Consider the following 71,661-nt stretch of genomic DNA (forward strand, 5'->3'; position numbering starts at 1 on the left):
GGTGGGAGGAGGGGCTCCAGAAACAGAAGGTTTCTGTTGCCAGCTGTACCCTGAAGTGCTCCTGTGACTGGGGGCAAATGGGCTGGCTTTCCTGAGCCTCAGTTTTTTCATCTACAAAATGGGGATACAGACACCTGCTGCGGTTCTTTTGAGGATCAAATGAAGCACAGGTGTGAGTCACTTTGAAGTGCATGAAAGCGGGCAGAGGCTGCTTTCATTGCGGGTACAGATCTCAGGAACCCTCCTTCCTTCCCCCGGGACTCGGTTCAGAACATCTTTTGTCGTTGAAAAGGAAAATGAAGATTTGGGAGGGTTTTATGTAATTTCTCTACCCCCCCACCAAAGGGCAGCCCCTGCTCCTCCCCCAACCCTCTTGGCTCCCAGACTGGAGATCTTGGAGGTGTCTGACTCTTGCCATGCCTTTATCCCCCATGTCTGTGCTGTCAGCATGGCTTGTTTCCTTCTTTGAAGTCTATTCCAGATTCACCTTGGCTTCCTGGTCTTTCCGCCACCACCACCTCCGTCTAAACCATCATTATCCTGGCTTCTGTGCAAGCACCCCAACGCTTCTCCCTGGTTTCACCCTTCCTTCCCTGTGTGCTTTCCTGCACAGGGCTGCTAGCTCCTGGGATGGGGGTAGGGGTGGGGCTGATGCGTATTAGATCACTTTCACTCTCAGGTTCCATTAGGGCCACATTCTCTGCGCGCGCTGGAAGTGTCCCAAAGCCTCTGGTCCTCTGATCTTTCCTCCTGCCTTTCTTACAGGTCCGCTGCTTAGATTTCCCTCTACGGCCAGACCGATATCCTAAGCATCCTCAGGAAAGCCCAGCCCATTCTGACTTCCATGTCACTGCATGGGTCACTTACCCATAGGACCTGGGAACACCTTCTTCTAGTCTGTCTGCCAACTCTCCAGACTGTAGGACCCAGCTTGTCTCCAGTTCCCAGCCTCGGAACGGACTTAGGAGGTTGTCTCAGGAGATGATCTCTCCATATTCTTATTGCTTATTGCAACAGGACTGATTTAGCATCAGCTGTCACTTCCCACTCCCTGTCATGCCTAATCAAAAGCCCGAGGGCCCAGTAGAATCTTTGTTGAGAAGGTGGACCAGGAGTTCAGGCTTGGTGCATGGAACCGGCCTAGGAGAGTCTGTATTAAAGATTTCTTGGTCCCTCTTTACCCTCCCCCTACCAAACTGTGCTCCTCAGAATCTCCCCCCTGCTATGTCTCCATCCATCAGTAATAAAGTAGGAACAATAGGGGGTTTCTTTCTAATTAAAGGGAGCAGTTAGTGTTTCCACTTCAAAGCCCTGAGAGAGAAGACTTTTGTTCCTCAGGCCGGGAGTCTGGGAACCCAGTTGGGTTGGGAAGCGGAGCTCCAGGCCCAGCCAAGCATTAAACTCATGAACCTGAGATCCCCCCATTTGCAGGCAGAGGAGCTCAAATTTAAAACAACAACGTAATTTGGTAACTTGGGCTCTGATAAAACAGTTGGGGGATTTCTTCTCTCTGAGCGTCTGAAGCCAATGTTATTACAGGTGTGTGCTTGTCTCTCCCACACCCTACCCTGCCCCTGTTGCCCCAGCACACACAGCACACACATGTGCCATATCCTGCTCTCTCATGGATCTGGGATTCACAAAGCACACAGGGCACATACTTAGTGCATTCCAGGCCGTGCCCCAATTCCCAGGCACCCCAGCCCAATCTCCCAGTTGCTCTTCCATCATCCTTCCTCCCGAAATGCCTAGGACTGTGGTTGACAACTGTCCGTTTTCTGTCCAGCTTAAAGCCAACTTGCCGGGAATGTGCTCTCTTTCTCTAGCTTCTACTGGTTGTAGGCTGACCACTAACACAGGCCCATGCTGCTAAGAAACTGGTTCAAGCTTCTGGCCCCACACTGCCATCTCCAAGTGGCTGTGCTAAACACTTTTGTGTTGCGATGAAATACCCGAGCAAATCAACTTACAGCGAGGAAGGTTCGTTTTGGCTTATGGCTTTAGTGGTTTCAGGCCACGGTGAGTCAGCTCCATTGCTCTGAGTCTGGAGCACAACACCATGAGCTATCCTAGTGACAAGAATGCACAGTAGGCAAGGCTACTCACCTCACAGTAGCTAGGAATGGAGAGAAGAAGGGAGGGAGGCAGCTAAGGAAGAGGAAGAGAGATGGAGAGAGAGAGACAGACAGAGACAGATAGATATACACACACAGAAGGAGAGAGAGAGAGAGACAGAGATAGATAGACAGATACACACAGAGATACAGAGATAGATAGATACACACACAGAAAGAGAGAGAGAGACAGAGATAGATATACACACACAGAAAGAGAGAGACAGAGATAGATAGATATACACACAGAGAGAGGCAGAGATAGATAGATAGACAGAAGGAGAGAGAGACAGAGATGGATATACAGAAAGAGAGAGACAGACAGAGATAGATAGATTCACACACAGAGGGAAAGAAAGACAGAGAGAGACAGATAGATAGATAGACACACACACAGAAGGAGAGAGAGAGAGAGAGAAAGAGAGAGAGAGAGAGAGAGAGAGAGAGAATTTATAGGGCATATTCTCTAACTAGGCTCCACTTCCCAATAATTTGCCATCAAATTATGACTCTGTCAATAACTTTGTCCCCTGATGAGATTATATCACCTGGCCACCAGGCTTTAACACAGGAATCTTTGTGTGTGTGTAAGAGAGAGGGAGGTGGCATTTCATACCCTAATCATGTCAGTGACCCCAAGCTGAAACCCTCATATGATCACAGCCTGAAACTTCAAATGGCCACACACTGTCGTAAGTATAGTAATAATGGAAGACACAGCAAAATCATAGACTTGGGTTGTTGAACTGACAAATCATCTCAAGCTTAACCCACTGATCATAGGGGGAATGGAAAAACAGGTTTTTTCCCCCTTTTTTGTTATTGTCTCAGTTCTGTGGTTGATTCTGTGAAACCCATATCAACCTTCTATTTGTATGTCTTTCCATCTATCTATCCATCTTAAACTGAGCACCTTTATTTTTTGTCATGTAGTAGGAAGCACAGTTAAATACAGGCAGAGTCCATCCATCCTTAAGCATCTTACTGTCAGGTTAACAGCACGACTTTTGATAGTTGAACATTGTGTATTAAGATCCCATTCACCGATTTACCAACAGGGTCATTGTGAACCCTGTCACTTAATTTTTCTGAGTCTCAACTTACTTATGGGTAAACGGGACAAGAACACCAGAGGCATAAAAGAAGTCATTGATATGGTGCTTAGAACATAGAAGAGGCTCAAAGAATAAGAATGATCATTTAGTTCCCATTCCCCCTGAATGAGATGCAGAAATACACACCCAAAAGAACAAAATTGCATGCTAAGAGCGTACAAGTTTTATGTGCAAGATGAAGGAATCAAGAGACTCTAGAACCTGTGGACTGTCAGGGAAGCTTTTGGAAGGGGAAAGCAGTCTTAGACTTCAGAGGATTTCGCTTGGCTGACCAGGCCAAGGAAGAAGAAAGAACATGCGTGTTCCACCACGACCACAAATAGCATCCCTTTGCAGACGTGAGACTGGCAGGGTGGTTTGAGGATCACAGACATCATTCCATGACCCTTGGTGAAGGTGAGTAACATTGTCAGCATGTGAGAAGGTCTTGGGTTGTATGATGGTGGGCGGTGACCGTAGTGAAGCAGTGACATGGTTAGAAGTCTCCCACCCTCCCTTAGTTCTGACTTTCCTCTTCAGACCCCCTCCTCTCTCTCAGCCTCCTATTTTTTTCCTACCCTTTGTCCTGTGGAGAGCAGAGAGACACTGCCATCCCTGCTTGCTTTTTCCTTCCTGCTGGACCTTCTGGTCTAAGGTCTTGCCTGACTCTATGGAGAGAGCCTGTTTCTACACATGATCTTGGTGGTGTAGGGCATGGCTGTGCTGCTGTGGCCTTGCTTGCTCCCCTGATAATTTCTCCTTAATTGAGCGTAAAGAATGTGAGGAATGTGGAGCAGACTGCACACAGGAAGAGGGCCGGGCAGCCCCATCAGGGATCCAGGTTCTGGACTCTGAGATGGGAGAGCTACAGGCAGCCAGCTGAACCCCACATAATGTGTGTCTGTTTTTGGTTCTCCATCTCCTCTGCACAACATGGTGGTCAGCCCCCTTCTCCAAGCCTTGGTTCTGTTCTTCTCTCCAACTGCCAGAGAATTCTACATTTATGTCAAACTGACCATGATCGCCTCCCTTCCTGGGAGTCTTTCTCGATTTTGTTTGCTTGTTTTGTTTTTGTTTTTCAAGACAGGGTTTCTCTGTATAACAGTTCTGGCTGCCCTGGAACTCATTCTGTAGACCAGGCTGGTCTCGAACTCACCGAGATTGCCTCTGCCTCCTGAGTGCTGTGATTAAAGGTGTGTACCACCGCCATCTGCTTTGTCTTTCTTGATTTAAACCCATCTGATATGAAGAATCCTCGTACATCTATAAAGCTGTCCATTCTCTTCTGGAGGAGGGAGGGAGGGTGTTCTTGGCTGCATAAGCCCCTGAGACTGGACTGTGTGAAGGTGGTAGAGCAGGTTTGAACCCAGGGCCTGTTTGTCAGTCTGGGAAATCACTTCAGAGATGATCAGAGGGCAGGGCTGCATGTGCTCCTCTGTCACCAGGGGATATTAGAAAAAGCTACCCTGCCTTCTCATTGTCACGTGAGGAGAAAGCACAGGTGAAGGTCACAGGCTTCTGCTCAGTCCTGGCACCGCATCAGCCACGTAGCCAGGTTGGTTCCTCTCGTCAATACCCTGGCGACATTCCCACGTGTGTAGAGGTGGAACTGGATGTGTTGAGGCAAGTGGGCACACAGCAGGTGCGCTTATGAATGTTCACATGTGTAGGAGACCGGAGGGAGAGGGCCAGCTCTGTCATGATCCCTGGACCCTGTTGAAGGGAGAGGATGACGCTGAAAACTTCTTCTGAGGATTCACACCCAGATCTGGGCAGGTCTCAGAGCAGGCATGCAGAAGGCAGGCAAGAGACAAGTACAGGTTGGGGCTCGACACTCCAGGGCTGCCTCTCTGCCTCTCTGAAAAAGAAGTGACAGCTGTCTTTCTCCATATCCCCTTTCCTGAGACCTGACGGGAGGAAGTGGCTGGTTTGGTCACGGGAGGGACTCTGGTTATATTTAAAGAACTTCCCGCCCAGGAGAGATTTTCTGTGGAGGTAGCCAGTCCTCCTGGAGCAGCGGTGTGGGCTGCTGTCTATATTTTCACAGACAGGATGGGGACAGGTTAAGGGGGGTTGGGCAGACAGGCCTGGGTGACTTCTTCCACCCAAGGCAGTGCCAGCCACCTTCACAGGCCCGTTTCCTCTGCTTCTTTAGATGTCTCTCTGGGAAAGATGTGTCTGAGAGTTGCAAGGCCTTACACTGAACATATTCCGCCGCTTCTTCTGGGAAGTTTCTGCTGTTAGCGATTTACAAATTTCTCCCCAGATGAAAATTCAAAACAAAGTGGAAGTAAATGGGCCTTGTGAGCGATGGTGCAGGAGACTTTGACATTGGGGTGTTTATGTGCACAGGGGTGGGTGGACTGAACAGGGCGCAGGCCCCTTCTTCATCTCTGTGGTCCCGGGAATCCTGGGCATTTGTGAAGCCTGGAAAAGATGCCGACCTGTTGGGCTAAAAGTGACAGTTCTCTCTCTGTTCTAGAGACAGAGGCAGCTAGTGCTGTCCTCCCCCGAGTGGCAGGAAGTACCCAAGAACAAGAGTACCAATGCACAGAGGTCAGACCTGGCATCAGGACTTGCAGAAGTGTTAGAACACAGTGACGAGGCTTGAGGTGCAGGAGGGTGGTATGTTTATTTGTACAAATCTTTTCCCCCCAAGGAACAGGCTGAAGATTTTTGAGAAGCCAAACACTAAATACTCTTTTTTTTTCCCTCAGAGCTGTGTCCTTCCTGAAGCCCAGAAACAGTTCTGTCCCCCTCCCCAGCCCCCATCTCCACCCCTGTCCACATCTGGGTCTACATTCCTGTCTAGTGGCACAGCATCCTTGGCAGCAGCCATGACTGAGCCACATCTGGGGCACTGATGGCCACATCTGTTCTACCCTTCTCGGTCCCGGTTATTTCTATTCTCTCTTGCATTGTCATCGGAGGAGTCTAGAGGGGATCTGCAGATGGTGGGTCCCTAATCTCCAGAGCTGTCAGTTTCTAGAGGAGGCCAGGGGTTGGGGGTGGGGGTGCTCCACGTCACTAAGCCTTCACCTCTGCTCTCATGGGTTCTTGGCTCTGAAGTTTCATGTCAGAGGCAGCTAGAGACTGGTTGTACCAGAGGTCTCACACTTCCTTGGTGCTACTCGGTCTGTGACACTCAAGCCTTTCTGTCCCAGGAACTGGGTAGGCTGTCTTGTTGTCACTGACTTGGAGTGTGTGGCGGAGGAAGATCGCTCAGGTTGCACTTGGGAGGGGGTGAATGCAGGAGGTTTGAGGAGGGACACACGCAGCTAAGGAAGGTCTCTCCATGCTGTCTCAGGAGTGAGTTCCTAGATTGGTTTAAGAAAGAAAGAAAGGCTATAAGTAATGTCAGCATGTATCATGAGGACCAAGGGTTATATGGCCAAGGTGTGGGGTGTGCTGAGCATTTCTTGGTGTGGTCTTTCATGACTGGACAGACACTCTGGCTCTGAAGTCCCCGACATAGAGCCTGGCCCAGGAGAAACAGAGGGTTCTAGGAAGGGGAATACCTTTCTTCCAGTCTTTCTCAGACTGTGGATCTCTGGAATTCGGCAAGCCCGTGTCCCTCCAGTTGAGACCTTCTGAATTGGGGAGGTAGATCTTCTGTTAGCTTTCCTCACTGCTCTCTCAGAGAAATCTTCAGGTCTGGAGCTGGAAGAAGAAACTGGTGTGATCCTGACTGGGATCTTGCGCTGGGTGAACAAGCCCCCTCTGTGATATGAACATGAGAGAAACCACTGTTTAGGTTGTTGTCCCTGTTCTGGAAGCCTCTGGCACCTTGAGAAGTTAGAAGGCTCCATTACTTTGCTTGTTCCTTGCTTTGGATCTGAATACTGGCTGGGCCCAGTTAAGACTCAGAGATCAAGAAAAATGCTCCAAGAGGCAGGGTCAGGGGTGCAGTGATGAGATCTCTAGTGTTCATTTGGAACTGGGGATTACCCAGGAGTGGGGCAGTTTTTATAAATTGACCCTTCTCACCTGTGCCCTGACTTCTGTTGAAACTCTACAGTTTGTACTGCAGGAGGTGGGTGGGGAGGAGGGGGAAGCACACTACACAGTAAGGTTTAGGATTTGGATGCAGATAAAGGTGTGGGGTTGAATTCAACTGTTGGGTGTGGGTTGAGATCCTTTTGGGGGTTTGAGACTGTAAAAGGTGGGTCTGAAGTTGGGGTGACATTTGGGACTGAAGTCAATGGAAGAGTTGGTTCCGAGGATGAATAACAACATCTGGCTGCACAGACTCAAGGAGACCCTGTGGCGTGCTGGACGGTCCTGCCTCTGGAGTGGGTGCCCTTGTCTGCCTAAGCCTGGCACTTTTCCCAGGATGACCCTCCTACCTATTTAGTGAGCACAAGATGAAGGCCTCCCTTGAGTAGAGTCGAGCTGGGAATGTGCATTAGATCAAGATTTGAGGGATTATTAGGAACTCGCCGCTCTGAGTGCTTGAATTTTAGGGAAATTCCAGTCCTCCCGCACCTAGCCTGCCTTCCTCCCACCTTCATCTGATCCAATCTTCGGCCCACTCGTTGTCTGGCCTCCGATTTTAGGACTTTGTGTTCCCAGCTCCCTTCTTGTCACAAGGAACAGCGGTGAGGAAATCTCGGGCTGGCCTGGGTGGCCCTCTCATCCCCACCCCCCTTCTCCTCCCGTCTTGTCTCCTGGGGGAGGGTAGGACACAAAAGCCGGATCTCTCCTCTTTGCAGCCTCTCCCCCCTCTCCCCCAGTTCCCTCCAGGGCTGAAGGAGGCCAAAGAAAACAGAGCGCTTCTCCGGCTCCCCCTCTCTCTGCCTCTCCCTCACTTCCTGCTCCGGGAAGATGGTTTACTCGCTCCCCCCCCGGCCCCCCGCCCTGGCAGAACCTGGCCTTGGTGTCAAGTTTCTGTAGAGCTCCCAGAGTCAAAAGATTGGACTCTAACTGGACTCTTTTATTTCTCTCCATTTCACCCTTTTCATGGCTTCCCACCCCCGACGCAAAGCTGTATATCACAGTTGCCCCTCCCTGTGTTGAAATTCGGATCTTCAGATGGTAGGAAAGTCCAGCGGAAGGCGTGTTCTCTGGGGATGAAGGGCGGATGGGAAGAAGGTAAGGTGAAGAGTCAGGTGGCTCCTGGAAGGAAGGGCTCAGTACCGCGGGTAAGAAGGCATTCTGTGCACACAGGAATCAAATACTGTTCCTTTTGGCGCTTGAGACCCAGTTCAATGAAGCTCCTCCTTGTTGCCCAGAAGGGTGCCTGGAGCTAAGTGACATTGTGGCTGGCCAAGGGCAGACTTGAAAGACTGTAAAACAGTGAGACCAGAGGACCAAATGGTCCCAAGTCTATTTGGGGCCAACCGGGAGTCTTTTAAACGAACTTCTTAGTTTTGGGATCCCTGTTCAATCCAGTTCCAGGTTTAACCACCTCCCTCCTTCAAATTCCATAAGAGGAGTCTAAGACAGTTTTCTTTGCCCTGGAGAGACCTTTGTTGAAGAGCCTTTGAATTGCTGAGGAGACCTGATGTCTCTGAAAGCCTGGACCTCTCGATACACTTAATGTAAAATGTAAATAATATATAAATGCATGCATAAATAGACAAAAAGAGGAGGAAGAATCCAGAAGAGCCAGAAGGGAAGCCTGCTTACAGACATTATTATTAATAAGGCCCTAGTTATCATCACTTGCCTGAGCTGGCAGAACATCTCACAGATGCTGGAGAATTGTGGGATGAAGGGATCACATCCCCTCGGATGGGCCAATAGCAACTCCGGGTTTTCAGATGTACACTTGTTTAGAATCTACTCTGTGCCGGTGGTGGTGGTGGTGCACACCTTTAATACCAGCACTTGGTATTAAAGAGGTAGGTATATCTCAGTGAGTTTGAGGCCAGCCTGGTCTACAATGAGTTCCAGGACAGTTAGGGCTGTTATGCAGACGAATCCTATCTCAAAAGCAAAACAAAGTAAAACAAAGCAAAACAAGAAAGAAGAAAAATGAAAAAAGAAAAAGAATTTGTAAATCTCTAGCGGGACTGGAGGGATGACTCTGGTTAAGAGCATTGGCTGCTCTTCCAAAGGACCCAGATTCAACTCCCAGCACCCACATAGCAGCTCACAACTATAACTCAAGTTCCAGTGGATCTGACTCCCTCACACAGACATATATGCAGGCCAAATACCAACACATGTAAAAATTAAATAACTAAATAAATCAAAAATACTTAAAAAATAATCTACTTTGGCCTAGTGCTTTGCTGAGCACGGGGGATAAATGAATAAGAACAATGCAGACAATCTGAAGCCTGGTCTTGGGGATGGAGCCAAATTATCAACTGGGAAAGTCCAGTGCCTCATCTCAAATGCCTAGAGTAGAAGTTCATCCAGGTACGGACGTTAGTAACAGGGTTGGGTTAGTGAGGGTCTTAGGTTGAGGGGTTCAGAGCAGGTTCCCAGACAGAAGGAAGACTTGAACCATGGCAACATGGTGAAATGCCGTATTTTATTGGGAAGAACTCCTCCAGTTTATAGTGGAGGACTACGAGCGTGAACATGGGATTTGTAGAATATGTAGTTTTCATTTGGAAAATTCCAGAAGAGAACTTGTGTGCTGCTGCGAGAATTCACCACGGAAAGTCTTCCGAGTCACTCTTGGGACTCATTCTCCTCTTTTCTTCAGTGTCTTCAGTTAATTTCTTTCTCTTTCTCTCTTCTCTCTCTTTCTCTTTTTTATCTTTCTTCTTTATTTGTTTATTTTTGTTTTTTGAGACAGTATTTTTCTGTGTAACACTCCTGGCTGTCCTGGAACTCTCCCTGTAGACCAGGCTGGCCTCGAAATCACTGAGATCCTCCTGCCTCTGCCTTCCAAGTGCTGGGACTAATGGTGTGTGCCACCCCTGTCTGACTGCTATTTTCTGCTTCTAGGTCTTCTTGCCTCTCCCTGTTCAAGCCGTCGCTCCCTCCATAGCTCTGTCTTCCATTTTTCAACTCGCTTTTCTCTGTAGCATTTACTGCCATGAAGATTTCATCCTAAGTTTTGTTCCCTTTGTTTCTGATCGTGAGACTGTCAGCAGCTCCACAAAGACCAGGGCTTCTGTGTGCTTTATCCATCACTATAGCCCTTGTGCCTGAATGACCTGAATGGCCTGGCACGGAGTGGAGGTTCAGTAAGTGCTTTATCCATGTTGGAAACAAGCCAGAGATGGGGCTTCTGAGAGACAACCAATGACTTTCAGATGCTAATTCACAGACTAGCAGCATCAGGGTCATTTGGGGATACTTAATAAGTAGTCTTTGGAATTCCTCTTCAACCCAGTGAATTAAAACCTCTACACAAGGATTCTGAATTCGACAAAGATGTTTGTTGATTCAGTGTGTGACAAGGTTAGAAGCCATAACTAGAAAATCTGGAGAACAGAACATGTCTTTCCTCAATAATGACCACTAAGAGACTAGAGAAATCTATGAAGGTGGAGGGAGACCCACCCAGGAGGCTATTGTTCTGGTTTGGTTCAGAAACCAAGGTGGTCTGGACTAATATTGAGACGGTAAAGACAGGAAGAAATGAATGAATTCAGGGGATGCTCAGGAGCTCAGATCTTAACAATACAGTGCATATGTCAAGGAAGGAGAGAAGGTATTGAGAAAAACCCCTTGGTCCCAGGCTTGTCTAGATGCACCGGGGGTGGAGACATCATCATTCAGATGAGGTTAGCGCAGAGGGGGTTTGGGGCAGAAGATTGCGAGTTTAGACCTATTGAGCACAGGGTACATCTGGAAATTGAAAGAGAAAAAGTGAAGTCGTCAGTCATATACCCAGGCCAGGAGATTTCCAAAGCCATCCTGGTCAGAATGGAAATAGCTGATTTGCAACTAAGCCAGGAGACTGGCATCAAAGGAGACAACAGAGAAAAAAAATGCAAACATGTAGTTCCAATTGTGAGAAACAAAGTTATAGGAGTTAAAAATTAAATTGCATGTTCTCTAAAGGAACACAAAATAAAAGGGCATGATCTATGCGACCAGATTGCGTGTGCAGCTCTTACAGAAAGAGCCTGCTGACACAAATATGAAATGATAGGCTGTGACTCACAGCGAAGGTAATTCAATTTGTGCACTTGCCTCTGACCTTGGGTGCCTTAGCTGAGCTTGGAGAGCAATTCTAATTGAATCAACACCATACTGGGTGGGGATGCAGGGGCGATATGATGCCCGCAAGCACTATGGGAAGACACAGCACTTTAAACAGAAAGAAAAAAATGGGTTGAGAAGCGGTGATTCACATGGGGAAAATGGTTCCAAGTGGCAAGATGGGTACAGTGAGCTTCTCCAGCCTGGCCTTGGGGAGGGGAATGTAGGCTGTGAGATGCAGGACTAGCCTGATGGCCAGGAAGGGTTCATTGCTCTGGGGTGAGGGAGAATCTTCCTTCTCAAGGGTCATTTGTTTAGATTTTGCTTACCAAGAAGAATTCAATAATAGAGAATGTTTTTTAAGCACCGAGCAGTAACCGAGAGCATTTTGCTAAGTCCTTTACATGCATTATCTCATTTAATCAACACAACAATCAATGGCACAGATTACTTTTTGGCTTGGGCTGCACAGATGACAGAATGGGGCAGAGAGTAGTGAGTTAATTTGCTTATGAACACACAGATAATTGAGAAAGTTGAGTATCAAACGGACTGGCTTCCAGGCTCCCACTCTAGAATGTTCTTGTATTTGCGCACTAGGTGGTTCTTTTCTTGGGGGACTTAAATAAGAGACAGAGGGATCCATCCCAGGTTACTTTAATTTGTTGGAACTCCTGCTTCCATAGCTGCTTCTGTGAAAGTTTGCAGTCCATATCTCTTGCCAAGAGTGTTAGAGGCATGTCCAAGAGCTGGGGATGTAGTTCAGTTGGTAGAGCTCTCGACTAGCATACACGAAACCCTGTGTAAACTGGGTGGTGCCCAGGTCTATAATTTTAGCTCTCAGAATACGAAAGCTAAGGTATCAGATGATGAGGTCATTTTCAGTCATATAGAGAGTTTAGGACCTTGTCTCAAACAAAGACTATCCAATCTGTTTTGAAAGGGTAGACCAGTGATTCCCAACCTTTGGGGGTTGAATGACCCTTTCATAAGGGTCACATATCAGATATTTATATTACGATTCACAACAGTAGCAAAATTACAGTTATGAAGTAGCAATGAAAATTATGGTTGGGTTCATCACAACATGAGGAACTGTATTAAAGGGTCACAGCATTAGAAAGGTTGAGAACCACTGGAATAGACTCTATGTAGGTGCTGCTCTCAGCTCTTAACCTACGGACTACAGGAAACTCTTTCTGGGAATAGAATGACGCAAAAACATCATCTAAGGGGTTTAACCAAAATGTGGACACTGTTTTATTAAAAAAATTCTTTTTCAGTAAGGTTTTAATGTTACAATTTTCTTTTCTGTTGGTTGCAAATTCAGGCTGCTTAAATATATATTTGTGAACACAACCCTATACTTGTGTTTTAAACATTTTGTGGGGGGAAAATTTGACTCCCAGATGTAAGTAGAACCTAAAATGTGCAAAAGTATAGGGCAAGGTTAGGTCTTTCAATGTAGTCCTTTTGTAGAGAAAAATTTCCAGAAACGTCCTGCCCCACCCCCTCCAAAAAGGTTTCACATGGGAGAAAAGTACATGCTTTGCAAATTCTATGTCTTGACTGCCAGCAAATGCCTGTAATTTGGAAGCTGTTGTGGAAGGTATATTTCTATACTACCCTATGCAATAACAACCATATGGGAAAGATTGGTTTTCCAGTTTCCTAGGCTTTATTTATTTTCATTATTTTAAACTATGTGTAGGTGTATCTATCTGCACAGAGGAGGCGGAGTTAGAGACAGTTGTGAGCTGCCTCACGTGGATGCTGGAAATGGAACTCAGATCCTCTGGAAGAGCAGCAAGTGCTCTTGGTCACAGGGCCATCTCCCTGCCCTCTCCGTTTCCTAGGCTTTAATGTGGCATTGGATTGCCCAGGTTTCACTGAGAGAAGAGGGGCAGCAGATTGTCCTAGTTGGCAAGGGTGGCTGTTTTAACACTGTTAGTTCTAGATGTTTAAAACTGGAACTAGGTGCGAAGTCATAGGAAGAAATATGCAAGTGCTCATGCGCTCTTCACCTGGTTGTCGTCCGTCTGCACCCCCCTCCCCCGCCCCCATGGTCTCAGCTTGGATGTCACTATTAGTGATTAGAGAGCATTCAGCGGCAGTCCAGGCCCATTTGTAAGAAGAGTGTTTTAAAGTTATGCCGGAAGTTCACATGGGAGCAACAATTGGCCGAGGATGTTTTGTTTGATGACCAAATTGGAAGATTTTTAAACTGCCCTTGGGAATTTTATGTGTGAGACCTTTGATAAGGCAGAAATCTATGCAGAGTCACAGATCAAGGACTGTCCAAGCTCTGTACCAAGGCTTACAGAGTTTGTGTAGCCTAAGTCGTGACCAGGGACTTGCCCTCTTCTCCTGCTCTTTCTTCTCCTTCCCTCTACCTCTGTTCTACTTTTCCTCCTTCCCGCCTCCTTCTTTACCTCTCCTTCCTCTCCTCCCTCTTTGCCTCTCCTCTATCTACTCTCTTATATTGGCATGCTCTAGCCACCAAGTGAGTTCCCTTTGTTTCTTAGTTCCTTTTTGAATCTTAGTGTATTTCTCTTCTCTTCTCTTCTCTTCTCTTCTCTTCTCTTCTCTTCTCTTCTCTTCTCTTCTCTTCTCTTCTCTTCTCTTCTCTTCTCTCTCTCTCCTCTCCTCTCCTCTCCTCTCCTCTCCTCTCCTCTCCTCTCCTCTCCCTCCCCTCCCCTCCCCTCCTCTCATCTTATCTCATTTCTCTTTCCCTCCCTTCCCCCTCCCCTCCTCTTCCCTTCCCCCCTCTCTCATTCTCTTCCCCCCCTTCCCTACCCTTCTCTCTCCCTCCCTCCCTCCCTGCCTGCCTTTTTTTTTGTGACTTTTCAAAATAGGGTTTCTCTATGTCCTGGAACTCACTTTGTAGACCCGGCTGGAACTCACAGAGATCGGCCTGCCTCTGCCCACTGAGTGCTAGAATTAAAGACACGTGTCACCATGCGCAACCCCTAGTCTATTTCTTTGGGGATACTGTCCCTTCATTCTTAGCCTGGTGGAATATTGTTTATTGTAAAATGCTATGTGCTCAGACTCTGCCAGCTATTTTATCTGAAAGTTCTTTACATTACAGTCCCTTTTCATCACACCTGGATCATTTGTCTTCATGGGACCTGTCGTAACTTGTCATACTGTGATCAATCATCTTTATTGTTGTTTTCTTGTATATTGGCTTTCAGCACAGCTAGCCTGAAGTAAAGGACATTTTGGGATGCTTCATAAATGCTTGTTGAGTGATGTTTAGATGGTCAGAAAATTAGGTGACAAATTCATTGGTATAGTCATTTTCTACACTCATCCAATTTTATTTTACTTTAAAATGTATTATATATGTATGTATGTCTGTGCAGCACATGCAGGCTTGGTGCTCATTGACCAGAAGGGGGCATTGGATTCCCTGGAACTGAAGTTCTGGATGGTGGTGAGCCACCATGTGGGTGCTGGAAACCAAAGCTGGATCTTCTGCAAGAGCAGCCAGTGCCCTTAACTACTGAGCCATCTCTCCAATCCCTCAATCCATTCTTTAAAATCCTTTCCTCCGGAAGAATTTCTAGAACTTTCTGAGACTGAGATCTCCACAACATAGCAGATGATAACAATGACCCAAGGTGATATTTGATCAGCTTTGACTATGTTCTGAATATAAATGGAATCTCCCTCTTCCCTCTGCTTCTAAGTGGATGTCTGCTACAAACCAGTTCCCTAGCTAGAGAGCTTTTTATGTCTTAACTCATTTAATTAATATACAGTCCAAGGAGATGGTCATTATTGTCCTCATTTTAGTGATGAGGAAACAGCTTAGAGCAGTGGCCCAGGCAGAGAGAATGCAGCTGTGATACCCATCATCTTCCTCCTCACAAGAATTCCACAAGGAGAGCTCTTCTCACACGTGGTCCCAGCGAAACCTGTGAGCAGTGGGTTTAGTGTTCTCAATGTGTCTTTAATGCGACTGAAAGGTGTCAGCCCCAGCAGCGAAGAGTTAGCTCAAAAAAAAAAAAAAAAAAAAAAAAAAAAAAAAAAAAAAAAAAAAAAAAGGAGAAGAAGAAAGAGGAAGAATGGGGCAACTATTACAGCTCCAGTAATACTTTGGGGTCAAATGAGGCCTCAGGCATTTTCTGTAACATAAGTGCTTTCATTATGGTAACTGAGAAATTCGGGGTAAGGGAAATTACTAATTTACCATGGTTTTGCATGTCGTTCACCCTCTCCTCCTCTTGTGGCTGCAAAAGAAAGGAAAATGTTTTCAGCCACCTTAGTCACTTACATTTGTGTCTCCAGTTTTGAGGGAGGGAAGGAAATGACAAGCATTTGTTAGAAGAAATTGTTTTCCCACCTCTTCAGGACGAGGAAGGTCTTGCGAAGCCTGTGCTGTGCTGTGCTGTGCTCTTGGGTCCTGTGTTCTCATAATAATTTGCCAGCAGGACAGGGCAGACTGCTGCTTGAAATTGTGACTGGTCCTAAGGGAGATTTAGTGGGGACTGTTGGATCTGAATTTCCATTTTCCCATTTCTCTCCTGTGAAAAAGTAGCTTTGGAAACGGATACATTCATAGAGGTAGAACCCCAGGAAGGGGTAAGTGCCCCAATAAAAATGGACCTCAGTGAGCTGCTGTGCCCCTTTATCGTGGAAGTATGTAGGCAGACAGCCTTTCCTAGGAACTAGAGTCATATCATATACCAAACGCAACAGTGCTTCAAAAAATTAAATTATTATTATTAGAGACAGGCTGTCCTGAAACTCGCTAAGTAGACCGGGCTGTCCGCAAACTCACAGATCCACCTGCCTCTGCCTTCCTGAGTGCTGAAATTAGGGGTAGGTGCCACCCTGCCTGGCCCCTGCTAATGTCTGGATCGTGAACATCTCAGTCTCCAGAACTCTGAAGCTTCAATTTATGTTTATAAATTACCAAGTTTGTGGCATTTGGTGGCAGTAACTCAAACAGAGTAGGGAAGATGTTGTAGAGTTCCCCATGTATTTGTTCAAAGTGACTTCTTCCTCTGACAGGCACAATTACCACATTATCTATTTATTCTTTTGTAATTACACATACATCCACAACTTCTATGTATTTTTTTTTTTGTTTTCTTTCTTTCTCCCCCCCCCCCCCTTTTTGGGTTAGGCCGGCCTCGAGTTCCCTGTGTAGCAGAGGATGAAGTTTAATATCTGATTTTCCTGCCTCATCTTCCCTTGTGCTGGAATTCTAGATATGTGCCACCATAGCCTGTATATAGTGCTGGGAGTTGACCCTAAGGCTTCCAGCTTGCCAGTCAAGCATTCTCTCAACAGATCTATATCTCTATCTCCAAAGTGACTTTTACAAAAGTATAATTTATTTTATATACATGTGTGTCTGTGTGTGTGCATAAGTGTATGCATGTGTACCTCGTGCATTCCTGGTGCCCGCACAGGTTAGAAGAGGGTACCAGAGCCTCTGTAACTGGACTTGAGAGATGGCTGTGAGTCACCATGTAGGTGCTGGGAATCCAACCTTGGTCCTCGGCAAGGGTAGTCAGGACTCCTAACCCCTGAGCCATCCCTCCTGTCCCTCCAAAGTGACTTTTTAAGGTCCTATCTCTCTAGGACTTGTACCTGAGGCAATGATATCATATCGATTGAACGTAGTGCTTTATCTTAAGAGAAAAGAAGTCTTTGCCTTTGTTGAAAATATCCATTTACAGTGAATCATAATCTGAAGTTCAAAGAGACCTTTGGAGATCTTGTTCTTTAGCTATTCAAAATCACAAAGGCTTAAAACCCCAGCAGTTATTGGAAGCTACATACAAACCCAGATTAGTAACCCGTGGTGGATTCACACAAAGGAGTGCTTTTCAGAAACAAGTGACCGCTGCTGTTTACCTGGGTAGGTCTGAGTGATTCTATCTGTAATGTAATTAGGAACAAACAAACAAAAAGTTAGACACAAGCGCATGTAACTTGATTCTGTTTACATACAGTTTTAAAACAGGTAAGAGCGATCATCAGTGTTGGAAGTTAGCCCTTTGTGAGGTGATGCAGTGGAGAGACTTCTGAATTTCTGGAACCATTGTCTTCTTTGAACAGAACACACTACAGGGTACGCTTGATTGTAAAAAAATCATATACAACAAATTGGGCACTTTCAGTATGTTAATTACACCGCCAAAAGCATTAGAAAAAAGTAGGTTCAAGGGTTTGAGGGAGAGACTGGGTTGCTGGCAGGCATCCCAGCATCCTTCACTCCAGACATGATGGCAAACTCCATTCTATTCTGTCTCGCCCTGGGTGGTGGATGGTGGGAATGGGGGGTAGGCTCCAGGGAGACACGGTGGTCTCTAATTATACTTTTTCTTTTAGAAAATGAAACCCCCCCGAAAAGGACTTTAAATGATAGTCCATGAAAGAACCTCTGCGATGTCATTTACTGACGAATTCCTCCAGCAGAGTGAATAACCCTCCACCCCAGGACAACACCATCCTGCCTGCCAGGCCTGGGTAGTGGCACCCAGAGGTTTTGATCACCACAGCCCTGCTTCTCTCCTTTCCTGAAACCTTGGGCAGGGTCCTTTCTCTGAGCCTCCATCTCTACCTCACAAAATAAAGCCTGAGACTTAGGTGAGGCTCCCCAGAGACCTGTGTCTGGTACCCTGCCTGCATGCACACGTGGCAGGCACTGAAGGAGCTGTACTTCCAGTATCTCTCATTTTCATTCTGCACCCACCATGAGTGATATTTTAATCTTGAGAATTAGAACACCAAACCAAAAAAAAAAAAAAGGAAAAAAATTAAAGCAAGATCACACACACACACACACACACACACACACACACACACACCCCTATTGAGTGACAGGGCAAGCCTTGAATTCTGATTATTGATCCTGACCAAGTGCTCCATCTCTTAGATATACTGCCTTGGGTAATGCAGGCTGTTTTGCTGTTGTGGTTCCTGGGAGTTAGGGACAGGGTAGTTGAGGCAGAGTCTTTTCTAGATCCATCGTTGTTGTGATTTTGAGGTTCTCCTGGCTGTAGCTCCTGGGAGACAACCTTCCTTACCTCTCTCATGCATCTCTAAACTGAAGTCTCTTCCCTTTGTCTTCTGCTCCCAGATCGCCCCATGTGCATGACCCAGAGAGCTGTCTAGCTGCAGCCTTGCCTGAACCAGCCATGACTTGCCTCTTGGACCGTCTGTTCAGCACAGTGTATGATCCGTGAGAAAAGAGGGGGGCAGTGAGATTTTCTGTCCACATCAACTCTCCTAGATCTGTCCCTGGCTCTGGGGTCCCAAGAATCAGCTCCAGGTCACAGATGCAGCCATCTTGTTCCGCAGGACTGAGGATATAAATTTCATGACTAAGCACAAAGGAAAAGTCAGGCTTCTTGTAAAGCAAAAATGAAGGTTTTAATGTTGTAATAACTGACCACTCACGCAACTTCGGGCCTGTCTCCATGACTTCCCTGCCGCTGTGATCATCATGACCAATGTCACTTACAGAAGGAAGGGTTTACTTGGCTATCGGTTCTAGAGAAGTTAAGACTCCATCACGGCACCAACTGGCAATAACAGACACGGTGAGCTCATACCTTGGGGCTGCAAACGGGAAGTAGAGAGGGAGACCTGGGATTGGCATGCGGCTTCTAAACCTTAAAGCCTACCCTCAGAGACACAACTCCTCCAGCAAGACCATATCCAATCCTTCAGAAACATTGCCACCAGCTAGTGACCAAGTATTCAAATGTCTGAGCCTGGGGGTGGAGGGAGGGATTCTTACTCAAATTACCACACTCCTCTCCCTGGTCCCCTTAGAAGTGTGACCATATCATAATGCAAAATACATCTAGTCCGAATTTTAAAAAGTCCAAAGTCTTTTCTCAGACTCCAGGCAATCTCTTAATTGAAAACCTATGTAAAATCAAAAGCAAATTACGTCGTACCAACCCACAATGGACACAATACACACTATCATTCCAAAGGGGAGGAATGGGGTCATAGTGAGGAAATATTGGATCGAAACAAGATTGAAACCTGGTAGGACAAACCCCAAATTCTACAGTTCCATTGTACAATGTCTAAAGGCTTAGATGGCTCTACGCTTTCAGCTTTATTGCCTGAAACACAGACCTCTCTGGGGCTGATCCTGCCTGCTGTGTGCAGAAATCTCACTGCTGTGACAGCTCCCCCATCTTGGGAGCTCCAATGCAGCCACGCTTCTCTTCCATAGCTTTACATAAGGGCCTCTCAGGGACTCCATGCAGGACGTACCCGAGGCATGCTACCTGGCCTCAGCAGTGACCTCTTCACTTACGCATCTCTGCCCCTGGATGACACTTCCAACTTCAGATGCCAGGCTGGGATGGACCGTGGCCGCTTGAGCCTCACTCCAGCAGCTTTGGTCTGTTGTTGCTTTCTCCTTCCCCACTTTTAAAGCTTAGTCTTTTCCCTAGGGCACACTTCACTTTATTCCACTGCAGTTCAGGTTAATGGCACCAATGACTGGTGCTTGTCCTTAGCAAGTACAACCTCTCTTGCAACATGTGCCTGGGCTGTAACATCAAGCTCGCCCGTGTCCTTTTCCTTCGCCGTTCTTTTAGCTCTGTCTGTCCGTTTCGTTATAGACCTATGTAAAGCGATTACTAACAACCATGCCACAGAGTTACTATTAAGCTGTTTTGAAATCTTTTCCTCCAAAGAAATTAACCTGATACTTTTCTGTTTTGTTTTGTTCGAGACAGGGTTTTTCTCTGAAGATCTGGCTGTCCTGGAACTTTCTGCAGACCAGACTGGCCTTGAACTCAGAGCTCTCCCTGACTTTGCCTCCTGAGTGCTGGGATGAAAGACGTGCACCACCACCTCCTGGGAAGTCTGTTACTTTTAAATTTTGCCTCAGGCAAGTTTTTAGAACAAGGGCAGAAAGCAGTCACATTATTTGCCAAAATATCACTCAAGCAAGCTCTCTGGCTCAGTTGCTACCATTGTTTCCCTCTGGAGCCTTTGGAGCCTCCACAGTCTGTAAAGCTCTCAGCACCGCTGTCTTCCTGCTTCCATCTCCGAGGGCTCAGTACGTCCTGCTGACAGCATTTAGCAGATTTTCTAGTCCAAAGTTGCAAAGTCTTCCACATTCTTCCAAAAATCAGCATTGTCAGGTCTGGCCTAGCACTAGTCCATGCCCTGCGCCAACTTCTTAGTTACTTTCCACACTGTGGTGATAAAACACCATGGCCATAGCAGCTCACAGAAGGATGGACTTACGTGGGGCTGATAATTCCAGAGGGTTTAAGAGTCTATCATGAGACCGGCTGTGGTGATGCACACCTTTAATCCTAACACTTGGGAGGCAGAGGCAGGTGGATCTCTGTGAGTTTGAGGCCAGCCTGGTCTACAGAGTGAGTTCCAGGACAGCCAGAGCTGTTACACAAGAAACTCTGTCTCAGAAAACCAAGCCAAACCAAACCAAAACCAAAACCAAAACCAAAACCAAAACCAAAATCGAAAGAAAACCCCTCAAAACAAGAGTCCATCATGACAGCAAGTCTTGGGCGTTGTGGCCGGAACAGAAGCTGAGAACTCACATCTTGAACTACAAGTAGGAGGCAGAGAGTGAAAACTGGGAATGGCCAGTGGTTTTGAGACCTCAAAGCCCACCCCAGTGACATACTTCCTCCCAAAAGCCACCCCTCCTAAACCTACGCAAACAGTGCTGCCAGCTCTGTACATCTGAACCTGTGGGGGACATTCTCCCTCACATCACCACAGAGCCCTTATGAGATCTCATGTCTGCCTGTTGAATCTCACCCTAGATTATGCTAAATGGAAGGCTGAGATTTGTGGCCATGGATCCTAGTTCAGACTCCAGCAGCCACACCTGTCTGATTTCTTTAAGGGGTTAGATTGTTGGTGAAGTCAGGGGTGGTGTTCAGGAGGCAAGAGGAGTGGCTGTGGTGGCCTGGGGTCTGGCAATCCCAGCCATCTCGGTGGTGCTGGATGAGGTGCTGGATCTGATGGTTCAGTTTAATGGCAAGGTTTGTGGAGTACTTGAGGTGGCGATGAGATGCCTGGGGGAGCCCAGAAGGCCAGTGACTGGGCTGAGGGAATCTTGGAATCTGGGCTTTGAGAGGGAGCTATAGCCATAGACTAGAATTTTAAACATGTATAGATTCAGCCTGAACAGCCAGTGGCTTCCTGTGCTCTGGGGAGGAGATCCTAGTGTCCGAGGACACTGTGGAGCCGTTCTAGTCCAGGAACTTCCCAGGTCCTTTGCTCACCAATGAAGTTGATGTCTATGCTTTCTCTTCAATAAGGACATTCACTTGCTTTGTGTCCCAGTTAAATCCTTCTCTGGGGGAGGCACCGCTCTCGTTGCTCCCCCTTTCATGTCCTTATCCCTTCTTCAGACCCTCTTTTAGTCTAGACTCATCCAGAACGAACACAGGATTTCGCATTAGAGACAGCCGGGCAGCAATTCTGGCTTAGCGTGGCTGTGTGACCAGAGACAAGTGACTTATTCTCTGAAACTTTTTATCCCCACTTATAAAAGGAAATAATAAAAGTACCTGACTCATAAACTGGATCTGAGGGCTAATGAAATACTACAGCCTAAGTACCTGCCGTCGAGAAAATGCTAAATAAGGTAAGTGGGAGTAGTAAGAGTCGTGTAGACGGAAGGAAATAATCGATGTGAGCAGAAAGTGTGCTGTATGGGATTATAATTCCTGTTCTGAAGTGTGGGTGTGAGAGTCAAAATGAGCCGGCATCTGCGGTACCACTGCCATCACGCTTGATCCTATTCCTGCTCCGTGTGCCATTCTCCCTGCTGAATCTCCTCCAGAGCACTGACTGGGTCCTGCCCCCATCTGTGATCTCTAGAGGACCTCCTGTCCTGACTGGAGGACCGTCTACCCATCTTTCCATTTTACAGCAGAAACTCAGGCAGGAGCAAACCCTGTCCCCTTGCCCCCTGGCTATCAAGCGCCCCTGAAATGCCCTCCACCATCCCCACACAGGCAGCAGCCTTCCCGTGCAGCCCGTCGGCCCCATCCGATGTTGTTTATGTAATCCTTCCCTGAAGTAACAAGGTGTTTACTGTTGCGCAAACACATTTTGGTTTAACGGCTGACAGTAAAACTGTCTGATAAAGTTTGATTTAGCGAAAGAAAGCAAAATAAATCTGGGGACACAGAGAGCTGCGGGGAAGAGGGGCTGCTGGGTCTTTATACAAGGGGCAGGAGAACCTTGGCCAGGAACTGATCTATATTAGCCTGGCTTTCTTTCTGCCCCTTTTCCAAAAGTGCCCCAATAGTCCCCCTTTCGAGAAGTTCACTGACACCCGGATCAATCATGAGCTCGGGATCCCTGGAATTCCCTTGCTGTGGTATCGGCTGGCTCTCTTCCTCCTCTGCTCTTGTGAATGGCTCTGTCTTCCACCATCCTCTGTGGTTTGCTGCTAGCTGCAAAGCCTCCCCTAACTGCTCTGGTGCAGACAAAGATAGCAGTGTGGCATGGAAGATCCCTGAGCTAGCAGCCCTGGGAACTGGTTCCAGCTCTGTCATGTATGCCTAGGGAGGGCCTAGGGCAAGTCACCTTGCTTTTAGAGATGCCAGTTCCCTTTGCTGAGAGAGCTGTGAGGGCAATAAAACCTGCAGCAGAACCTGTTTCTTAATTAGTCCCTTGCTACATTTGGGACACCCCTGCCTTGCCAACCCTGAAGTATCTATCACGGGACATGTTGGTTGTGCTTCTTGAAGCGTTCGGCCTGCTAAGTAAAGCAGGGCAAGCATTTGTTCTTGCCTGGGTCTTCGATGTTTCAGATCAGTTAAGAGGTCTTTTCTCTTCTGCTTTAAATCTGATTAGTAAACGAGAGAATCCAGGAGTCTCCAAAGCTTATGAAGAGTTCCCTGGCTTCCAAATAAAAAGAAAAACATTAAGTTAAGAAAATAAATTTACAGCCGCTGGACTGGGTGCCGATGACACCAAGTCCGGGCTGGAACGTGGTGGCATAAGTCTTGCACATGGCTTCAGGGAGCATCCTAGTGAGCAGAGGAAGAAGAGACCATGGGATTAGGATTGTACCTGTGAGACGGTTTCCACCTCGCATGAGCCTGGGAAGGGATATGGCCTGGTTTGAGCAGCAGAGGCTCACGCTGGTGTTGATTCAAGGCCGGGAACACCAGAGTGCCATCCCGGAGTACAAAAGGGGAAGATGTGGCGGCCTACCATGCTTGCAACAGTTGGAGGCAGGAGATTGTACAGAACTGTGGCAATAGGTCTGGATCTTTGTAACAGTGCTCAGACTCAAAGGGAAGAAAAATAAAAAGGAGATATACCACGTGGCACCGTTTATATCAATTAAAAATTCTAATTTTTCAAAACCACACACACAAAGGATGCGTGTCAAACCTATTGGATAGCTGTGGATGAAGGGTAGGACTGAGGTTTGAGGATGAAAGGGAAAATTTCAAAGCTCATCTGACATAGTAGCCTTTTTCACTTCATCCTCCCCCATGACCCCATCCTCACTATCCTCTTCCTTGAGCTTGACCATGCCTGGCTGCCATCAGTTAGAATGTCCGAGTAACTGGGAAGCGTGGGGACCCGGAGAGCTTGAGGGGACCACACCCTATTAGTCATGGCATCTGGATGCTGCTCAGCAAAAGTCTCTTGAATGAACTGAAGAAATGCTGGTGCTTCCATCTCCAGCAAATGTCTCTACCTCCCTGATCTTGGATGCCTATAGCTGTCAAGGCAGAGATGATAATTACAAATCTTTTCCCGGGCCATTGAGGATGAGCTGGTACCAGAGGCATCTGGTTCAGTAGAGAAAGGACAGAACAGCAGGCAGTAGCTCAAGTCCCAGTCAGTGCTGCTTGTGTTAGTTGCGGTCTTTGAATAGTGAACCGGTTACTTCAACATATTTATATCTGTAAAATGACACTAATGATAACGGTGTACAGTTGAGGGTTAATGACAGCACCAATAGAGTGCTTGCTATCTAATAGTGGATGTTCAGAAAGCAGGATATCTCTATCTCCGTTCCCTAATTTATTTGATGAACAATTGTTGAGTACTATTGCAATCTGAATGCCTTGGCTCCCCCTCCCCAGACTCATACACTGGAATCCTAATCCCCCTAAGGCTATGCTGTTGGGAGGGAGGTGATGACGTCATGAGGTGGTTCCCTCATGCAGTGATTGATGCTCATCTAGAAGAGGCCCCAGGGAACCACTATGTGTCTTTCGTCATGTCAAGACACGGATAAAATGTCCCTGCTAGGAAGCAGAGGGTAGGCCCATACCAGATACCAAATCGGCTGGTGTCTTGACCTTGAACTTTCCTGTACACAAGGACTATGAGAAATAAACCAGAGTGGCGTCTAAGCCACCAAGCTATGGAGCTTTGTTCTAGCATTTCAGAACAACTGCGACAAGGGTTAGTGTTGTGCCAGACAGAGGAGGAGGTCTGAGGATCCATGTTCTTTATGGCTGTCAAACAATTTGCTCCTGAATTCAGCAGTCAACACAGCAACCTGGTCATCCTGGGGATCGGAGTTCAGGCACAGATTTGAGAAGGCAGCTACCGAGGTGTGGTCATGGTATGGTTTGGGCTGGGAAAGGAGATGGAGGCCACACCAGTGGCATCTCCTCTTCGCCTTGGGGGCCTGTCGTGCTTCAGTTCCTTATGTGGCAGCTGGCTCCCTTCGGAGCCAGAACACATGCTGGGTCCCGGTGACACGATGTCAGGAAGGAACATCATCCCTGCATGAGTCACTAAATCCAGTCCTGGCCAAGGGAGAAGAGATGACACATGAACACGGGGGAGCCAGTCAGGCGGTCAGATGGATCAAGTCCGTCCTCGTAGGGGTTCTCATTTTCAGGTGCAGTAAAGTTGCCTAGGACTGGAGGCAGCTGAGGAATGCATTATTGCACACAGCAGAGCCACTGGCCTTCATGTTGGGAGCAACATCCATCTGTGCTTTCTATAAGGACGACACACTGGGTAACTCCGAACTATTTATTTATCCATATAGCGATGTGGGCCGAGCCATTCTGGCTAATTAGGCCCTCTAGCTGCTCATGCTTGGGCTGTTTCAACTTTCAGGGACGTGTGTGTCTATATTAGTCCATGTAAAGCACTGTGTGTATGTGTGCGTGTGTGCATGTGTGTGTGTGTGTGTGTGTGTGTGTTTCTATCTTCTCTGCCTCTTGGGTCCTGCCCCTCCCTGGGCCTACAGACCCCTGACTTCACCTTTTCTCTGTCCCCCATGCCCTTTTTCGGGAGGTCATGTGTGAGGAAACAAGCCCCACATGGTTTTAATCATTTTGTTCTAAAAGCTGAGCTGCTCTCTGCTTTGATCCGGGTTGAGCTGCTGGAGGAAGGGCTGGGGGCCAGGCTGGCCTGTCCATGGAGCCCTCTGCACACAGCTCCCACATCAGACCGCAGCCATAAAATGGAGCACAGCTCATTAATTCTCCCTCTTAACCAGGGCACCTGACAAGAAGTGACTTTGAAAACCCGGAGGACGGATGGGTGGGCGGGTGGGCGGCTCTTGGTCTCGGGGAGAAACATCTGTTTCCAGGTCCCTGGCTGTTAAATTGACATCTTTTTATTTGAAAAATTTCTTTTATTTCCCAACTTCCTGCAGTTGGCAAGGTCTCTAGTGCCAGGGGATAGACTGTATGGTTTTGGAGGTGATGTGGACTGAGTGGCTTGACTGTCCAGCTGAACAGACCTCCAGGTGCCACAGTGGGCAGTTTGGCCCTCTGTCAATTATTAAACCCGTGTTAGTGCAGAGAACATCAAACTTCATAAAAAAGCAAAAATGGCCCTGAAACTGAAAACCTTGTGAATGTCCTTGAGCCTCCATATGAGAAATATTAGTGCCACAGAGTTAAAAAGAATTCACCTTGAGCCTAGTATGTTTCATCAAGTCTTCTCTCTCTGGGCTTAGCAATCAAGTTTCCTTAATAAGAACAACTCAAACCCCTGTGGGCTGCAGCCTTCATCCTACATTTTGAGATAGCTTTTGGCAACCAAAGACCCAGAATTGACCTTTGACCCTGAACTGTCAAAGGTCACCAGCAGAGGCTGAGCTGGTTATCCTTTCATCACCGAAAGGATGAGAGCCTGGGACTCTAGAATAGGTGACTAGAAGTGATGGGTAGAAGATCCTATTTATTTCTTCATTGTCTTAGGAGTCTTTGAATTATTATTATTATCTTTTTACCATGACCATGTAGACTACTGTCAACAGGACACAGCAGACAGTCATGGCCATCAGTCAACCTTTGAGAAGTAAGGCATGAATGCATTCTCAAGGATTACCAAGAAGTAACTGCATTTGATGTATGCCTGTATGTGTTTGAGTGCGTGCGCGTTCATGCATGCATGCGCGTTCATGCGTGCATGCGTTCATGTACTGTACTAGGAGATATGCGACTCTTGGTGCATCTGTGTGGAGGTGTTGATTACACAGTATGTTTCTGAAGCCTGTGGCCTGTAGCATGTGTGAACGACTGTAGGAAACTCCTCTGTCAGGGTGTGATTTGTGTGTTGAGGTACGTGAAGAACCGCCGCATGGAGCAGTGGTCTGCATTTGTGGACAGCATGGGTTCCTCAAAGCGACACCATTAGTGGTTTTACTCAGTGATTCATATCAGTAAAGGAGCTCCAGCATTCCCACCCTACCCCTGGAAGCTCTCAGTGAGACTGCAGCTTGCCCAGTCGCTTTGCATGGTCCCTCTCTTTCCAGCCTCGTCCCGCTTCTCAACTTTGTGCATGTCAGTCTCCCCCACCCTCCAATTTTAAAAAAAGATTTTATACTTTACTTTGTGTGTATGAATGTTTTGCCTGCCTGCATGTATGTGTACCATGTGTATGTCTGTTGGAACCCCTGGAAATGGGGTTAGAGATGGTTGTGACCTCCCATGTGGGTGCTGGGAATCAAACCTAGGTCCTCTGCAAGAGCAACAAGTGCTTTTAACCTCTGAGCCATTTCTCCAGCTCCATTTCAGTTTCTTCTATCAAAAAAAATGAGGAAAGTAGTACCAAGTAAGAGAATCCATGAAATCATTTATGGAAAGCAACTTGGTATCCGGCAGAGTCAGCCTTTGGTTTGACATCCTCAGCAACTCCTTTCATCAGGTCCACTATTCCCAAGTCTTTTCTCAAACCCCTAATGGAAAACTTGGTTAGGGTTGCTATCACTGTGCTGAAACACCGTGGCCAAAGGCACCATAGGGAGGCTTATTTGACTATACTTCCCCATTGGAGTCCTTCATTGATGGAAGTGGAAAGGAACTCGAATGGCAGGAACCTAGAGACAGGAGCTGATATGGAGGCCTTGGAGGAGTGCTGCTTACCGCCTTGCTCAATCTGCTTTTTTATAGAACCCAGGATGGCCAGTCCAGAGGCAACCCCACCTCCCTCGTCAATCACCAATTAAAAAAACCACCTACAGGCCTGCCCATAGCCTGATCTTATAGAAGCGTTTTCTTAACTGAGGTTCCTTGCTCTCAGATGACTCCAGCTTGTGTCAAGTTGACATAAAACCAGCCGGCACACCCATTTATTCCACGATATCATCTATTCTCTCTTCATCACAGGGTCAGTTCTCAGAGAAGCAGTTAAAATCAGTTCCCAGTCCCTTGGTCAGTGTTGCTATAAACTACCTTCCCAGACCAGACCACTCACCCAGGCAGGTATAACCCAGACAGTGTGACCCTGAGGAGGGGGTTACTTGGCACCTGAACACTTCATTTCTCAGCATTTTGGGGCGGAGAACCTGAGTGGGTGAGTAGAAGTGGACAGGGTGCTACCTAAACCAGCCCAGGCAGTTGCTTCGTCCTCTCTGTCTCCTTCCCTCTCTTCACTGGGCTCGGGGTGAGGAGGGAAGCCCAGGTGCAAGGATGTGTCTGGTACTAGCTTCTTATGAGTTTGGGGCCAAACAAACAAGAGAATCAGCATCCTGGTCACTGTGGCTTCTCTGTTGCGATGTGAACATATTAAAAGGCGCATTCCAGCTGGGCAAATCACCAGGCCATTGAAATAATTTTTTTTTAAAAAAGCTTTAACCATTAAAAATTTAACTAGTCAATAAATCCAAGTATGTGGGGGTTTGTTACCAAATGTTTATTGCATTGCTCTTGCTTTTAACTTAGCAGCAAATGCCACGCTTACACTTCCATGGGAAAGGCCTTTCTTTACAGCTGAAACTGACATTGTCCTAACCAAACCCAAGTGAGAAGTCCCTGCCTCCAGAAGGATTCTCTCACTTTCTCCTCAAATCGTCTTGGAAGTTACGATTAGTTTTATAAACTGATTTGATTGCTGGGCAAAAGGCCCCTAAGACCCTCTTGTTACCACAGTTTAAACATGACCGACTAAAGCCGTGGTTCTCAACCTTCTTAATTCCATGGCCCTTCAATACAGTTCCTCATGTCGTGGTGATCCCCAACCATAAAATTATTTTCGTTGCTACTTTCTAACTGTGATTTTTGGTACTGTTATGAACTATAATGTAAATATCTGTGTTTTATGATGGTCTTAGGTGAACCCTGTGAAAGGATTGCTCAGTGCCCCCAAAAGGGGTCCTGACCCATAGGTCGAGAAACACTGGGTTAAAGTAATCCTAAAGTCAACATTCAACATAAGCATCTTGGTGCTGACTTTTCTAGATTCAAATTTTATAAAGAGATATAGCTTTGTTGAAGAAAAATCTCACTATCTCTTTTCTTCTGAGTGAGTTGGGTAATCAGGATCTTAGGACCTGGCATTTATAAAGAGCAATGGAGAAAAAATTGTTATTGCTATCATCATTATTTTTACTGTTGCTTTACACCGACGGCAAGCACACCATCTGCTCACTAGTGAAATATGGCTTCTAATTTGGGCAGATATGAAAGTACAGAACTTAAACAATCATAGGCACCTTGGACTTTAAAAAATGAAGAGAAGCTCGATAAATCTTGGCCGTCAAAACCCAAGGCAAACAGAAAGCAGAGGAAGAGCTGACGTGCTTGCTGTGTTACACCAGCCAGCACCGGGACAGGGCCATGTACCAGATGTGTGACCTTTCCTGCCCACTGACAGCTCTCCAAACCACTCAGGAAAAAGTCCTGAAACTCTGGTTTAGACCTCCTCCTCTTCCTCTCCCCCTCCCCCCGCCCTTGAGGGCTGCAGAGTGGACATGCTGGGTTTTCTGTCTCTCAGAACAAACCAGTAAGCCACCGTTGTGAGTCTTTCTTTGCCCCGCAAGCTAGCTCCCAAGTAACCACATGGGTCACTTTAATAGTAACCACTTACTATTAATTATGAAAGCTTGGCCAATAGCTTAGGCTTGTTTCTCACCAGATCTGATAACTTAAATTAGCCCATTTCTATGTGCTGTCACCTGGCTCATGGCTGTTACCTCATCTCCTATCTGTTATATTTCCTCCACACCTCCTTGCAACTCTGCCCTTCTTTTTCCCAGCATTCTCTCTGCCCTGAAAATCTGTAGTGGTATCAAAGAGTTCCACAATTGCCCAGGATGGAGTATAGCAAAGGTTTATTTATTTGGGTATAAGCTCACCATAAGGGTAGCGATTTGCAGTCCTCTGTGTGCACTGGGAACTGAAACCAAATTCAACAGAAAAGAGAGCCAGGCACGCTTTTTATCTGCCGTTATAGAAATGAGACCACGCCCAAAGTGGACCGGTATCTTAAAGGTTATTAGCTGAAGGAGTTCCCACAGCAAAGTCCTGCCTAGTTATTGGCCATTTAGCTTTTTATTAAGCTAAGCACAGGGACATATCATCACACAGCGTAAAAGAATATCACACAACAAATCATGTTGTGGAAAATAGTCTCTAAATTCTGCCTCTACTTGGAATACCTCCCTCAGGGGCATTTTTTTTTTCCAAACATCTAGCTAGGAGATGAGTAAGTTGATACACTGTTGTGATTTTTTTTAAGTGTTTTTTACTGTGAGCCCAAAGATGTTTGGCTTGACTCTGACCCAGAGTAGAGCTCCATAGTGGAGCAGGCACAGACAGTTGAAACTGCAGGGGACACACGGGATGACGGCTGATCCCATATTTTCTTGGCTTTGCCAAGGAAAGGTTATTCTATCTGCCCTCATAATCTTAATCTTCAATTCCTGCCATTCCATTGAGAAGGAAGCACACCTCCAGGAAACTGGAAGTGATTACCCCTGCAGATCCCTAGCTCTGTCCTTGGACATGGGCTAAACTTTGCTGAATTTCAAAGCTTCTTCAAAGAACCATGAGGTGGAGGTGAGGTAGAAATTATTTTCAAGTCAGACTGAAACAGAAGGAGCACTCTGGCTAGTTTGCGGGGGGGGGGGGGGGATATCCTTAGCCCTTTGTAATTCTCAAATCTCAATCAACAGAACCTCAAAGAGAGAAAAATCAAGAGCGAGGGACGTCTCAACTGGTATTAGAAAGATCTGCTTCCTGAATGATGTGCCATTTTGAAAGCAAAGATTGCACCTGGATTCCTTTTACCTGTGCAATTGCACACTGTAGGCAGCCCTGGTTCTCGGGAGTGTACGAGCGTAGAGTTTGAGGATTTCTCCTTCAGGAGTCTCTTCTTCCGGAAGGACTGCAGAGACTCAGAAGGGTTCATTCCATTCTCTCATTTGTTCATTCATATATTAGCTCACTCATTTGTCCATTTACTTACTCAATAGATCCTACTCTATATGTTCTATGTATTTCTCTGCCGGGTGTTCGGGCCAAAGCTGGAGACAGAATGATGACATCAGAGCCCTCTGGGGAGAAGGAAGAGACCATTGACTCCTCCCTAGGAGTTGCTGGGTGGAACCCTTCTCCGTTTGGATGTCCAAAACCCAGAAATGTCTTGCACACCTTGGTGACTGGGTCAGTCCTGATCCTCGTCTTTTACGATTGAGGCCTCCCCGGCGACCTTTAAGCTCACCCAGCTGTCCGGAATTTGTAGCTCCATGGTTTCCTCCACATTCAGTTCATGCTTCCAGAGAAGGCAGACGAGGTTGGTGCGGTGCCACCCTCTGCTCTGACCAAGGCTGTTCTCATTCTCCCAGCTGTGGTGTCAGGACCCAATCCCTCCTCTATCCTCCCCTCCCAACCTGTTCCTCTATACCCCTTCCTCCGGCACTCTCAGTCTCTCCTCACCACGACTTCAGAGGCAGATCCCCACCTTGGCACCTTTCTTCTGGCTTCATGACTGCAACTGTGAAAGCAAGGCAAGGGGTAGAGCCATTCTCCCCACTGAAGTCGCTTCTCGTTCCCGTAGTGAAACGGACTCAAAACGTTTCCTCGCCTCTTGTTTTTCCTGTAGAAACTAGCCGTTTTAAAAGGCTAAAATGGGCTCATGGACTTGAAGGGGTTTATTAGTTTCAAAAGCTGTGCTCCTGTTTGGAAGGAGGGGAAACAGTTGCCTTCTTTTTGGATTACGTCAATCCACAGGCGTCTGTAGTTTACATTAAAAAAAAAAAAAAACCAAAAAGTTCAGGAATAACGAAAAAGCTGCTTGAAAAAAACAGATGAAATAAAAACCAATGGGAAATGCGTATTATACAAAAACCAGACCCGTGAGCCTGAGGCAAGACGCATCGATGACCAGGGGAGCTGATTAATGAGGCAAGCGAAAGGAAGCCCAGGTGAGCCGAGATGCCCGCTTTCCTCACAGTCCTGGACGCCTGGGCGCTGGCATTTCATTTCCCACGCACAACTTCATGGATGGTTTTCATTCAGAAATTTGGGGACCCCTGTTGTTTCTGCCCTAGGAGTAAGAACTCCTGGGTCTGTGGAGTTGGCAGATGCATGAATGGCGGGGGGGAAACAAGGGGTCTTGCAGATGGGGACCCTGTTGGGTCCCAGCCTGGGTTTCTCTTGCCCCCAAGTCATTATTTTCTTATATATCGTTGTCTTATTTAGTCCCTTTTTTGATTTCTCCCTTTTCATCTTTCTCTGAGAAAAAAAAAGAAGAGGAAAGTCAGATTGCAAGATATGGCAAGGTGTATGCATTTTATTTCTGATAATCTTCTAAGAGAATCATTTTATTAAAGCAGAGAAACCCAGCTCTCAGTTACAAATCAAACATCTGTCTACAAACACAACTGTTTCTACACGTACTTTTTTCTATACATTATGTCTCTCAACACTGTGTAATTTGACGCACTTTTGGCAAATATTGTAAGACTGTGTCACAACACAAGTTTGATGGCATTGGACTTTAGGGAATCAAAGAGACTAGAACGGATGTGATCCACGCTACCCACTTTGACAAGGGCAGCCGGGCAGACAAGCGCCGATGACAAGGTGGTGTGGTCTGTGAGCAGGAGCATCAGTGCTGTGGTTTGAGTGAGATGCCCCTCCCACTTCTCAGGCATTTGATGACTTAGTCGCCAGTTGGTGACTGTTTGGAGAGGATTAGGATGTGTCACTTTGTTGAGGAACTATGTCACTAGGGGCAGACTTAGAGGTTTCAAGACTGGTACTACTTCACGTTAGCTCTCTCTGCCTCCTCTCCGTGGTGGGAGACGTGAGCGCTCAGCTGTTTCTGCCACCGTACTTTTGTTCTGCCGTCATGAAGTCTAACCCTCTGGAACCATAAGTCCAATTAGGCTCTGTTTTGTGTACATTGCCTTGGTCATGGTGGTTTATCACAGCAATAGAAAAATAACTAAGACAGCCAGTGGTAGTGGCCCATGCCTTTAATCCCAGCACTTGGGAGACAGAGGCAGGCGGATATCTAGTTTGAGGACAGCCTGATCACAGAGTGAGTTCCAGAAAAGCCAGGGTGACACAGTAAAACCCTGTCTCAGAGAAAAAAAGTATCTAAGACAATCAAGTATGACAGGAGTATCTGCCAGAGTGGAGAGATGGGCCAAGGGATTTGGATGGGTCTCTAGAGAGAAGGATACTTGGATGAGGAGTATGGTTTGGCCAGGTGACATGGTTCTGAGGGGATGCCAGGTGATATGGGGACCCTGTGCCAGGCTCAGAGGTAGAGCATTGTGAAAGTAAGCTGTGTTTAAGTGACTGGCAAGACTAGCAGGCGGTGGGCCTACAGGGGTAGGTGGAAACTCAGTCAGATGGACGTTTTCCTGACAGCCTAGACTTTTTGTGGGCAGTGGGAAGGGGCACACATCTCTGAGTTACTTTTGTACAGTGATAGAATTAGATTGTGGAACTCTATCCAATCCTCCTGTTTGTTTGTTTTAGATGGTAAAGATGAGAATTGGAGGGGTAGATATGACTAACCCTTCACTGCTCTTGTTACTAGCTGTATTGCTTTGTTCCAATTTCTGTACTAAAATCACCGAAGCTGGTGACTTTATCAAGAAATATAAGTCTGAGGAGAGGGCTCATTGGTCAAGAACACTGGCTGCTTTTCCAGGGACCTGCGCTTGAGTCTCAGCACCAGAAGTCTATAACTGCAGTTCTAGGGGATCTGATGCTCTCTTTTGGCCCCTAAGGGTACTGCAAACAGGTACGCAGCTGTACATACAGGCAAAACATTCATACATATAAAATAGAATGAAAAAAGTAAGAAAATAAACATATTTATCTCAGAGATTTAATGATTCGAGGGGCCGGGTGATGTCCTTGCTGGCAGAGTCACGAGGTACAGGACATCATTCAGCAAGAGACAAGGAGTACATGAGTGTGTCCCTTCTGGTCTCTTTTCTACTTTCAAGTCACTGGTGTTCCATCACGAGGCTGAATCTTGATGACCTCATTAATTCTAGTCACCCTCTAAAGGCTCCACTCTCAACACCCAGTGGCATTCAAATGTCACCTTCTTAGGATCTTGCAGCAGAGATTCAGTTTCAATACGTGAAACCTTTGGAGGTCCCAGCCAAACCATAGCATGAGTGGATGGCTGAGAGCAAGAGATTCCTACATGACTTGTATGACTTGTGTGCCTTAGCTCACGGCTCACAACAGCCCTCTGGGGAGAGGCTTGCTAGTGTCTCCATGTGAAAGAGAAACTGAGACCCAGAAAGATGACGTCACCTGCTTAAGATACTAGTTTGCATAAGTCAGAGCCAGTATTTGAGCTGGAGCTGTGTGGGTCAATCATCTTAGCTGGTTCCTCTACAGATGCATCCTTACAATACTATAGTGAATGTTGGGACTTAAACAAACCTAGGCTCCGGAGTCCCGCCTGTGCTGGCAAACCAGATGCAACACAATGCCTACTGGATATCTGCTTTCTCTTTCTTTCTCCCTCCCTCCCTCCCTCCCTCCCTCCCTCCCTCCCTCCCTCCCTCCCTCCCCTCTTCCTTTTTTCTTCCTTCCTTTCTTTCTTCTTTTTGAGAAAGGATTTCTCCGTGTAACCCTGGTTGCCATGGAAGTCACTCTATATAGACCAAGCTGGCCTCACACTCATAGAAATCTGCCTGCCTCTGCCTCCCAAGAGCTGGGATTAAAGGTGTGCACAACCACTGCCTGGCGTTCTGCTTTCTTAAAAGGTAGACAAAAACCTCATTTCACTTGTTCTGTTTCTTTCATGTGCATGCGTGTGTATGTGTGTGTGTAGGTCAGAGGTCAACCTTGGATGTCATTCCTTAGGCACCAAGCCAACCACTGTGTTTTTTGAAACGAGGTTTTTCATGGGAACCTGGGGTTAGAGTAGGCTGACCAGTCAGGGAACCCTAGGGATGTTTCTGTCTCCATCTCACTGGTGCTGGGATTGCAGGTATGAGAAACCACACCTGGATTTTTACATTGGCACAAGGACTGAATTTAGGTCCTTACACTTGGGTAGCTGTGTGGCAAGCACTGTACTACGGAAAAGCCTGCTCTGCTTTTCTTAACCGGCTCCTCTGACTGAATAATCTTGCCATAGCAGTTACCTCTAAATATGCTTCTACATGTTCTTGAGGGCAGATAATCTCAGTACTTGGGAGGCAGAGGCAGAAGGAACTTTGTGAGTTCAAGGCCAGCCTGGTTTACTAAGTGACTTCTAGAATAGTCAGAATTTGTTGGCAGAGGCCCCTAGTTCATTTTTTGGCTACCCTGACTCAAAATAACCACACAGAAATCTGTATTATTTACGATATTGTTTGACCAATAGCCTAAGTGTATTGCTAGCTCTTATATCCTAAACTAGCCCATCTCTGTTAATCTGTGCATCGCCATGAGGTCTTGGCCTTCCTGGCAAAGTTTCGGTGGAGTCCGGCAGAGTCGTCTACATGGCAGCTACATGGCTTCTCACTGACTCTGCTTTCTTTCTCCCATCATTCAGTTTAGGTTTTCTGCCTGGCTTTACTCTGTTAAGCCATTGGCCGAAAGCAGCTTTATTCATTAACCAATAAAAGCAAGACATATATAAAAGCACCTCCCATGCCAAGAGCTGCTGCACAGATAAATGCTGTCTAGGAAAACAAAACTAACAAAACAAAATAAAACAAAAGACAACGGCAAAGAAGGAAAGTGAGTTCTGAGCAGTGGGTTAAATGGTTTATTTGGTGGCTCTCCCTTATCAGGTCAAAGTCGCAGGTTTAGGTGTCAGGGTTGTCCTCCCCCAGTCTGTCTGTGAGCTGGCCTGTTTCTCTTGAGGCCAGGCTCTCCACAATCACCTTTTATGCCTGTCCTCGGTTGGGTCAGCTGTCCTGTCTGGGCTTGTCACCTTCAGGCTGTTTGGATACTCCCAGCTGCCAGGACTGGTGTCACCTCAACCACTTGTCATTCTTTCCCAGCTGACGACCACCTAACTTGGGCCCATCTCAGCCAGTTTCTTCAATGGGGGTGTCTGGACTGGAGCGGAGGTACGGTGCGGGGGTGGGGGGCTTGTTTTCAGAGGCCGAAACTAGAACTTTTTGAATTAGCTTTTATGGTTCAGAGCCTTTAATTTGAGATTTAAAAAACACCATAGTGCACCAAAACCCAAATAAACTGCCGCTAATGAAAGTCGCAGAATGTCTAGGAGAACGCTTCTTGCTGGAGCTCCTGGATGATTTATTGACAACCGGTTGTAAAAACAATCTTATTAAAGGTCATAATGTTGGGTTTAAAAAAAAAAGCCCTTTAATTTATAGCCTAATTAGGCTTCCTCCAATAGCTCTGCTGCCAGGGCTGTCACTTAGGGCTCCGAGGAAGCACTGGGTGTTTTTCATTAGATCACAGAGAGGGAGCTCGGTGCTGCTGGAGGCCCACTGACTTGCTCTTTATGGCCCTTTTATAGCTGCTAAAATAGTCAAAACAGGGGGTTGATTAGAGCCGACTGATGCCTACTGATTAGGGGGACATCCCTGGGGGAGGGAGAAGGTGTGGGAAGGGGCTCCAGACCTCAGGACGTGCCTCCAACAGGAAGAGACAGGCTGTGAAGCACGTTGGGGGGAAGTGTGATGGGGCTTCCCTTCTCCTCTCCAGGTCCTTGTGGATTGAAGGCTGACCCCAGGCCTGAGAGGCTGGGGTGATAAAGGCCTGTGGAAGGTGCTAATGCCTCGAGGAAGAGAACAATCCCAGCACCGGATGTGCATGAGAATACGAACCTTAAAAATGCTGATGGGACCTGGAGGTGGCTGCAGATTAAAGCCTGGTGTGTGTGTGTGTGTGTGTGTGTGTGTGTGTGTGTGTGTGTATCACTCAAGAACTCAAGACTAGAAGATTTACCAAGTCTTGAAGCAGGGAAGAGGGGAGCCAGTATTGGTGTTCTGGGGTGGGGCTGGAGGGCTGGAGGAAGTGGCTTGTCACAGTCATTGCTCCAAGCTGAACTTGGAGTCTGAGCCTATGTGTGGTGTTAGAATGTCGTGTGGACACGACAGACATCACAAGTGTCTGGGCACCTGCTCCAGGGCTGAACGTATTGGGCAGTAAGATGCCTTGGGGTGAGGGTGACTGGCACAGAGTCAAGAACACTGATAAAGGTTGAACTTGACCAGCTGCTGTGATAGAGAAAGAAGTGGGCTGGGCTGCCATTCTGGCCCTGGCCTATCACACTGTGGTGGTTTAGTAGCCCAAGTCCCTAACCACTTCTGTCAGTTCCACAAATGTTGGAGCTGGAGTGAGTACCCCAGGGGTCATCTGGGATCCCATTTTTTTCTACCTCTTGTCCTCCTCCTTCCCTTCTCTGCTGCTGGAGTTTATCTATACCCTCCAAGAAGCTGCTGAGTGCATTTCAGCCTCTGGGCATTTGTGAGGCCTTCCAGAATTGAGGGAGCCAAAGCTGAGAAACAACCTAGTGGTGTTGGGCCCTCCCTCACCAGTGGGCACACACTGTGGAGCGGTAGTCATTCGGACATGCTTTCCTTTCCATTACTCCTCCTCCTTTGGCATTCAGTATGCAAGAGTTTATTGGGAATGGAAAGAGAAGATGGGAAGGCAGGGCGTGTGAACCGATCCTTGAGACTGCCATTCAGATCTGGTTTCTTTTTCCAAGGTCAGAGTCTTTCAGACAGATGTCTGCTTGACCATCTGGGAAGATTGGTGGGTGCTGTCTGTGCATAGCAAATACCATAGCAGGCTTTACACAAAGTTGTGAGGGGGTGGGGTGATATGAAGGAGCAGATTAACTGTGCGTGAGCATGCGCACCTGCGACTCTGTGTGTGGCAGCATGGTAGCAGAGTGTGTGGTGAGTGTGCTGCGTGTGCATGCAAATATGGGTGCCAGCAGGATACCCTGCGAAGATGATGGGAACCTGCAGCCTTCCCCAAAGGTGTGAGTGCTCAGACAAGGGATGGTACCAGCGGTGCAGTGACAAGTGAGTTGAATAACAGAGGACCCAGAGCCCTCCCTGGAGAGTCCTGTGGCCTCCACTTAGGTGTGAGGAGCAGGATGTGTGGACTGTGGCCTCGGCTTCCTTTGGGAGGCTCTGCCCACTGAGACAAAGGGCAGGAACAGAGGGGTTTCAGGTGGTGTTTTCTTGTCCCTGTTAGGTGTTACTCAATGAGCTTGGGGCTAAAGGGACACATTCTTGAAATGATTAAGTGCTGGTCATGTCCTGCTCATTGAGAGACTATGACAAAGCCCATTTTAATTTGCTTATGTAAACTTTGTACTCTCTTAGTTTCCTTCCATGATTTTTCATCTGAAAAAGATTATTCAAAAAGGAAATTGACCTTTCCACAAAAACTTGTACATGCAGAAAACTGCTTGGGGTGTAGGCATTCAGACCCCAAGCTGAATTCGGGCTGCCTGCCTCCCCTCCAGCCCCCATCCCTCACTCCCTTGCTCTGACTGGCTGTTTCTCCTCCTGACCCTCACTGCTCTCTTTTTCTCTCTGCCTCCAGGCTTTGTGTCTAGGCCTGTTATTTGTCTTGATTTCTTTGATTGACAGCCCGTTTTGGAGTCACATTCCCAGACTGACCTCACCGGCTTCGAAGGAGCACATCTCTGGGACTTCCCCTAAGGCCTCTTGTTCTGAGTCAGGCATGGGAACCACTGCTTAGCAACCTCACATTTGGTCCCCTGCTCTGCGTGTCACAGACCTGGCACCTAGAGTCAGCCTTTGAGGCTCTGGAGGAGGCTGAATAGCAAGTGTCAAACACGCTGAGGTCTCCTTAAAAAACCAAGCTCCCTTTGGACTCTTCCCACTGTAGGACTCTCCTCCTGGAGGCTGGCAGTCACTCACCATTTACGAATTAAGGGTAATCCCGCTTCCTGATGACTCCTGCAGACCAAGGGCTGCAGAGCGGTCTCTTAAGAATGACCTATGATGCTATTGGTGGAGGAAATAACTCAGTGCTCCTGCTCCTTGGCCATGGGCTCCAAAAGTCTGGTGCTTTCCAAGAGTTCTGTGTACTGACTCTGTTACCAGTGGCACGGGCCCCAAAGGACAATTGGTTGTGGCACATTTCAAGTTACAAATTGCAAGCTGCCTGTGGTAGCACACACCTGTCATCCCAGCACTCACCAGACACGGGAGGAGCCAGCGGATTGTGAGTTCAAGGCCAGCCTGGGATGCATAATGAGCCCCTGTCTCACAACAAAGCAAAGGCAAAGAAAAACAAACTACAGACGGCAACATGCAAATTGCAGACAGCTGTTCCACAAGGCTGCCAGCTGTGGGGACACTGGCTCTCCTCTGCCATATTTTCTTTGACATGCGGGTGAATTTGGAACTGGCACTGAAGTTGGAACTGAGGGCCGCGTAGGAAGTCGCTTTCAGAGCTCGAGTTGATGTCTGAGTTATCTTAGCATTTGTTCGGTGTTGGCTCTGGGGTGTATTCTGATTGCTCTGGGAAGAGCCAGGCTTGGGGGCTTGGGTTGGATTGGGGTTCCATTCAGGACTAGGCTTTGTGTGTGGTTCCGGGGGGTGTCAGTGTGAGGGCAGCGTCTGAATGCCAACCATCAATATTTGCTTTGCCAAGCACTCTGCAGCCACCTTCTTGTCAAGCCAGTACCACCCCATGAACTAGCTTGGGCGCTGTTCAGTTTAGCTATACTGACAGCTTACACCCATTAACCCAGGGGCATGTGTTCTTCATATCAGAGATCCCTAGCCTTGTACAGGGACGGGAAGAGAGTAGACACAAAAATCAACATTGGCTGAAAGAAGGGAGAACAGAAAAGGAACCTGGAGGATGGAGGGAGCTCCTTTTTATTAAACTTAACTACTGGGAACCCTCAACCTTGCTGGACTTCAAACACATCCTCCCCACCCCCACTTGCTTTCTTAGGTCCACCTCCTAATTTCCTCATTTATAATGAAATCAATAAACCTTTGAGAAGCTGAGTCTAGGTGCTGTGAGTGTTTGCAGCATTTGAGGACACGGGGCAGTGCTGCAGCAGAAGATTAAAACACCGCACATCACAGACAAACGGAACACACGGAGAGGCAATCACATCTATTTCTCCCAATAGCACACTTTATTTTCAGGCAAAAACTGACTTCTATAAAGTTTGATTTATTCATCCATTTATTGACAGGATCTCAAGTAGTGCAGACTAGCTTTGAACTCACTGGGTAAGTTCAAAGACGGCCTTGAACACCGGACCCTCTTGCCTCTGCCTACCAAGTTCTGGGACTGCAGGCATGCACCACTATACCCGGATTTTGCAATGCTGGGGATTAAGCCCAAGGGTCTTGTGCATGCTAGCAAGGACTCTACTGAGCCACAGTCTGGTTCGGTTGTGTTTATTTAAAGAACTAATACAGGAGATGGCTCACCAGGCAAAGGCGTTCACTGTGTGAGCTTGGCAACTGAAGTAGGATCGCAAGAGTCCACATAAGGTGGATGGAAAGAGCCAACTTTGCAAAGATGTGCTCTGACCTCCACACAAGTGTGGTCCATGTGCTACCTGGCCCACATCATCATACACAGGCACAGTAACAAATAAAAACTTTTAAAATAATACTTAATGTGTCCTCAGTGCATCTGGAAACCGCCCTCAGCCTTTTGTTTTTAGGACTGACTAGCTCATTTGGTCCGCTCTCGGCACCGTGTGGAGTAAGTACCATCATTACCTTATTTTGCACACAAGGAAGTGGATGACCAGAGAAGACACCTAATTTTTCTAGCACTTTTAGTCTGTATGCGGTACGAGTTTTTGATGGCGGTCACAAGGGGTGTGGCTGTTAGCAAAGCATAGCCTGATTTCCAGGGGTTCATTGTGCAGTGGGGTGATGTGACATTAAACACTAAACATGGAGCAACACTCTTTAAAATTTAAAATTGTCTTGGCAAAGAACTATGAGAAAATGTTAATAGAGCATCAGGTAGATTTCCCAAGGGAGCGATGCTCAGGGATGCTGAAATCTGAGGATGAGGAGGAAGGGGACCACGTTCTAGGCTGGAGAAGAGCCAGTGCCACTGTCCTGAGGACAGAAACTGCTGGGTGTTTCTGAGGCATGAAAGGCTGTGTCCCTGGGGCCTAGCACCTCCTAAGATGATGTGTAGCTAGGGCAACATTGCATCTAGCTAGCAGGGGAGTAAAGCAGTGAGCAGTGTAATCTCTGTGAGGGGCTAATAGCCCCTGCCCAGAACAAAATGTCAACAGGCCTGATCCTGAGGGGTTTTTTCAGGCAGTCATAGCTGCCTTGATTAAGACACTAATGGCTGCTTGTTTCAGAGGACAGCATCCCTCAGCAGCAGGGTGGAGGAAGGTTCTAACTGTATCTGTTTCACCCACGAGTTCCTCTGAGTCCCTGTGTGTAAAATATGAGTCAAGAGATTCCTATTTACAGAGAGCCAGAGGAGAGAGAAAGCGCTCGGCTCTAACTGTAGCCACTAACCCGACTTGTCAATATTTGTTCTTTCTGGTTTGAAAACCTTGCCTCGGACAGAGAAGTAGAATCTGATGGGTGTACTCACCTTACTTCCAGATCTCCGCTTTACTCCTGCCCTAGACAGCCCTCAGGTTGGGGCCATGCTTTCTTCTTCCCTGTGCTAAGGGTAATTAGAGGGGGCCCTTCATGCTTGCGAAGGAAATCCTTGTCCCACCTCTTGTGTCTCCAGGACCATTTCTACAGTCAGTATTGCTTTTCTGTTAGAACCAGGGCTCAATGCAATGCCTTCTGGCTTAGCTCCTTGTAGAGCTTGGGGAAAGACAAGTGGAGACTGATGGACAATTACAAGCAGCTTAAGAGCTTAAGCTAAGAGCCCTTATGTGTGCACCTCCTCCCAAGAACCTGAAAGAGAAATTTGCTAGAACACTTTGGGGTTATGATAAGTTCGGTAAAACCAGAGTGCTTGAGAGTGGTTGTCTTTTGCCACTCTGATTTTGCCTTGTCATTTCTGTCGTGCTGATAGGTCTTGGTGTGTGTGTGTGTGTGTGTGTGTGTGTGTGTGTGTGTGTGTAAAAGGATCTGCTGTGGAAAGAGTTCAAGGTGCCTTGTTGGGGAATAGTAAGACTCATTTTTTTCTTCATGTGTGCTTTGTGTGTGTGTGTGTGTGTCCATGCACATGTGTATACATGAGTGTGGAGAGCAGAGGCTGACTTTGGGAGTCTTCCTCATTCCTTTCCATCTGATTCACTGAGGGAGGGTCTTGCAGATACCGACTAATGCAGTTAGTGATCTTGTTCAGAGATGCTCTCTACCTTCTAAGTACTGGAGTCACAGATGTACCAGCACATGCATTCAGCATTTCTATGGATCCAGGGGATCAGAACTCCAGTCTCTTGCAGGGCAAGTGTTTTATCTGTTAAGCTATATCCCCAGTCCTCAGTAAGACATTTCATTCTTATGTGGCTTTCAGGCCCTTTTGTGTGTAGCTTGCTGCTATGAGATGCATGGCCCAAGGGCACTTCACATTGTATGTCTATTATAGTCTTATTTATCAATGTTTGGGCAGCAGAGTAAAAGCAAAGTTTGGGGTATGTAATGTTAACTTCTTCCTTACAGCTAGTGTAACTAGCAAATGGCCAGAAGCTGGATGGTTAAAATGACTCAAACTAAAGCACTGAGAGGACCCTCTTCATAAGGCTCTAAGAGGAAATCCTCTCTGCCTCTCATCTCTAGTGGCTATTCTTTGGCCTTTGCTCATCTAACTCAGACTTACTCCGTCTTTATGTATGTTCTGCTTCCTTCCAGGATACTTGTTAACGGGTTTCCGGCCCATCTGAATAATCCAGATAATCCTTTTGTCTTTGTTCTTTGTGACAGAATCCCACCATGCAGCTCTGGCTGACATGAGACTCATCCTGTAGACCAGGCTGGCTTCAGACTCACAGAGAGGCCAGTCTGCTTCTGCCTCCTGAGTGCTGAGATTAAAGGTGTGAGTCATCACGCCCAGCAATACAGATGATATTAAAACCATTAATCTGACTCTGTCTGCAAAGATTCTACTTCCATACATGGTTAACTTCACAGGTTTGGGATTTGGAGCAGGAAACTCACATGTCAACTTGTCACAGCAACACGAGCTAGTGTAGGAACCATTGTTGCTATCAATAAACTGTAAGTAAGAATTTGGTTCTAATCAATACCATATCAAAACAGAAAGTTTCTCCTACCAGGAGCTTACACAATTATAAACACAGCTCACATTTCTCCCTTTTATGTGAAATAAGATTTAATCTGAATTCCTTCAATTTTATGGCACAAATTGACAGTAATCCTATACACAGATAAAATACTTGTCTGTAAAGTCATGTGTTTATGATTGTCAACTTATCATCAAGACATAGGCAGAACATGACTCTAGCTCATTGTACACAAAATACTGATGCCAGTGACATACTTCAAAGCTTATAAGTCATGACATCAACGTATTACTCAGTGAATATCATCACTACAATGATTATGCCTCCCATAGCTTTTCCAAGAGAAAGGCCTTGATGACGGCTTCACCAAGAAATTCTAAGCATTTATGTGTTGCTACCAAAAGATGTCACGAAACGGGAAGAAACTTTTCCGAGTGCTGGCAAGATGGCTCAGCTGGTAAAGTCACTTGCTGCCAAGCCTAACCACCTGACTTGGAATCCCAAGACCTATAGGGTGGAAGGAGAGAACCAGCTCCTGCCTGGTTGTCTTCAGACCTACACATGTGTGCTGTGGAGCATGCGAACCCACACACAAAGTAAATACAATTTTAAAAGGTAAAAACCCAGCAACAATCAAAAACGTTTTTGATCCAGAGTCACTCTGCACCCCTGGCTGGCCTGGAACTCACAGAGCTCCATGTGCCTCTGCCTCCCGAATGCTGGGATTAAAGGTGTGGGCCACCACACCCAGCACAAAGAACAGTTTTTAATCTGCCACACCAGAGGTATGCTTAGCTGTTTCTTTACTGTGCCTATAGAAGATGGTCCCACGGAACCTTTGATGCAGGAGAAGCCAAGGGGACCCTGGAAAGTCCTGCCAAGGAGTGGAGGGCAGTTGGCTCTCATATTGATCAATGCAAATCTAAAAGTTTGGCTGTGAAGTTTCAGCAATTTGCATTAGACCTGGTCGTTAAGATCAGCTAGGGAAATGGCTCAGCAGGTAAGAGCAATGGCTGTGGCAATGAGAGGATCTTAGTCTGGAGCCACAAAAGACAGGTGTAGTGGCTTGTGTCTGTAACCTCAGGTGCTCACTGCCAGTTCGCTTAGCCTAAAAGTTCAGTGAGAGACCAGGTCTTAGGGCTGTTACAGAGCAGACTTAATAATGGAACGGTAAGAGGGAGCTGGGGTTGGGATCAGTTGATAGAGTACTTACCTAGCGTGTCCAAAGCCCGGCACTCCATCCCTAGTACCATATAAACTAGGTATAAGAGAGAGAGAGAGAGAGAGAGAGAGAGAGAGAGAGAGAGAGAGAGAGAGAGAGTCTGTTTCTCTTTCACAGACTTGCCTGCTGAGCTTTTCTCTTGGCATTGCCCCAGGAGCAGGGGTGTGATGAGCAAGCATCTCGGGAGCGACCTTACACTTGAGGCTACTTCCACTGGCTGCCTTGGCTGATGCCTCACAGTCCTGACTCATCTTGAGTTTCCCACATCTTCTTCTGGTCCTAATGCTGCTCCTCAGTCACCTCCCTCTTTCCTCCTTTGCTGTGTCATTTTCTCACAGCTTTCACAGTTACTTCTTGGAGGATGACTTCACGTGTAGACAGGCTGGCAGGCTCTTCTGGCCCAAGCCCTCATCTTCCTTCTGTAACTGTGAGACCAGTCCAGTTGGTGGTTTACATAGTTCCATTTCAACCTAACTCACGGTCTTAAGACTGAGTTTTGTGTAGTCTAGAACCTTGTGTGGCCTTGAACACTCTATGTCGCTGAGGATGACCTCAGACTCTGGTTTCTTCTGCTTCCACCTTGTGCTGGAATTACACTATTATTCTGGCTTTATGCTGTGCTAAGCATCTAACCCAGGACCTCACGCATGCTAGGCAAACATTCAACCAACTGAGCTACATACTCAGTTCATTGACTTCTCTCTAAACTCTTTCCTTCTGCATTCTCATCTTCAGTTATCTACATTTTAAACCTGGTAGGCATTGGTTTTGGTTCATGCAGAAGACAACACTTTGGGTTTATTATGTGCTCCTCGATATTCTAAGCACACTAAATTCACCAAACTAGCAGCTAGTGCCATTAACTTCGGGGAGCAATACCCTAGGCAGCCTGCTGACACCATCCCACTGTGCCCCATTCTTTACCTGTTGATGCTGTCTGTCTAGTTCGGGTCCTGATTGGTCCATGCCTGAACTGTTGCCCTAGCTCATGACCAGTATTTCACATATTACTTCCAATCTCTGTGCATTTCCTGCTCTCCCTATTCTTTAAAGAAGGCATAATGAATAGCTAGACTTTACCTTTAGAGGCAGGCATACTCACACATTTATCCCATATGGTTCCTTGGGAAACTTCTTATTCTTTGATGAGAGTTAGAACTAACTTTACAACCATATAAGCTTTAAACCTTAAGTTTACAGCTTTATACATTTTTTTTAAGTAACTATACCCATGTCAAAATAGAATGTATAGTTTGTTTCACTAAGGGTTGCTCTACATCCGAGGTTTTCAACCTGTGAGTTACAACCCCTTTGTGGGGGTAGCAAACAACCTTTCATAGGCATTACATATCAGATATCCTGAATTACAAATATTTACATTATGACTCATAACTAGCAAAATTGCAGTTATGTAGTATCAATGAAGTAATTTTATGGTTGGGGTCAGCACAGCATGCCGAACTGCGTTAAAGAGTCACAACATTAGGAAGGCTGAGAACCACTGCTCTAAACACTGTTCACCTTGCTGCCCAGAGGAAACTTCTATCGCTATTTGGGTGCTGCATAAGATCTGTTTTGTCTGTTTCCAAAGGTGTGTGTGTGTGTGTGTGTGCTTATGTGTGTGTGTATGCGCGCTTATGTGTGTGTGTGTGTGTATGCGCGCTTATGTGTGTGTGTGTGTAGAAAGAGCGTGAGAGTGAGAGAGCAAGAGTGAGAGCGAGAGAGAGACAGAGAGAGACAGAGAGAAAGACAGAGAGAGAGAGAGAGAGAGAGAGAGAGAGAGAGAGAGAGAGAGACTTGACCCAGCTCACCTTTCCCGATACTCTGTGAGCTCCATCCTTGTCATTGCGTTATTTGCAGCTTACCCTTTGCATCCCCGCGTAGCTCTCCTTGGCAGAAATCCAGCCCCATGTTTATTCACACTGCTCTTGAGGAATATTTGTGTTGTTTCCAGTTTTGACTATCACAAATAAAACTGCTGTTTGGTGCGGATATTCATCTGCCTGGAGGACATGGTGACCACATGCTGATGAGGGTCTCCAGAGAGAACCACTAGCATCTATAATTCTATATGTGAAGTTGGGCCCTGTAACAATGCTGGGAGAAGGCTGGTAAGCCCCACCCACTGCAGCTGGCAAGCAGCTCCAGGATGTTCAAAGGCCAGAAAGAGACACTGCATGAGGTGGAAGGATTGGTGTTCTAGCTGCAGGCTGTCCTGTAGGAAGGGTCTCCCTTTGCTCTGGCTCTTTGTTCTTCTCACTCCTTCAGCTGATCAGATAGGGTTTGTCTAGATCTGCTGGACTCAGTTTACCAATGCAGATGTTAATGTTTTCCAGAAATCCCTATCTTGCTTGATCACATGTTTAGACACCCTGTGGTCCAGCTGACATGAAGTTAATCATGCATGTACTCATATCCTCAGGGTACCTAGCACCATCAGGTCTGATGTTTTCAGGATGCTGCTTTTCCAGTCTGTACCAAATGGCACTCCCTGACGCCGTTTGCCTTCCTGCCAGCACTTGGCATGGCCAACCCTTCACTTCAGCCCTCACGAGTGTGCGGCAGTTTCTGTGACACACGGGAGCCAGATCATGTGTCTTCTGAGGGTTCTGCTTCTACATTTATCCCCAGATTCTGCATTCTATGGTGTCACATTCTGTGGTGTCAGGAGATATTGTGACAAAGAAGTGCTACAAATTAGGGCTTTTAAAAACATTTTCTCCCTGTAGAGTCAGTTGCTAAGCATCTACCAGTGGTACTTGTTTTTCTTCTTCTTCTTATTATTATTGTGGTTTTATTTTGCCTTTTACTGAAAAGTTGTGAAATAAAACATCTTTTTATATGGGTACCAACCATTCATCTGTCTTTATTTGTGAATATCTCTTTGTATTTTGGTTCTGTCTAAAAACATTAGGTTGTTAATTTTTCTTGTTTTCTTGTTGATTGGTAGGCATTCACAGCATGTTCTGGCTCTAAGCTCTTTGTACTTATAACCAAACATCTCTTCCTGTTTCGTTGCTTGTTTTTACACTCTTAAAGTGAGCCGACATTTAATGTTTTAGTCAAAATGAACTTACCAGTTGTCCCCTTCACAGATGAGAGACTTCATGTTCTTCTTATGAAAGCTTGTCTACCCCAATGAGGATTCTTTTAAGTACTAACTTGGGTTTTGTTAACTCAGATTTAAAGTTTGGGACCCAGGGATTGTGCATTTTCAAAGCTTCCTTAAGTGTAAATGGCCTTTAAATGCCCCAGAAGTTTCTCAATCTTATTTGTGGTGCATGGGATACAACATATAATCACTCAGAAGTACTGCTATTCTCAACTCCCAATGTGGATTGAAAAGTTGTCTAGTATACTGTGTTAGCCAAGATGTGATGGAGTTTGCCCTTTAATACATCGTTAAGAGCTATGTATGCAGTCTTTTCTTTCTAGAAAAGTTTTCTAGCAGTTTAGCGATAGTCACCGAGGAAACTGTCCACGTGCTTCTCAAACTGCCTGGCAGCACTTGTAGGAATGACCCTAGTGATGTTCATAAAAGAATAAGTTACAAGAGTATGAAAAAAAAGATGGTGAGTGGGGCTGTAGAGATGGCTCAGCAGTTAAGAGCACTGGCTGCTCTTCCAGAGGACCCACAAGGCAGTTCACAACTGTCTGTAACTCCAGTTTCAGGGGATCTGACACTCTCACACCAATGCACATAAAATAAAATTAAGTAAATTATTTTTTAAATAACGGAAAATTACTCATATATCTGTGGAACAGTCAGTAGAAAGGTGACTATTCTATGTTTACAAATACAGAATGGTTTATAAATTATATGGTTAAGCTTAAGTAGATCAATGTGTTTAATTTCTCACCAAATGTGTAAAAATGAGATAGGTTATATGTTTGCATCTTTAGGTATATATCCTTACATATCTCTATGTGTGCAGCAAAGGTATATAAATGTATGTGTATAAACACACCTATGTGCAGATACACACACACACACACACACACGAACACACACGCACACACACACGAACACACATAAACCAATGCATCCAAACACATTTGTTGAAGAAAGTAAATTCAGCTAGAGTGTTTGTTTCAGGAGTTCAGTATCTGTCTTTCCTGTACTGGTGACTTCTGGATGCTTTCTTTGAAGCCCTCTCCGTAATTAAGATGGTCATCATTTCTCAGGGTTCCTAACTTCCTTGGTGGTTCTGCCTTTTTAGAACTTGACCATCTTTTCCCCGTTCCTCATCTTCCTGTTTCATTTTGGTCCCCAGCTTTTAGAGCCAGTGTGTGGTTCACAATTTCTGCTTTCTGCCTGGGATCCTGCCACAAGCCACAAGCCAGACACCGCCTCTGAGGGTCTAGGTGGGGAAGAAGAAACAGGCCGCAAGCCCACGTGCCGTACCAGCTCCTCCTGCCCTCCCTGAGGGTGATCTATGACGTGTCAGAGGTGTGGGTTCCTGCCACTTGCTGGATAGAAAGCGTCTTTGTTCTCAGGAGTGAAAATAACCCAAAGATAAATGTTGGGGCTGCAAGAGAAGAGGGATTGCTTGAATCTAGCGACCTGGAGGCCCCTCTCCGGAACAGGTCTGAGGGTGGGGAAGACAGGAATGGGTTTCCCAAGGCAAGAGCCGGATAGTGAGTTGTCTGGGAATTGTGACTTGCGTCTCCTGGAAACCAGCTACCTTTCCTTTTCAAGTGAAACTCAGCCCTCTAAACGCTTGCCTGAACCCTACTTCCGTACTCAGTAAACTTTGTCAACTCGTGGACACTTCCTGTCTCCTGTCACTGACTGGTTGTGACATGACCACACTGGGTCTAGCATCCTTTCTCATCTGGACCTGCTCCCGCTGCGGTGACCTCCCCCACATCCTTTTTCTTTCCTTTTGTCTTCTATCCCCTCTACTTCCTCTCTGCCCCATAGAGTCCCTGTTTCATGTCTCTGGCTCTCATTGAGAAAGGGCGGGACTCAGCTTTGCACCTGGCCTCGCAAACTCCATAAAGCTTAGGGTGATGACTTCTACGGATCCCAACCTCCCCCTTCCCCAATCCAGTTTAGGCAGGACTAAACTGGAGGATGCTTGAGCTGCCAGGAGAGGAGGGGACAAGGTAACCCCCTGGTCAGGCTGCTGATCTTCTCAAAGGGAAGCCACAGGTGTGAGAGAGATTTGAGAGTGGCTGGCCAGCCGCTCTCGCCCTCCTTATAGCTGCAGGGGGCTGGAATGCTGGGAGGTGGTGGGAGACCTTCCAGAGAAGGTGTGAATAAAAAAATCCTGCAATTTTTTTATTCGCACCTTCTGAATCTGAATTGTAGATTCAGATCCACTAGAACCCTAATCCTGGTTCAGAGACAAGACACGCCAGGGAGCAGAGGGGACTTTTGAGAAACCTTTTAGGCTCAGTCCAAGCTTTCCTGTGCCAAGTGTGGCTTCTCTGTGAGACTTGGGAGAAGAAGCAAGGACAAATAAGAGAGAACAGACAGGACAGCTGAGCTTGTGAGGCTACCGTATGTTTCACCTGTCCAATTGTCCCTATGTTCTGGGTGACCAAAGGTAAGAGTGTCTTGTCCCCAGCTTCTGCTACAACCTTCTACCTTTACCTTTCTTGCTCCGGGTTGGACCAAAGAGAGGCCAAAACAATAGAAGGTTGAATTGTGCTTCTGGGTTTACACAGAGGAGGAGGGAAAGCAGGAGGAAGAGGCGGAAACATGTGTGGCTGTGGCTGGTGAAGGAGCCGGCAGTGCCCATAAGTGTTGAGCACAGATGCCCTCATAGCTGGCCTGCCCTGATGCTGCTGCTGGCTGGTTGGTTTCCTTGGTGTGTGAAGGCTGGGATGTGACTCGGATGGGGCCCAACAGATCAGTCACCAGTGCTTCCTTCCATCCACATGAGCCCACACCCACAGATAGACTCTGCTGTCCAACCTTGACGGCTTCTTCCTGCTTGCTCTTGAACCTGGGAAGAGATCTCGCAGGGTCCTTTTGCTCTGACCCTGGCCTGGTGAAAGGGGCATTGTGTGCTTGGTTGCTCAATAGTCTATGCTATAGACTAGTCTATACCCTAATAGACTAGTTAGGGTCTTTTCATCTCCTATGACTGAATTGGGGTTCAGAAGCACAGATTTGAATTTACCCCCACTGGCCCGAGAGGTTGACGAACCTCAATGAGACTGAACTCTTCCATTTACTACTGGCCAGACCTCATGGTCTCCTGTTGCCCCCTAGGGTTGCTCTCCTCCCCTCTCTTTCTTTCCCTGAGACTGGCATCACACTGACATTTTCTCAAAGTGTTCCCCGCCCCCGCCCCATACCTGTCCTGTGTTGTGTCCGCCACGTCCCCCTTACCCATGGTCGTCTTGGCTCCTGTTGTCATCTCAGGTTACACATCCCAAGAGTTGCCGGTTGTCATTCCCTTCCACCTCATCTCTGCGCCTTAGGGTTCTCCAGCTCTGACTCCTGGCTTAGGAGCCCCCCCAAAAAAGACTCTCCATGGGTCAGTAACCAACAGCTGCTGTCAGAGCTCCTTGGTGTCTCAGGCATCAGCATACATGTGTTCTGTAAGTGCAGCGGGAGCTGGATTGGATGCTCCGTTCTGTTGTTTGCTGATTTCAACTTTCCCTTACACCGTGTAAGCTCTGTCCGTTCCTCCGGCTCAGGCAGGACTGAATGGACTGTTTGCAGCGTGAAATCAAGGTTCGTGTTATTGTTCTCTCCAGTTTGTGAGTGGGGAATGTAAGAATCTCAGCTAAGTTAAACTGGGGTGGAACTGAAGTTTGAACCTGAACCTGGATTACTGGGAAAAGTACACCGTTTCTAACGGTGTGATCTCTGACAAACTGTCCTGTCTGGTTTGATGTAAACTCCACACAAACTAGAGTCCTCTGAGAGGAGGGAGCCTCGACAGAGAAAGTGCCTGCATCAGATTCTACAGGCAGACCTGTAGGACATTTTCTTACTTGGTGATTGATGGGAAAGAGCTCAGAGTTTTGCGAGTAGGGCCATCCCTGGGCTGGAGGTCCTGGGTTCTATAAGAAAACAGACTGAGTAAGCCGTAAGGAGCAGGCCTGTAAGCGGCACTCCTTCATGGCCTCTGCATCAGCTTCTGCCTCCAGGTCCCTGCCCTGCTTGAGTCCCTGTTCCGATTTCCCTCAGTGGTGGACTGTAAATTGTAAACTGAAATAATCCCTTTCCCCCAAAGTTGCTTTTGGCTGGGGTGTTTCCTCACCACAATAGAAACCTTTGTCAAGACACACAGTCGCCATCATCTATAAGTCTCAGGTCTGCTCCTGTGGAATGGAGATAATCACGGTCCTCACCACAGATGGCTGTTGAGAGAATTGCATGTCATATGTTACTGAAAGCACTGCACACAGAGAAAGCACGCAACGAACATGTTCTTATAGGTATGGAAGCAAAGGTTTGCAAGATAATGGGATCCACACAAAATCGGGACCTAAAGCGTCTGAGAAAGAGGGGAGCGCAACCGCCATGCGGGTTACAGGGCAATGCGTGCTGAGAAATAGCAAAGGGTTTGTGGGAGAATTGTGTCTGGGACAGACAGCATGCTCATGTCTGCAGCCCAGGGCACTGGAGAACTCCGGGGAGAGTTGGATGTGTTGAAGCAACCTGAAGCAAGCTGCAAAGGCTCTCTCTCTCTCTCTCTCTCTCTCTCTCTCTCTCTCTCTCTCTCTCTCGTTGGACCCACTCTCTCTCTCTCTTTCCTCTCTCTCTTAATTCAATTTGCAGTGTAGATACTCGGGCAAGTGTCTAGGAGCCAGACTTAGAGATGAGCTTTGAACTTGCAAGTGTCTACAGGGAGAGCCCAGGGCTCCAAAAGACAAATGAAAGTTACTCTTGTCATGAAGGAAGTAAGCCCAGAAACGAAGAGATACTCTCACCTACTTGTTCCCTTGAGGGGGACTTTCCGCTGATCAGGATCCACCACCAGTCTCCCTGGCTTAAAAATATCTCAGAAATGTCATCAAGGAATGGTTGGCTACAGGGGAAATTCACTTCAGAGGGCCAAAGGCACGAGGGTCAAAAGTGGGCTTACTAGCTGGTGCATTTGGCCCCGGAGAAGAAGTCGCCCCGGGGGCTTTGGGCAGGCTCTGGTCTCTAAGAGTGCAGAGCACAGCTGCTTTGGTTTAAATATTAATAATGCAAAATGAAACGTGTGGGGTGCCTGGCATACTAGAGTCCAAGCCTGTGCGTTGATCTAATGTCCTCCACACTCGGGTTTGGAAAAATGTGGTCAGTGAATTTAATATACTTTTTGGCAAAGAGGGGATGACAGTTAACGTCTCTGAAGTCTTGCTGGAGTGGGGTTCTCCTTGGCAAGCGGAGGAGGGAGAGTCATTTCCCCGGATGGTGCCAGTATGCTTGCTACCCAAATTCTGGCATAGCTGCACTCTGCTCTGCCCACCTGGACATTCAGCATGAGGTGGAGGCACGGAACACCTCCAAGGAACAGCCAGGCTTGTTCTGCAGTCTGAGTGGGACAGAAATCCATTCACGATTCTCTTGGCTTGGAGGCCTCCCGCCAGCAGGTTGTGTGCTTATTCATCTTCCCTTCTTGGAGCCCCTTTCCTTACTGAAGAGAATGTGGGTGTCCCTAGGTTCTTGAGGAACCTCTCTGAAGTAGGCAACTGACCTAAGACCACCAAAGCCTGCTATCAGCCCCTTGGCTTCTCTTGATCCGACTGCATTTTTTAACCTTGGGGAGGTTCTAAGTGGTTGCTGTTAGATCATATGCCAACATCACTCTTTCTTTTCTTTCTTTTCCTTTTCTTTTCTTTCCTTTCCTTTCCTTTCCTTTCCTTTCCTTTCCTTTCCTTTTCTTTTCTTTTCTTTTCTTTCTTTAAAACCAGTCCTAGCCAGAAACTCTATGGATCTGTTCTCCCTGTTCCAGCACCCAAGTCCTGGCATTCCTCTCACTAGGAGACATGATCTCAACTGACTTCTTGAAAAGTTAATAAATGATTGGTGACATCACAGCCCCCACACCCAGTCCCCTACTGGGGTGGGGGAGTATCTGAGGTCTGAGTTGGAGGTTGTTTTGAGCCAGAGAAGCCAGAGGTTCTGGGTTTACCCAACAAAGAAGCCCTGTGCAAGTGTGGTCACAGCAATGCAGTTGCTGCCACCACAGAACTGGAATGAAGCTGGCCCAGGTTTCCCCAAAGTCTCTGTCTGGTTTTATACAACCCAGTAATGTTCCCAGTTATAGGCGCGAGCAAATCATGCTGCAATGAGGGTTGCGTGGCCACAATGTGGGGGGGAGGGACATGGTTACCTCAGAACCTCTCGGAGGGTGGGAGTGGGCACTAAACCTTGCCTGAGGAGGGTGGGGGCTCCAGCTCCTCCCATTCCACTCCCTTTGGCATCTGTCCCTTGGGGAAACTGAGAGAAAGTCTCGCCTGCTCTGGAGGCCACAGGCCGGGTTGGCCACAGTGACCCCCTTACGTGTCACCGCTGGCTGTAAGCGCTGTGTTTGGTTTGGCAAAACAGCTATTTAAATAGCAGTGAAATGTGTCACTGGGAAAAAATTAGCTCATGTTTCCTTTGCCATTTCTTCATGATTTCCATTAAAAGTGTAAGCACGGGTAATAAATTAACAAGATCTGTAAAAGCGACCATAGGAAACCACGGATCCAGAATCCCTATAAACTTGTAACCCGTGGAGTTAAAAAGCTGGGCTACTTGGGGGAGGAGGATTGGACCACTGTGCTCCAGCTCTTATGTCTGAGTCTACCTTTCCCTTAAGCCCCCAATCTCTAAGGAAGCCTTCACTGCCAGGGGCTGCTCTGTGGTTTCAGGGGTGGAATTCTTCATGTGAAAAAACTCAGGACCTTAGGGGCATTGCTTAATACTCCAAATTTCCTAAAAATTCAAGAAAAAAAATCCCAAAGTTGATTACCAAAGAGTAGATACATTTTATGTGGTAGTTGCTTGTGTCTTGTGTGCACAAGCGTGCATCCATGGGTGGTAGTTCAAGGGCCACCTTGAGCATCACAACCCCTGTGTCTTCCCTCAGCCTTCCACCTTCTGTGTGAGATAGTCTTTCATTAATCTGGAGATTTACCAAGCAGGCTTGACAAGCTGGCCAGAGAGCTCCCAAGAATCTGCCTGTCATCCTGCCATCTCTAGGATTACAAATGGGTGCCCACAAAACTGCGCTTTCCACACGGCTTCTGGGGATCAAGTCCTTACCCATGCAAGGCAAGCGCTTTGTTTCCTGAGCCATCTCAGTCCAGCTTGTCCTAACTGCAGCCCAGGTCTTGACTTCACAACACGCCACGGGAATAGGACATGGTTTCCCATGGCTTCTTCGTGCTAGCTTGCGGTTCAGTTTCACAGATAGCAGCATTGAGGTCAAAGGAAAATATTTGCCCTGGGCATCAGCTCCAAGAATCAGGGGACAGCCAACTGTAGCCATCTCCATTTTTCCTCTTAATCCATTTCCCACCCCATGCTTGTTTGTGCTGAACTGGGGCAAAGGATCACAGTAGGAGGCCAAGAATCTCCTGGAGATAATACAGGGAGACGCTGCTCCCAAGGAAGGCGCCCCTGAAAAACATGTTTGTTATGACAGATACAGACGATGGGAGAGCCAAGCTGTGTACTGCGGTGCCTCACCCCAAGAGTGGGAGAATGAGCGAGGGGGTGGTGCTGGTGTTTTAGCCAATACTGGGGCAGGAATGGGAGTCAGGACAATGTGTGCAGCGCTGAGCTTGGCGTTGGAGGAGTGGGGCAGAGGACTGTGCTGAGTACATTGTTTAACTGGGGAGAGGAGTGGGCGTGTTTTCGTGTTACATTCAGGGCTAGAGGAAGGGGGAGGCCGGCTTGAGGTCTGCGGTACTAACGGGAGCTGGGGAAGTCGTGGACAGGACTGAAAAGCAGGTTTAATATCGTACTCAGCGATTGGGGGTCAAGGGAGGGGACTGAGGGAGCACATTCAGTGTATGACCAGGGCTAAAAGAGAAGAGGTGGGGGGAGTGACTGGGGGAGGCATGCTTCAGGAAGCTGGGGAGGTTGAAGACAGGACTGAGCAGTGTTGGAGCTGGCGAAACGGTTCTTTGGGTAAAGGCACTTTACCTGAGTTTATCCCTGAGGCCTGCAGGACCCAGAAAGCTGTCTTCTGGCAGCCACGCGTGTGCTGAGGTGTGCCTTGGTGTAACCCACCTGTCCCCAATAAATAAATAAATGCAATTTTTAAATCCATATTGAAGAGTGTGTTTTTGTGTGACTCATAGAGTGAGGAAGTTGGGAGCAATAGGGGGTGCGAGTTAAGAGTCACTTCAGGGACCTGGGAAGCTGGAAACTGGATTGGAGAATGTATACAGAGGTTGAAGAGCGGAAGAGAAAGCTGACAGACTGTGTGAAGTGTCACATGGCAACCCCGGGGGAGTGGGTTCAGTCTTCCGCCCAGAACCTGCGGAAAATGTTGGTGAAACGCCGAGTTTGGCCAGAAGTTGGTTTAGAAGGAGCAGAAGGATGGGGTGGGAGTTGAAGCTAATTCATCTTTCTTTGCCCCTGGTCTCTGTGGCTCATCCCTCGTGGCTGGCATAGTCTTCTGTCTCCACATCTTTCATGAAGATTTCAATCTACCTTTATCGATGTGATGGGAAGTACCCCCTGTCTCCTGTCAGGTAGGAGATGGAGTGGGAAAGGGGAATCAATCGGGGGCTGTTTTTTTTTGAGTGCCAAGTTACCACTCATCCCCGCAGCCCAATTCCCCTTCTGTATCAGGTCCAGGGCTAAGCAGAAGCTTGGGTAGGCATTCTTCTTTCCTGGGACAGTGTCTTCTAGAAGGTGGTGGTGTGGAACGAACGTAGAGGCCTTTGTCACAATGAAGTTAAAGGACTTGGCAGAAAGTCTCTTCTTGGAGCTCAGAAGGAGGCCTGAGGCTCTGCCAAGCCACCTGCTGTCCCGAAGGAGAAACACCTGCTTATTCGGTATACATTCCATCCAGATGTCTGGGTGCCATGTAGTTCAGCCTGTGTGGCTCTTCTGATCACCGTGTCTGGAAACACAAGTTTTCTTCCTGGAGCTGGAAGGCAGAGGGGGAGGGACTTGGAGCTGAGAAGGGCTGGGACTGGGTGGCCACCCTCCTGCAGGAGGTTGGGAGTGGAGGGAGGTTAGTCTGGGAACTCTGGAAGGCTTGTAGCCCTGGCAACAACTGGGACAGGATTTCGCATAAACATTGCGTCTGTTTACAAAGTCACCAGCGTAGGCAGGCACTTGCCAAGTCTTGATCATGAAAAACTGTCCTTCATAGTGCTTGAGGCCACTTCCCAAATGTGGATGAAAGCCCTACTAGGTGTTCTGGGGGCCCTCCTGCGCCCAGCATGGACTGGTTTCTGCACACTGGGGCCTGTGGCTAGAAGGCAAAGAAAAGCAATGCTCAAGGCCCCTGGCTGAGAAGGCCAATTAACAATGTGGGGCAGTAAGCATAAATCACCATGCTCCCCCCTCTCCTGGGCTCAAGGCTGGAAAGTATCAGAACTGTGCAAATACTTGGGATGTTTCTCTTTATTAGTGATAAAATATTGGACGTCAGTGTGCGCTGTTTCATGCCCTGCCTCCGACAGTTGAAGCAGTAATTGTGATGAATAGGGGTCCAGGGGCAGGACTGGAGGCGTTTAAGCAGGCTCTGTGGATTGAAAATATTAGGATTGATTAAAGGTCAAATACTTTATAAATTTATCAGCGCTGGATGCATTCTCCTGAGGTATGGGCTACCCTTCCCAGCAGTTGAACAAAACCCCAACATGGTGGAGCACTCCTCCGTCCCCTCCCTCATACCCACTGCATTTCAACGGCCAAGCTGTACAATGCTGTTCTTTACCATCCCAGAGCTCTGACTTCTGAAGACTCCAGACACTAAAATCTACAGATGTGCAAATCCCTTTTGTAAACCAGTGTGCTGTGTATAACCTATCGGATCCTGACATACACTTTAAATCAACTCTAGATTGCTTATAATTCCTGGCACAAAGTAAATACAGAATGAATAGTTGTCACATTGCATTGTTTGGGACAAGAACAAAGCCCCGTACATATTCAGGACAGACCTCCTCCCCAGCCCCGAAGATTTTTTTTGATCCACAATGGTTGAATCCACGTATGCAGATTCCATAGATTAAACCCAGGCTGCAGATAAACAGACACTTTCCTTTAATTTGTGTGAGCAGGAGTCTGCTGATTTCTCCCTGGTGAGGAGGTGCTTCCTCAGTTGGGATCAGTGGAAATGGAACCAACAGAGGCTTCCAGAGTGGCTCTGGCTCCATGTTCCCACTCTTACCTCTATGCCAGAGGCTTCCTAAGCAAATGGAAGGAACCAGTGTTTCCCAGGTGGTGTGTCTGAGCCCCCAGCATTGAATAAAAGGATCCTCAACTCTCTTTGGTTTTCAGGATTTTCAGAGTGGCACTTGTGTCCCGTCATAGCAAGAGTCCCCACCTGTCTCCTCAGAGTAAGGCTCTCTCAGCAAATGCATATCGGAGAGCAGAGAGAAAATAAACATACCAACTTGGAAACAGCATGGGAGTCACATGGGAATAATAGCCAAGAAAAAAATAAAATAAAGTTGATGAGGAGGTGGATATTTGCAGCTGGTTAAGGAGGGCCTCGGGAGAACCCAGAGAAGTTATAGGAGGCAGCTTGAAGGTACCGGAGCAGGGACACTTTATCGGTGCACTTGACTAACCGCACAAGCATCTGAGTATGGTAACATTGCCTGTCCACATCCTTTAGGAAGTAAATGTGATATAAATAAGAACCACGAATGGGGCGTAAAAGCACCTGTGCAGAGAAAGCAATGGTTAAGACCTTATACAAACAAATTTGCATGGGTGTCACCTGGAGAGCTGATCAGAGTGGATGTTGCCAGACCCCACCCCAAGAGCATCCAATTCCGAAGGGGTCTGAGAATTTGCAGTTCTAGCAAATTTTTGGCTGCTGCCACTGATTCTGGAACCACATTGACAATCACTACCTTAAGCCAACAGTGCTTGCTTGCTCTGGTTATTGAGCAGGGCCTCCTGAAGGTGAAGGAAAGTTTAGGAGGTTGGAAGGACATACAGCAACTTTTCCATCTTGTTCCTTAAAAATGAGACAAGGGGCAATGTCTTTGTCAGGGCTTCTATGGCTGGGATGAAACACGAGGAGCAAAAGCGAGCTGGGGCGGAGAGGGTTCGTTTGGCTCATGCCTCCACATCCCTGCTCATCACTGAAGAAGTCAGGCCAGGAACTCAAGCAGGGTAGGAATCTGGAGGCAGGAACTGATGCAGAAGCCACGGAGGAGGGCTATATCCCAGCTTGTTCTCATGGCTTTGTTAGCCTGCTTTCTTATAGAACCCGGGACCACCAGTCTGGGGAAGGCACCACCCACAGTGGGTTGGGCCCTCTCCCATCAATCACTAATTAAGAAAATTACCTACAGGGTTGACTACAGTCCAATCTCACAGAGGCGTTTTCTAAATTGAGATTCCCTCCTCTCAGATGATGCTAACTTGTGTCAACTTGACATAAAACTAGCCAGCCCAGAATGAAAGGCAGGAGTTAGAGATTGAGAGAGTCAAACTCCAGGCAGGTGGAGGATGGGCTCCGAGAGTCAATGTTGAGGCTGATGTACTTTCCTTCTGCTAGCTCCTGGGACAAAGCAGAGAAGGAAAGAGTCAGCGGGGGGGGGGGGGGAGGGGTTGTGGGGGGAGAGGCAGGGCAGGGGAGAAAGCCCACTCCTGGGATGCCCAACACTTGAGAACTAGAAGGTGTGTTTGTTGAGGGGAGTGTTAGAGAAATGCTGCCCACCCCAGGCTAAGCCAGGCCTCAGGCATCACTGGGGCGGGGGCGGGGCAGACGTGGACACACAGGGTTCTAAAGGCAGCTTTTGTCCAAATGTGTCCCGTGTAACACTCCTGCCAAGGGACGTTTGTAAATGTCACTGAAAAAGGAGAAAACATGTTTGAGAAAGCTGGGAACATGCCTCTTCAATGTATGGCTTGAGGCCTTTGATATGCAAATGTGAATTTTGAATATCCCCAGAGGATAGTCTCAGAGTCAGTGTTTTGCAAACTTTTGAATCATAGGGGTCCCCCCTTTTATAAACGGAAAATCCTACAAGACTGCCACACAAGGAATATGCTATGGAAAATACTATTCTTAAGACAAGGTGGTCTTTACCAGCTTATGAGTTGATAATGAGACAGTCATCCAGTCAAGGTCTCCAAGGGCATCTTCAGCAGACACAAATTCAGGCCACTAGTCCTGAATTGGAAGGTTCACCAGATCTGTAGGATCCAATGACCAGCCGGAGGATACCATGAATCTCTAAGGAGAAAGCCTCTAAGCCGTGGTTCTTGAATCTTCTGTACACGACATGGGCAGGACAGAGGAAGACTGTCAGTGCCTTCCAGGGTATCTGAACCTTGCTCAAACACACTCTCAGTACACAAAAGTGCAGACGTGTGTGATGCAGAAGACTGGACTGGCAGGATTGGTCCTCACTGACTAAGAGTGCAGGGCTCTGCCCCTCAGCCAAAGCCTGCAGAGCCTGGAAGGGGAAGGGGAGGGGCCCTAGGCCAGCTGTGTCTGGAGAACAGCAGGCCTGATATTTACGACTATGATGGTCCTTCTCTAGTGGACCTGCTTCGGAACATAAATAAACTTAATAGGCTTCAAATAATTGTGACAACTGAGTTTAAACCCTAGACTGTGGTCCAGGGCAATGGATGTCTTTCTTCCCAGGAAACACCAGCAGTCCACCTGACTCTATAGTGTCTGTGCTCCATGTTTAGCAGGACAAGCAGCACTGAGTGGATGGGTCTTTGGCCCAAAGGGGTGGCCTGGGGAATGGGGCACAGGGAAGATGCCTGCTCTTAGGGAATGTCCCAGGTTGAGGTATATTCCTCAGTCCTGTCTCCATCCTGATGGGGCAGATTGTGGACCTTTTTTCCTTTCCCAAAGAAAACCATGAGCTCTTTTCTCTCCCCACTTCTAGCCACCCCCCAAAAGCAGTTACTGAGACATGTAGCATTATAATTGGCTCAAGACGCAGGCATATTTGGAACAGTTTGTGCAAGACATTGTGCCATCTTGTAGGAAAGAAAGGCTCCCACTCTTCAGGCAGAGAAACCCAAAATAAAGAGCCTTAACCCACGGTTATAAAGAAAACAAAAAGATAACAGAAGAGATTAGTTTCTGCTGATCAGGAATGGGACTTCCCAGGGGTGGGAGTGACCTAAACAAAGGCCCAGAGAGGAGGGAGCCCAAGGAATGTTCAGAGAATGGTGCGGTGGGTTGAGAGAGCAACAGGATAAACATGTTAGAGCCAGAATGCGGAGAGCTTTCATTCTAAGGGATTTGGGTTTTATCAAATAAGCACTAGGAAGCAGTGTTTTATTTTAATGTTTTAAAGTCGTAACATGCTTTGAGTGAAATCTTCAAACAATTGTTCTCTGATCCCTAGGCACCCACGTCCCTTCCCAGAAGCATCTGCTGTTCCCAGTTTCTTGTGCATTCCTTTGGAGAGAGTCCGTTTTTGCAAACATGCGTGTGACTACACAACCCAAATATCTTCCACACTTTTAGTGTATGTTATACACATTATCGTACCCCACCCGTTTTACTTAACTGCAGATATTAAATGTCCTAAGTATAATTTACTGAGCTCCATAGTTCGATTAATTAAACTCTAGTATGGATGTTGAACGTTTTAAGCGTCGGCTCCTTGAAGACAATGGTGTGGTGAAGATCATTGTGTGTCAATCATTTTCACCAGCATCTACAAGTTCATAGACATGGAAGAACTTGTCAAAGGGTGTCTGCATGTTTCCTGTTGGTAGACTTCCTGTGGAGAACTCTAGCGGAAAGAATACTGAGCCTAAACTTATTTTAGGAAGATGCGTTTGAAGGAGCGATGGGCAGGCAAGGGCAAGATAAATTTGGAAGGTATTATGAGAAAACCAGGCTAGGAGTGATGAAGCCCAGACCAGAGCACTGGCTGGGTAAGGGAAGGTCAAAGTTGGAGACCTTAGCCACTCATTAGATGAGACTATGCAAGAGACAGGTAAGCTGCAGGGTTCTAGCTATCATGAGGGTGGATTAGCCAGGAGATAGTGTGCACAGCTTTAATCAGATTTTTAAAAAAGACAGGAATGTGTCCACATAGCTAGTGCAGAGAGCTAAAACAAAACTGAACAAGGAGAAGCAAGGACTTGGAATTCTTGCCCTCAGAAATAGCTTTTACAGTTTATTAGTTTAGCCTTCAGTTGGAAGCAGTAATCATGCTTTAGGGCTTTCACACAGTACACAATTATTTTTGATGCCAACCACGCTCCGATACAGGTTCAAAAAGGAGGGCCCTGCTCAAGATAGTGAAGATCCTGTCTTCTCCTGTGTCCAGGTTCCAGCCTCTTTTTGAGCCTGGGAACCCCCTCCATTCAGCCACTGACTTGGAAGAGAGAATTGTGGGTAGGGAGGTTTTATGGGGATCTAATTTCCATCCATCATTTGAGCAGTATTGAATCTCCTGATTGCACATAACTGCAAGGAAGCCTAGGAAATGCCCTCTTGCCATGTGCCTGGGAGGAAGAGAGAATTACCCGATGAACCAGTAGGAGACCACTGCCTACAGAAATGGGTGTGCAGAACAGCGATTTAGAATCTCAGAGGCTGTTTTCCCTTCGGTGAAACGGGAACAATGGCACTGTCACCTCACAGATAAGGCTGCTGTCAGGGCCAAATGGGACCAGCGTGCCATCTGTTCAGCTTGGGGTTTGTAGCCGAATATCACTGCAGTGGATAGTTACGACGTGTTCAGTGCGAGCTGTGGCAGTGGCTTTCCCTGTGTTTCTCTGCCCTCCCCGGGTCTACAGAGAGGAAAAGCAAAGTCCTTTTATGGATGACCTGGATTGTTCTGGCCCCAAAGTAAGTTTATTTTCTTGAAATAAATCATTTGGTTTGGCCGACTCCACAGATCAAATTCATGAGATTATTTCCAAATCTCACTATGCCTGGTCCGTGGAGCCCCAGTCCCTGCCAGACAGCCTCTCTCAGAGCACATGCAGCCCAAGAACGATTCCTACCCTGTCTTTCATGTTATTCCCACACTTCAGAAGTCTGGAGGCAAGCTGAATGTTTGCTGTTCTGGGATCATTTGAAGCCGGGCATGCAAAGAGTTCCGAGTCACTTTCAAGTCAGCCCGTAGGAAATCTCTCTTGGCAACCAGACAACTAGAATTAGTTATTAAAGGCATGTCAAATGAATAAAGACACCTCTGTGAGGAAAACCGCAAGAGCAGTTACTTTTTCTAATATGAATGGGAGGCTAATATCAAATCACCTTTAATTTTCCACTCTTTCTTTGCTGTTTCGATGGGAGGTCAAATCTAATAATACAGATACACGGGCAAACCATTTCTGTTTTCATGTAGGCAGATGTGCGTCTTAAAACCGTGCTCTGGTGTTTAAGTGAGTACCTGCACCCTGACCAGGCTGTTTCCTCCTAGAACGTTCTACTGGATGCCAAGCCAGTGTTGCTCGCACAGGCGGTGAGCAGCCAGTCCATGAAACACAATCAAGCATGGTCTTATTGATAAGCCACACAACCCACAGAACCCAGGCCACAGCATTTGCCCAAAAGGAGGGATGACCGTGCACACTCGGCTACTCTGCTCCATAGAACCCAGGGAGAAAAACAGGAAAGCACTTTGGAAAGAGCAGGCTGTTTTCCAGATGTGAATCACTGAAAGCCGTGGGAAGGCGCTTTTCCATGTGGCCTGTGTTTAGGATCCCTGTGGACAGGTTTGTGATCAGGGGGAGCTAGTGACAACCGGGAAGTGCCACATGGTGGGTAGGAGACAGCTGATCAGTGTTCTCTCTCCACTGTGGCTTTCTTCTTGCTATGGCAGACTTGTGTTGGAGTTCTCTGGTCTTAATTTTCTCGGCTCTAGAATGGGAGCAATGCCTTCTCACATGGTGATTTTACAGATTAAATATGTGGTAATAGGGACTCCCCACCCCTACCCCATCTCTGCTGGATCTAACCCAGGAGCTCAGACTAGACCTGAACTTGCGGCTCTCTTACTTCAGCCCATGAGTGGTAGGACTCTATGAGTGGTGTCACCATGCTGGGCTACCAGTGCCTTACTCTTTCTTCTTTATTTCTCTTTTTTTGGAGGGACAGGGTCTCTCTGTGTATTTTTGGCTGTCCTGGAACTTGCTCTGTAGACCAGGCTGACCTTGAATTCACAGAGATCCACCTGCCTCTGTCTCCCAAGTGCTGGTATTAAAGGAGTGCACCACCACCAGGCTCAGTGCTTTATTCTTAAGTCAGCCTTTGGGGTGATCTTCCAATGTTTGCCTCTAGGTCTAGGTATAGGTATAGGTCCACCTCGTGGACTTTCTGGCCCTGGTCCTCCCTTTAGGTCCTTGATGTCTTAGGCCAGGGTTTGGCTCCCCCACTCACTCTTTCTCATTGGCAATGTTGAGGTTCTTCAGAGGAAGAGAGATCTGAAATCCACACTCATGGTTTTGCTGGTATTTTGGGTTTGTTCTGAGATTGGTTGAACATCATAGTGCCTCAATCTGTAACAGCAGAGAAATGAACAAGACTGAACTCAGAAGAGAGGGTCAAGGAAATGAGGAGGACTTTTAATTCTTTTTCACATTTTTCTTCCTGACGCCTGATGGTTTAAAGTGTGATCTTCGTAAGTCCATGGAGGGATCAACATTCCTGAATTATGGGCTAGGGCGTAGGTATTTGGTCAAGACTTTAGGATACAAAGAAAACTAGGAAAAGTGACTTTGGGGGATTGAGGTGATGGCTCAGGTGGTAAAGTGCTTGCTACCTAAGTATGAGGGTCTATGCCAAGCCTCAGCACTCACATAAACCTGGGTGTGGTAGCCTGTGCCTTCGATCCCACTGCGCTGGCTAGGCAGAGGCAGGAGGATCCCTGGAGCTTGTTGACTATCCAGCCTAGTGGAGTTGGTGAGAGACCTTGTCTCAGAACATAGAGAAGTGATTGAAGAGACATCTGATGTCAATCTCTACCTTTTTCATGTGCAGGGACACACACACACACACACACACACACACACACCATAAAAGAAAAGCGACTCTGTCCCTCCCTCCTCTCCCTTTTTCCTTCCTTCCTCTTCCCCTCTCACCTTTCTCTGGTTTTATTCTTTTTTGTCACCAAACAAAGGATCTATTCTGAGGAGCTAATTTATCTAAGTAGACCTGAAATGAAAATGGAGATAGAAAGCTTTGCCCGGACCCTCAGATAGGGCCGTCGGTTAGACTGTTTGCTTTTGTGAATCGAAGCAAGCAATTGATTGGCCTTTCCCACTAACTACTTGTTACTCATGGAAAACACTGCCCAAGGCCTTCTACAGAAGATGACCCTGTCGTATGCACGTGTGTACATGTGTAGTGTGTGTGGACCAGTCCAGGTATGACAGTGAAGGAACTAGCGGAAGAGCAATGGGCTGACTCCGTGACACAGCTTTGTTCCATTCACTCTTTATGGCTATGGAAGAGGCCACCATCACGATTATCACCCAAGGGGAGATTGAGGCTTGGGAAGGCTGGAGGCTTTGTCCAGCTTCCCCTGCCAAGCTGGAGGAAGACCTGTAACTCCAGATGGATTTGTTTGACCCGAGGGCCTGGAAAGAGAGAAAACACTCTAGAACAGTTGGCCCTCAACCAGTCGCGACCCCTTTGAGAGTCGTAAGTCAGATATCCTGCATATCAGATATTGATATTACACTTCATAACAGTAGCGAAATTACAGTTAGGAAGTAGCAATGAAATAATTTTGTGGTTGGGGGTCACCATAGCTTGAGGAACCGTATTAAAGAGTTGCAGCATTAGGAAGGTTGAGAACCACGGCTCTAGAGTTAAGGCCTAAATACATCTGGAAAAATCTGTCACGAGGCTTGAGCCACATGCTAGCTCTGTACCCCAAACACACCCACATCATAACAACTACAAGCCTGTTCTCTTCCTGTACCCCACCCCTCTCTCCCTATTCATGGCAGGCCTGACCTGCCGTGATGACTGTCCCAGGAAGACTGCCCGCGGGAGTGTGGGTTTCTTCTATTGGGAACTAAGGTCTCCATAGTGCCCACTGAGAGGCCGGAACTCTGCTTGGGTGCCACTGTTCGGGAAAAGGCGACTCATTTGGTTTCTGTTGATCTGGGTCACCTGTGAGGGGACACCAGGGTCCAGGGTAGAGCAGGGCTGGAGAGACTTTCCTGAATCTAGCAGCTTGGTCCCAAGGCCACAGTGAGCCCATTCATCTTATTTCTAGCCCCTTCCTTCGAGCAAGAGGCAGCGCACAGTCTAAGGGGCAGGTGGTCTACCTTCCCCAGTCACTCAGGTGCTGCAAAGGTCACCCCCACGCTGCTGCTGCGGTGCAGCTCTCGCTGGCCGGAAGGGATCCTGTAGGGGCTTCCCCACGGCACCCACTCAGAAGGAGACATCCCGTCTCTGCCCTCTGACCCCACGTAGCATCTTCCGCTCGAGCACTCCTGATCGAAGAGCCAAGTCAGGGCAAGCCTGTGCATATGAGGCCTCAATTTCAGATTAGATTCACAAATTCAATTTCCTATTCCTTAATTTAATTCTGCATTTTAGTTTTGTTTTTATTATTTACATGGGTTTCCTTTAATGATTCCAAATTGCTGCAGCCCGCTAGCAGTATTTTGTCTTAGGTTAACTTCTTGAAAACCGATCAGTGTTGGAGTTTATTCCGCGCTGGGTTTAGTTATTTTCTGAAATGAAACACAATTAAATTAGAATAATGAACATGCTCTTTAGAGGATTAATTCATAATAAGCAGGCCATGTGCTACAGCTCACAGAAGAAAGGGCACGAGGATCGAAAAGCTGTTTTTTCTGCCTAAATATGAAAAGTACATTCTGCAGAGCAGAACAAATCAGCTAATGACATCCAGAGTGCTGGCCAGCCCCAGAGCGGCATGGAGCTGGCATCTTGAGTTAGCACAATCCCCGCCCACACTATTACCTACCTTCCCTCCCGGAGAGGGATTGGCAGCAGACAACTTGCCTGGCTCCTTTCTCTTTAGCATAGTTGAGAGACGCTACTGTGGGCTTTCTAAATTCTACCAGAAGAAGCCCCAAGACTCAGCAAATCATGGCTTCACTAGTTTTATTCTCAGAGCTTCTCAGGGCCTGCCATTCCTTCATTCTCTCATGCACGGAATGACTGACCAGCTCCTGGGTTGTAACCAGGCGTTGATAGACTGCAGGCTTCAGATGGAGCTGAGAGGGAAACAGACCTGGCTCTCTGCTCTCCTGGGTTTGCACTCTAGCAGGCAGAGACTGAAAGAATGAGTAAATTATACAGTGAATGTGACAAGTGCCGAAGAGTGGAGCGGCTGAGTGTTGTGCATTATGCCTGTGCCTGTGGCTTGCCGTTTTAAGTGTGGTGGGGCAAGGCAGGGTCCTGGGAGATGGTGTCAGTTGAGCCAAGATTCCAAGGTGAGAAGTGAACCAGAGGGAAGACCTCCTAAATAAGCCCTAAGGTGAGAGTGTATCTGGCCAGGTAAGGAAGGAAGATGCCAGGGGAGCTGCAAGAGAAAAACGAGCAGAGGACACAGGAGACCAGACCTAGTGGGCCTTGGCTTTTGCCGTGAGCGAATGGAAAGTCAGAGTGGGGTTCTGAATGGATAGAATTCATCTGACCTATAGTAAAAGATTCCTGGCTGCTGGCTGATGGGGGCACGGTACAGCAGGGTGAGCAGAACCTGGGCAACGTTTTGGGAGACTAAGAGTTTAGGTCCTAAAACTGAAGCCTCGGGCTCTACTGTACTGTGTTCTCTGGAGTCAGGGCTCAGAGCCTGAAGTTAGAGTCTTCTGTAGCCTCTCACCTATCAGAAGAACCAGAGCAATGGCTTTTTAAATAACCAGAGCTGATACCCCAGGAGGTATGCCACCCCGTTATTCTCATTGTGGCTCAGGGACTCCTTTACATCCCCTTATCTCTCCCACCAGCTTCTCTCTTGCATCCTGCAATGGGAAGGGCCTTGCTGGTTCGGTGGGTGGGGCAGCTCTTCATTTTCTCTTTGGTTGATTGGGACTCCAGAGAGGGAGGGAGTCCCTTTTCAGCCAGGTACCCTACAAGGAGCATCGGAAAGTTTCTGTGGTGCAGCTGCCACAGGGATGAGAACGGATCAAAGCGGGACCAGAACCGACATCTGTGGCCACCAATGTGAGCGAGAGGTACAAACTGAATGAATAAGTAAGCAGATGGATGATGGATGGGGGCGGGGAGGATGAATGATTAATGAATAAATGAATGATTGATGAATAAACAACGAACGTACAGCCGAGACCCAGCTCCTCCTCTCTGCCTTTGGGTGTTTATTCCTGCCTGGGAACAGCGGGATACAGAGCCTCCCATGGAATTCCGTGGTGGAGTTGGGATGCACCCATCTGACCCTGGACTGGAGGAAGTTTTGTCTTAGAGGCAGGGTCTGAGGCAGCAGGGAGTCCACTGGAGGAAGATGGCGGGAGTATGAGGGCCTGGACCAAAGGCTCCTGAGCAGTCTGTGGGTTTTGAGGGGTGAGAACACGTAGGATCTGGGTGGGGGGTGTGTAAGGGAGCTAGAGGAGAGAGAAAGAAGACATATTTGAGTTTTGCTTTCTTAGTCTTCTTCTGTACAATCCATTCAGCTGATGCTAGGCCTCGGGTGAGTCCTTTTAGGGTCTGTTGGGATAGAGGAGCCCATGTTGATAATGGTTCAGATTCAAATCCAGACTACCTGTGCACTGCAGTGGCATCCCGTGGACTTAACTGTGCCCCCATTTCTAGAAGGGGGTCTCTCAGTGTCTTATTGTCTCTCAGGATTGGGGAATATTCTACTTTGAAAGAGATTCAAGGAACAGTGTTTGGAGCCCCTGGGGGCTCACAGCCCTGTGCAATGTGGGGATTGTGTTTGGGGTTTCTCATGGACTCTAGACTGAGTTGGGGGTCAAAAGACTGCTTATGGGGTAGGGTGCCTGAAGAGATGGCCAGTTGGTAAAAGTGCCTGCCGTGCAAACCTGGGTTTGATTCCTTGCACCCAAGTAAAAACTGGGCGTGGTAACACATCCCTGTAATCCTAGTGCGCAGTAGTGCCGGAGAGGCAGAGACAGCCAGTTGTGAGCTGCAGGTTCCCTGGGGAGTCCTGTCAAAAAATCTGAAGGAGAGTGAGTGTGGGAAACACTTGGATGTTGATCGCTGACCTCTACACACAGGTGCACACACATGTAACACTGGAGGAGTATGCATATGGATTCCACTCTACTTTCAGGAGTGGAACTAGTTAGTCATTGTTATCAACGTAGTTCCCACTTACTGAGAGCTTACGAAGTGTTAGCCATTGGGCTAAGAACACTGCGGCTTTCTCTGTCATTGACTTCTCCTACAGCCACAGGATGTAGGCAGGCATTTTAAAACCCTTCTTTTATAGATGGAACACGGCATCTAATAATTTGCACGGAAGTTGTAGATCTGGAATTGACCCCAAGTGGTGACCACTTGGAGGGAAGATGCCTAGAAGTCTCTTCTAGCAAATTTTCTCAATAGTTATCTTCCTAATCTGATTGATTTTTAACCTTTTGGGGCAAGTGGTAAGTGTGCAGTGCCTCTTCTTAGAAAATTCACATTTCTGGAGGTGGTGGAGAGCTGGCTCAGCCGCTAGGAGCCCTTGCTGCTCATGCAGAGGACCCAGGTTCTGTTCTCAGCACTCACACGGTTCATGGCTCACAAGCCTGTAACTCCGGACCCAGGGGCTGACACCTTTTTCTGATCTCCACAGGCACCATCAGACACAAAAATGGTGTTTATACACAAATATATACATACAGATATAAAAGAAAATGCACATTCTTTATTTCCTAGGCAGTCTCAGGGGTCCATGGGCCTTGCTGAGCTTTGCTTTTCATAGTCACTGTCTATGGTGACTGTTTTCCTTCCTCATAACCCAAGGGCACAGGGCAGGGCATAGGGCCGCATAAACTCACCCCTGTGGGGAATGGGATCAAACAGGACAGGTTAATCAATGAATGCTCACTGCCTGTTCCTTCCATAATTGCATTCCTGCCTTTTCATCCTAATAGCCAGCACTTAGAGTAATTGCGTTCCAATAAGCCCCCCAGGTCTAGGGCCCCTGGGACCTGTTGACATGCCATCTGCTTCCAGTGGGCTTCTGGAGACTGAGACAGCCTTTTAAAATGTTTCTCTGTTTTTTTTTCCTTTCTTTTCTTTTTCTGTAAGAAAGACAAAGAACCCTGTAACAGCTCTTTTTCCCAAATCCCAGTATTTTAACCCACCCCGGTCACATTAGCCTTGGAGCTCAGAGGCCTCGTCCTCCTGTATTGTCTATCAGATGTCAAGACAGCTGAGCCTCTTTTCCAAGTGGATGACCTCTGGAAATACCTGGCTTTGGAGTAGGGTGGCTGCTGTGGACTCAGACTGAGAGATCCAGCAGAGGGTGAGAGACGGGAAAGCCTGGGAAATTTATTGGCACCGCCCCCAGAGGCCTACCTTTTGAAGGAAAAAAAGCCACCAAAAGCACCAACAACAAAAACAAGCAAACAAACAAAAAACCAAAAAAACAAACCCTTAGTGCAAAAAAAAAAACCCAAAACAAAACAAAACAAAAAAACGGACTTTCCCAAGAAACAGGGGTTTCATGAATCCAGAGAGTCATATTTCCAGAAATATAGCTTCCGCTAAAGAAGGTGCATGCATCCGTTTTTCCAGGCTCAGCGAAGTCCACAGAGCTTGCAGAGAAAGTGCAGGGTTCATGGTGATTTGAGTTTCACCGTTCCCCCAAAGACATGGCTCCTCTGCTGGCCCCCACCCAAGGAATGAAGTATAAAAGGGGGAGGTCTGGTGTTTGTTATATGACTTGCAGACGCCCCCTCCCCCATCACGCTTCTTTTTTTTTTCTTGGAAGAAGTTTCCTCCAGGACTCCTCAGCCCTAAGACCTCCTCAAGTTCATCTCCCTGCATCTTCAAGGTTGGGTCCCTCATCTATTACTGCAGCAGAAGGGCTAAGAGAGAGTTTGGCCTTGCAAGAAGAGGAAGAATGCCCTTGAACGGTTAACCCTCCCTTCCCGACTGATCACTCTAGTTGCTGATCTTTGGTTTAGCAGAAAAGGCCTCTATTTTTTCAGGAAGACAGGCTGGTCTCTGAAATCTTGGTTCTGCCAATCACGGGGTGTGTGGCTTTGGGGAAGTCACTTCAACTTCCCAATCATGGTTTTCTTCCAGTGGTTAAAAGAGGACGAGATTTATTTTACAAGGTGAAAATTAAGGGGAGAACACACTCATAAGATTCTGTATGTAATTTCTTTCTTTCCCATCCTGCACGAAGGTACTGCTATTTGGTTGTTCCCTGTCACCCCTGACAGAGCATGCCATTCACACCCCTTGTTTACCTACAGCAGACAACCTGAACTCCACAGCGTTGGACTTTTCCCAGCATGCTCCGTCCCACTAACAATTGCAGCATCCTCCTCCGCCCCCCAAAGTTTCCAACAGTGTCCAGTGCAGCCTGAGACATGGGGATACCCACAGGCATGCTAATTTGTTGTTCATTCTTAACTGCCTCTGGTTGAACACCAAGGTCCTTCATTCAAGTCTGTCAGAGCTGCAGTGCACTGCTTAGGCACCCCACCAAAGATTTTTCAGGACAAGATTCAGGTTGTAAATGAACCCCCGTGTCCTGAAGACAGGCATGGGCCAGTGAGTGGTACAGGGCAGACAGCACTGTGTAAATCCATGCCTACGCCTTTCTCGCCACTGCTACCTACCATTGCTTAGGTCAGAGACACCACCACGAGGATCACCCCATGGATGAGTCATAGGGACCTGACACCCAAGACACAGCAACCAGATCCCCAAAGAAGACCCAGACCCCCACCCCAAGTTCTGGTGTGCTTTGTAAACGCATGGGCTGTTTGTTTTAATGGAATCTTGGAGTTGGCAGGTGATGAGGAGAAAGGGTACCGAGGAGGAGGGGAGGAGTCAGAAGTAGCCAGAGGAGATTAGGGATTTCATTAAACGGCCTGTTTAGGTAAGGGATTTTAGGTGTAAAGCTGCTTTGCATGAGAATGGCAGTTTATCTGAACTCCATTCTACTGAAGGAAGCGTCTTTTAAACTTAATTACTGTGGCTAGTAAGCTGGGTTTCTCCCTCAAGCCTTCCCATCCTGTGGTTAGCGAAACTGCTTGCTTGGCTCTCAGCTTCAGCTTTGCTGGTCACTTCAG

At 47.3% G+C, this 71,661-nt stretch overlaps 1 long non-coding RNA gene across 1 annotated transcript; it reads left to right on the forward strand.

Annotated features, from left to right (window-relative positions):
• The first annotated feature begins 8,088 nt into the window (after positions 1–8,088).
• On the forward strand, positions 8,089–22,266 carry LOC146894329 (uncharacterized). Its single transcript, XR_015002389.2, has 3 exons — positions 8,089–8,299; positions 18,420–18,882; positions 20,044–22,266. It is a non-coding gene; the product is annotated as an uncharacterized LOC146894329 (long non-coding RNA).
• The last annotated feature ends 49,395 nt before the right edge of the window (positions 22,267–71,661 follow it).

The sequence above is a fragment of the Myodes glareolus genome, chromosome 6 (assembly GCF_982192425.1).
Source record: "Myodes glareolus chromosome 6, mMyoGla1.1, whole genome shotgun sequence".
In the NCBI taxonomy this organism is placed as follows: Eukaryota; Metazoa; Chordata; class Mammalia; order Rodentia; family Cricetidae; genus Myodes; species Myodes glareolus.